Here is a 72,089-nt window from a genome sequence, read left to right as displayed (position 1 = left end):
AGTTGGACTAATGGCAACCTTGTCAAAACTCCAATACAGAAAAGTTTTCCACCCTTCCAGTCCAGCACAATTACCCTCTGGAGTAAAGGGATTGCTTCCATCTCTGTTGTGGCCACACCCTATCAGCCATGGGTTACAGCTACAGGCAGTCACATCTGGCCAGGTTGAACTGTAGCTTGATAAGAATAGCAGTTAGTTAAGGTGTGGTTGATGTTTTTAAAGGAAGAGATGGAGATCTTGACATTGGCTTCTTGGGTGCTCATAAGCCCATCCTCTTGGTTGACTACACGTGCAAAGTTCTGTTGATTCATGTTGCTCATCCTTGATTTATGGTCCTTTGTTCAGATCTTGGGTCTATAGCTTGTGCCTTTGGGAAATGTTTCTGCTGATGTTGCAAAATTTGTATCAGTTATCCTTTCCAGTAAGACAGAAAGCTGCATTACAGCAAAAGGTTCTGTCAGGCAAACTGTGTTGTAGCAAGGCAAAATAAATAATGTCTTCCCTATGTATGCTTGCAGCTTTTAAACAGCTATTATGTAATTATGAAATTCCTTCAACACATTTTCTTTCCCATTTTCAAATTAGAAACTTTGTAAAAAAGAATTTACCAAACTAAGTAAGATATTTTAAGATATTTGAACTAGTAATGAGAAGAATACTGGCAGCATTTTGAGACTATATCAAATTCTAGTATTTAGTGCCAGACCACCTTTTCGAAAGCTGGGAAAGAGGCCTCTCTATCAATTTTTCTGCAAGAAGGGAAATGTAATAATTTGCAACATTCTTTCTACTTCTATTTTTGTGAAAAATGCTGTACTTCCAAGGAGAACTTTTGCAACTATTAAATATATCTGGGATTACAGTCTAATTCTGAATGATGCCAGGCAGTGCATCCAGACTTTTTTTCCAGACTATCTTTTAAGACATTTTTGAATGTGTTGGGTTAGTGCTCCTGTTTTCCTGTTTTTTTGCTTTGTATTTTTCTTTGTTTTTTGATTAATGCATTTTGCATTTCTCTTTTCCAATACTGTAATGTTTTTAACCTCATTAGGTGCTAGTTAAAATAGGCAGGCCCACATTAATTAGAGACAAGAGGTGATGAAAGCTCTTGTAAGCTTCTTGTGGTAATTTTGTTTTCCAGCTAGTGGTAGGACATTTCAGGGCTTCTTCATTGCTGACTGCCATCTGCATTTTGTTTCCCTATCACTGTAAAAAACCACCAAAGTCAGCAATTTATTAAAACATATTTTTCTCTTTTTTTTACATATCTGTTGTTCACAATAGTCAATTAATAAGGCAACTGCACAACTGCCAGCCCTCTTTTATTTACTAGAATTCCATTTTTTTGTTCTTCTTTCATCTGCTAGAACTAAATTATTTCTTATGTAACACAAAGTACATATAAAGAATAGTGTATCACATCTTACTTATTTAGGAAAAGGCTTCTGTGATTTCATATGCTCGACAGAAACGTGTGTGTTGACAGTGTTGTCTGTAGCATTGCGGTCTGTGGTGATATAATAATTTCCTGAAGAATAATTTGGGTGCATAATTAATCCATATTGTCATTACTGTTGGTGACATCATTGAAACACCTTTTTGTTCTCACATTCTTTCTGTGAGCTCTTTGCTCTTATAAATGTTTGCTGCTAGGCATGTGACTGATAATGGTGCTTATTTGGTTTGTTTTTCTGTTTTTCAATTGTGTATTGAGTTTTGTTGAATGTGTTCCTTGACCTTTGACTGCTCTGTTTTGCCCCTTTGATACCTTTATTTCCTGGTCCATCATTTAAAACTATAATCCCTAAAGCCTACAAAAAAACTGGCAATCCCAGGCCACCTTAAATTCCTTTGCACTTCGTCATAAGCTCCTTTGATTTCCAAATGTGTCAAGCAGCACAAGCAGCAAGCAGCATGCTATCCCATCCCCCCACCAATGCAGCTCAAGTCGCACAGAAGATTCTCAGGGTTCACGTCTGTTTATCTGGGTGTGAAGTGCCTGGAACTGTAGAGGGTAAATAATATATCATCATTTGGAATACATACATTTCATGTGTATTCAGTGTCTACAACGATCTGTGAAAATGTAGGATGACAGGAAATGTGAGGCAGGAATTGTTGAACACATAGCTAAAACAGAAACATTTTTCATTTTTTAGTAATAATTGACAAATTGTAGACATGAAGTGTATAATGTGTGAAAACTGAAGTCCAAACATCAAATAAACACTTTCACAAAAAGCACAAGTACTGTATAACAAAATAAGTGTGCTTTTATTCAAGAATATTCAAGAATATAACTTAAGAAAAAGAAATCCGGTTAGGGTATGATGTTGACATGACCGCTTGGGTGGTGTAGAAGTAAGAACTGCTGACACATAATCAAGAGGTTGCAGGTTCGATTCCAGGCGCTTCCTAGATTTACCATTTTGAGTAGTGAGCTGCTCTTATTGTTACTATTATAGAATAAAAACATACATTTGATTTGAGTCTGTAAAAGTATGGTACTTGTAAAAGTTAGTGTTTTTCTTTTATTTAGTTTTATTCTCTCAGTCATGTTCAGGCTCCCCCTGATCTGACACTGCTAGTTTTCAAATAAAGACATGCTATAACAGAGATGAACTCAGATGAAGATAAGGGTTCTACAAGTGGAGAAAGAAGAACAGAAGTCCTCCACACAAGAAACGTCCAATCACGCATAAGAACAATGCAGCTGCACCGGACGCAAAGGTGAAAGATGGCACCGTTTGGATGCAGCAAGAGGTCCGGCGTCATTCTGCCAGTAAATCTGACACACACATGTCCTTCAACGAAATAGCAGAGCTTACAGAGCTCGCCAAGGCATTGTGCAAAATTCTGTTTGTGATTATGTTTTGTGATGGTCTTTATATAAAAAAAACATTTATATGTTACTTATATAAAAGTCAGACCGAATGTTATTTACCTATTTACTTTGATTTATTTACTTATCTTCCTACAGTGTAATGTCACAAGTAGACCGCAGAGCTTCTTGTATCGACACGGGTATGCTGAGAAGGTAAATGTGCAATGCTACTTCAGTACGTGAATGACTTTAGCACTTTACACAACTGTTGTTGCGGTTCTGCCTTTTTCCAAAAATGGTTTTATAAGCTTTATGACCTTAGTCTCAGAAAGTCTTTTTCCCGTGGAATGACTGGGATCTTTTCCTGAATAAGGAGTGGCAATGCACAAATAAATAACATTTGATTTGGGTTTTATATAAGTAACATACTTACTAATAAGACTTATTAAACTGAACCGAAAAATGACATTGAAACCTCCATTGATTGCAGATTTCGAACAATAATGCTAAATAATATGCAGTGACAAGTGCAGAATCTTGGAAATATTTGTGCTAGAATGAAAATTATGTCACTTGTTTTAAACATTGTGAATTGCTTTCATATTTTATCCTGATGCATTAAGTAAATGCCTTTTTGTAAAGTAGCACACTATGCCAACCCTGAATTCGATGAATTTATGATTCTGTGGTTACATTTAATTATTAGATACTAAAGTAAACAAAAGTTAACTGATAGTAATGTGGTCTAGATATGTCTGATTAATAATTCATACTACCTTTCAAATATTTCTGTCCATCTTCTTAACCACATAGCCCGCCTTTATGGTCAAGGTGACCTAGAGACTGTACTGACAACATGAGTAATCATCCCTGGATAGGTGCCAGTCTATACTGGGCACACTCACACTCAGTTCAATCACTTTGTTTCACATACACACACATCTTTGGAATACCAGGAGAAAACCAATACTGACTCTAAGATAACTTACCAGCTAAAAAATGATAATGAAAGAGCCTGAGATTTCCACCCTACTCCTCCGGAGCTTTGAAGCTGTCATGCTACCCTCAATTCCAAATTATCAAGAATACATTTTTTGAAATGTCTTTACAGGGTTAATGAAAACGCACACAGTCTGTTCATAATAAAATGCATTTAACATTTAGATACAGTTTGCTTCATTTCAAGTCATTATATAAAACTTTTAATATCAGTCTAGCTGCAATTAAATTTACCAACTTAGCCAGTTATGAATTAAAGTTCCAGAAATTAAGCTTTTGGCTGTATTATGAAGTATTTTAAAGAAGAATATTCTGTGACTCACCATTTTGAAACAACATAGAAAATTTGTGTGTGTGGGAAGGTGTTCCTTTTGGAAGACGGAAGGTTACAATAACTGTTGAACATTTATAATTAACAACCAAATTTAGCATTTTTAAATAAAATGCGTAAGCAACATCCTGTATTTTTAGAGACTTATTTTTTCAAAGTACAAGAAACTATTCATTTACTTGTTACCAAAGGTTTATTTCTAAATTTCAAACAACTTACAGAATTAAAATAGAAATAGCTTTGAAAGTACACAACAGGACTTTTTGAGTACATAACAGTGCTGCAATTAGAGGTGGTGGGGTGTTCAGTTTGTACAAGTGCTCGACCATGTTAAAGTACGCAAGTAGCTTTAAAATGCAAAGTTTTGTATCATGAAATGTGACTCAAGCATGATCTTCAATATGTAAATACATCATAAATATATTCATATTATCCATGACCTGACAGGCGTTGCACCTGTTCTTCACTTTTTACCTTGTTAGTGGTTACCCGACACGATGTTTTCACATATTTTTTTTATGCTGAGTCAGATCAGGCAAATAATGCCATTTCATTTATAAAATACACATTCTGATAAATCACATATAAAATGACTGAAAAATTTGCACAAATTATTTTGTGTTATCTGAGATTCTTGTTTGGATTCTTACAATCCACCCTTAATCCTTGACAAGTTTGAACCCATGGTAGCTTCAAAAATGAACTGAACTGGCTTAAATGGTCACATAACATCACTTAGAAAGCATTTGCCTTATATGTCTTGACAAGGTAAGGTACAATGAGAAATTGGGATGACCAGGAGAGGAAACATAAACCGAAGCCAAAGTCAAAATAAGAGATCTCTGATATCACTACCAAAACACTAATTAATTAATCATTGTAAGGAAACCAAAGCAAAGAATCAGGAACCAGGAATACTGTTATATACAAGCTTGCCTGAATGGTTGTTTTTTTTTAAGAAATATCTGCAAACTTAGAGAATTACATGTTGAAGCACCACTTTTTACATCATCATCTCGAGGATATTAATTACGTTATTTTCAGAGACATGGTTAAGTAACAACTGATTATGTCATGCATAAACGTCATAGGAGCACATTCCAAGCTAATCAGAGGTGTATCATACCACCCTGGGACAAGAGGGGGCACTGTCACTAACCATGTTGTCTCCTATTTATTCCACAGCTCAGAGAAGATGATCTGTGGGGGAAACTGACTCTGTCTCTTACACTCAAGAGGTTCATAAAGCCCAGGCTTCATAGAACAGGACATCACTTGTTGTTGACATCAGGATAGAATTCCATCCTACTCAAAAGACTTGCCGAAAGAACAGCTCAACTTTGACTGCCAAGACTAATTTCTATGAGTTTTCATCCCCACTGTTGGTATTGTGTCATCATTCACTGTTTTTGTTTATAGATTAGGGAATTAAATTGTACAACCTGGCTGGCATGCCAACATTTCATTTTTTAAACGGTGTTATTCCCCCACTCAACAACAGTTATAACAACGTTGAGCCAAAATGGCATAACCCCATAAAAATACAAAAGAGAAAGGACAGAATTATTTTTATTAATACCTGAAATAATAATAACAATAATAAATATGTTTAAAGTATGCATCACTTTGGAAAACACACAACAAGACGGCTGTGAACAAAAAAAAAGCTGAAACAAAGGCACAGGGATTGTGTACAGAAGCATGATAGTTTCAGTACCAGGTGCTGCTTACCTTTAATTACCTATTATTTCGGGGACACATTTATTCATGGTGACTTACAACATTTGAGATTTGCAGTTGCATACATTTCTGGTTACATTTCTTTTGATTATGCCACTTTAACATTCATATTTTATTTCAAGTGACAGAGATTGGTAAAATATTTGTTTTAGGATTTTCCAGTAGAAGAGTCAGGGATATTAGCAAAGGGTGATGATTTTCTCAGGGACATCCAGCTGACTTAATAAAGACTATATATCTTAGAACGGTAACTCTAAATATAGTCAGTGGCGAGTGCCTGACTTGCAATGCAATGTCAATGGCTGGTTTCCTTCCTTACTGTAGATGTAGTCGTGATATGTTCTGCAAATCTTAGATGGATCAAGTGCATTTAGTAACTGGATATATGGATACAAGTTAGGGTTCTTACATAACTTATGTTAACCTAGGCACATTGTCTCATATTAACACACTAGCTAACTATATAAAATAATCATGAGATGAGAAAAAAAATATGCATGGTTTGATCAATGACTGGACTATTATTTCCGGATTAAACTATTTGTTGTCACAGAGTGTATGCAGCAGAGATATCTGACAGGGTTTACAAAAGAGACAGTACATTCTTCACTATCACCACTTGCCCATATCTACATACTGCCTCAACAAACTCCCGCTTATCTCTCTTTGTTATCGCTCACATTCACTTGAATACTTTCATGATAACACTGACAATAAATCATTTCAAGAAATATCTGTCATGGAAGTTAGGGGGTGTGGATTGTTTTAATTGTTAATTCCTTTTAATCTGCTTAATGGTTGTGGCACAACCCATTGTTGCTCAAGTTGGTGCGTGGGGGGGGGCATGCATGTGGCATTAATTAATAATTGCCAGATGACAACAGCACGGCAATCAGGAGGCACCAGCTGTGTATTATTTTAGATAAATGGCAATAACGTCCCAATAGACATAAGACATAGTGAAAAAAAGAAACAAACATCCACAACAACCACATAACTAAAAGAAAAAGGATGAAACCAAGAAAGAAAGCAATTGCTGAGTGTGATAAGGGTAAACAAGGAGTGGGGCAGCATCCAAACTAATGTCTTTTCTAACAAGTCAAAGCACTTTATACAGACAATGGGGAACCGCTTCAACCACTACCACCTGGATGATGCAACAGCTGTCATTCTTGTGCCAGTACACTGACTTCACATTAGCTATGAGGTGGTAAAGGGGTGAGAGAGATAGTTAGCCAATAAGTCACAGGGAATTATTAGAGGCCAGAAAGGAATAGACCTTGGTGAGCAGTTTAGCGAGGATATTGGGAAACACCCAACATTTTTGAAAGATACCCAGGCATTGTTTATGACCCCTGAAAATCAAGACCTCAGTTTTACATCTTAGGTGAACGACGGCACCAATTTTTACAGGGAAGTGTCTCCGACACTGTACCGGGGCATTTGAATCCACACACAGGCCATATTTGAAGCATCCCTTAATGCAGCAGTTCTCAAACTGTGGGGCGTGCCCCCCTAGGGGGGCACAAAGTAACAAAAAAGGGGATGCGAATGTTGCCATATGTGGTGTAATTTTGCTATTTGTAGGGAAATTTTAAACCTGTAGCGGTGTATCGGCAGCAAAAAATACAGGAATACATTTTATTAGGGTTTCAAAAAAACGTTAGGGGGGGCGCGATTAAAACTGTTATGAAAACTCGGGTCGCAAATACTTAAAGGTTGAGAAATGCTCCCTTAATGACATCACCAATACCTCTTCCAGTAGCAAACCAAGCTTTTCCTATATGCTTCCTTAGTGCTGACTCCTGCCCTTGGTCCTCCTGGTTATCATTTACCCTGAAGACTAGCTTCCTACAAAGGCTCCATTGTCTCCAGTATTTTGTATTGGCTTTGCACCAAATCTCGACCATTGATAGTATGCATTAGGATTGTCTTTCTTCTTTTGCCTGACTAGCATTATATTTGAGTTTGTTTATGGTGAAATTCATCTACTCAGTGACTAAGGGTCTCCACTCCGAGGTCTGGTATTATTTTTCTTTTTATATGATCTCCTCACTGGCAACCCGGTGTCTGGGTACCAGTAACATACTGTGAATTATTTTGCTTTAGCCTCTGTTTATTGCATTGTACATTTTTTGATGTGCTTTTGTTATTACACATTAGAACATAGAACATTAGAAGATGAGAACAGGCCATTCAGCCCAACAAAGCTCACCAGTCCTATCCACTAACTCTTCTAAAAAAAAGTCTAGTTTTAAAAGTCCCTAAAGTCCTACTGTCTTCCACACTACTTGGTAGCTTACTCCAAGTCTCTGTGGTTCTCCGTTTAAAGAAACACTTCCTTATGTTTGTGCAAAATTTACCTTAACAAGTATGCAGCTGTGTCCCTGTGTTCTTGATGAACTTAATCCACTGTACTACCTTCATTCATAATTTTAAACACTTCAGTCATGTCTGCTCTTAATCTTCTTTTGCTTAAACTGTAAAGGCTCAGCTCTTTTAATCTTTCCTCATAATTCATCCCCTGTAGCCCTGGAATCAGCCTAGTCACTCTTTTCTGAACTTTTTCTAGTGCTGCTATGTCCTTTTTGTAGCATGAATACCAAAACTATTCACAGTACTCCAATAGAGGTCTAACCAGTGTGTTACAAAGCTTGAGCATAACCTCCTTGAACTTGTACTGTACACATTGTGCTGTATAACCTAACATTACATTAGCCTTCTTCATGTCTACTGAACACTGTCTGAAAGTCCACTACAACTCCTAAATCCTTCTCATAAAGTGTACTTTCAATCTTCAGATTTCCCATTGTGTATTCAAACCTAATATTTTTATTTCCTACATGGAATATTTTATACTTACTGACATTAAATTTAATCTGTCACAAAGCTGCCCAAGCCTGTATGCTGTCCAAGTACTTCTGTAATGATTTGACAGTTTCCAGATTATCTGTCAACCCACCTATCTTGGTATCATCTGCAAACTTAACTAGTTTGTTATTTATATTCCTATTCAAAACATTTATGTATATTAAAAATAGCAGCAACCTTAGCACTAGAGCAACACTCTGATGAGGTTCCTCGCACCATCACCCTCTGCTTCCTGTGTCTGAACCAATTTTGCACCCATCTACAAACAGCACCCTGAACTCTCACTTCTTTTAGTTTGATGCCCAACCTCTCATGTGGCACCTTATCACATGGCTATTGCAATGTATTGTGTATATGAACCTCTAAGTTAAATTACCCATGTTTTGTGGGAGGATCCCCAAGAGGCAGGGCCACCATTATGTCACTATTATGGGGTTGGCCTCAGCCTTTATACTGAAGTTGAACAGAAGTTCATTGTGGTTGATATGGAGTGTATTTCAGCTGTAAGTATTTTTGAACCTCTAAAGCCTGTGCATTTTGGGCCTGAGCAAGTGTTGAAACTTGTCATTTAATGTTTAGAATGAGTCTGCCTGGGTTGAGGTCTGTTTCCAAACATCAGTGGTCCAGTTTTAGCCCTTTTAAAAGCCTACTGATACTGTGTATGTTTGCCAAGATTTATGCAGTGTTCACAAAATGAATGGAACGTCAAGTTATGAATACACAATACCAGATAGCCTGATGTTATTTGCCATTTTGGGAGCAAATGTATTGTTATTTAGGTTTGCTTTAAATGATAGAAACTAGCAAATTTATCTGTGCATTCCACTTTAAAACACTGAAGACCAAAAAGGTAAAATTCTTTTACTGTTTATTCACCAAAATACTGCAATGCATAAATTCTGAAATGATGTGTAGTGAGTGTGTAGTGTGTCTCTGTAAAATGTGACAGTGTAATGCAGAATTTTAAATGTGTAATAACAGACTCTTTCACTGATATGAAATGGATGTTGTTTTAGAGTGAACTAAACACAAACTCTTATTTATGTGCAGCAAAAATATAATTCCCTTAAACTGAACTTTTGAAGGGAGAAAGACTATTAATTCAATTGGTGAAAGTGATTTAAAAGCCATAAGAAGTTAATATTTGTTGTTATTAGGGTTGTGGCATTGCTTGGTAGGTTTTTCTGGTGTTGATGTCTTCACTTTGTTTAATTTATATATTATCAAGCACATGCACAAATTTTCAAGCCCCATTATTTGACAAACATTACCATCCCAAGCAGAGAGGAGGCATTGTCACTAATCTAGATAGATTACAATGACAATAAAGATCTATCTATCGAGCTAATCACCATTCTTTTTCTGACTGCTTTTCTGAAGGACTTGTGACCCAGTTTCCATTTTCACCCTGAATCCCCCACCTTTCCAGGTTGGCAGTATAAAAAATCCACAAGTGGATGGAGGTCAGGATTCATTTGTGGACTGTTCCTTGAACAGGATGAATAATTTGCTCAATATTAGCTTCTACCACTTTTGAACCCATATGTGCAGTTTATTTTCAATCTTAAACAGGTTTACTGGATGGTACGCCAACTCTTCCTTTTGTTTAATATCTCCTCTTTGAACCCTTTGCAAGATTTCTGCTCTTTTTTCAGTGTAATGTTTTCATTGGTAGTTTAATTCTGTATGCCTTATCGTTCATTGTGTGTGTGAGAATAGGAGTGGGATTACTCTGTGGTTTAATGTTGACCTTTTCAGAATTATTTCTTCTGCATTTCACTTTTATTGAAAATAAGCTATAAGCTTTTCTTCATTTATTATATCAAGCCATGCTTCCATCTGACATAAAAACTGTCTCTTACCCTTCTGGCACTAGCCACATTTTTACCAAATTATTTTTTGTCAAAGACATATTTAAACAGATATAACACATTATAAACATCTTAAAATACCTAAATGTTCAGCGAGCTAGGATTCATTATTCTAAAATAGTACACCATTCTGTGAATTTCTGAGAAAAATTATTGACAATTTACATGCATTATCAAAAAGTAAAGCACTTTGTTGAATACCTTAAACCAGATTTTTTTATATCTAGTAAAATGGAGGGTTTTATTATCTAGAACTGGAGTGAATACTTTTAAAAAGGCTGTGCAAACTAAATGTGAAAAAAAAAACAAGAAAATCTTTCCAGCTGATTGAAGGAATTTGCCTTTTCAGAGAGGTTTATTTTTTGCTGAGTCATGTATACACTACTCACACACCCTTAAAGGTGGGAAATGTAGGAGGATATCATATCGGAGATACTGCATGTAATTGGAATGTGGCTGATAGCAAGATCTTAGTAATGCATAGAATAATAATCTTAATAATCCACTGCTGAAATGGTTAAGAACACTTAAGACTCTGAAGAAGCGTGTTGCCACTAAAAACACTCACAGAGTAGCACTGAACCTAAAAAATGTTTGCAAGACTGTGTGAGGGATGTACCTTGAGAACTCAGAATCTATACTAATAAAAGGCAAAGCCCTCACTGACTCACTGACTGACTCACTCATCACTAATTCTCCAACTTCCCGTGTAGGTAGAAGGCTGAAATTTGGCAGGCTCATTCCTTACAGCTTACTTACAAAAGTTAGGCAGGTTTCATTTCGAAATTCTACGTGTAATGGCCATAACTGGAACCTGTTTTTTGTCCATATACTCTAATGGAGGAGGCGGAGTCACGTATCGCGTCATCACGTATTACGCCTCCTACGTAATCACGTGAAGTGAAAACAAGGAAAAGATTTACAGCACGAGTCAAACGCAGGAACGAAGGTAAATTACATTAATTATTGAGTGTCTTTTAATACTTTGTAAGCATACATATTAACAGATGTGCAATTAAACGTGTGCATTTACGGGGTGATTTCTCAGGCTTAAAGCTCGAAGTGATCACTCGAGTGAAGGCAGCTTCACAAAAAAACAGATCCTTAACAAACTGTTATTGGTATATTTTCCCTCAATTTTAAAAGGTTTTCTTTTCTTCTTAATAAAAATTTAAAAGCAGAACTTCGCCGGTGCGAACCGCGGGGATTTGAGAGACTGACACATACAGACATATTCATGAGTGCAGGTACTTCGGAAAGAAAGCACCGTGTAAACATAAAGTTTAAATTAAGTTCATAGACCTACAAAAGGTTGCCATTGATTTGAGGCAAGATTGCTTTTCTCCTGTACAACTATACGTTCCATTCTCAAGAGTGTGCTTGCACAGCTTGGTCATATTACAACCGGAGTGCTGAACTGACAACGTGATATACAAACAGAACAATCATAAAAACAGGATTAAATAAAAAGGCTGCTTCCGTTGGCAAAGCAACGAAAAAGGAAGACCTTATATGACGTTCGTTTATAAAACAGCGAAGAGGCTGTGTGAAGTCAGCTTCACAAAAAAACAGATCCTTAACAAATTGTTATTGGTAGATTTTCACTCAATTTAAAAAGGTTTTCTTCTTAATAAAAATTTAAAAGCAGTACTTTGCCGCTGCAAAGCACAGGGATGTATATATATAGATAGATAGATAGACATATATATGTATATAGATAGATAGATAGAGATATATATATATATAGATATATGTGTATGTATGTAGATATGTAAATATGTATATGTATATATATGTGTCTGTATGTGTGTATATATATATGTAATTTTGTGGGTCTTTTAAATATGGGGAAAAATATTTCTTATATATTTCTTGAGTGATACATGTACCAGAGCTGAGGTAATGGAGATAAATACTATTTTTGCATTTATATTTTTAAAGAAAGGAATAGATAACTTTCATCTAGCATAACTAATTCACTTTAGAATTTTAATATTGCTCATTAATTAGGTCCCTGCCAATTAAATAGAACTGGCAGTTATTTCAGAGTCAGACCTCATCCTAAGCCTAATATAATGTAAATGAATTTCTTAACAGTTCTAATAGGCTCCTACTGTTAGTCTTCTCACTGGTAAAAAATATTTTATGGTAGCCAAACTCTAATAAAAAATCAGAGAAGGAAGGACTAAGGAGCATGAACATTTGTGCAGTATGTATGGATATTTGTCTGATTTCAAAGCTGGGCTGCATTTGTTAATGTATATTAATATAAGTGAAACTCATATCATATTTCAATTACATGCTATGGACTTGTATTATTATTAAAGGCATATTATTAATCACTAATTGTTTTTCCTTACTTGAGCAACACTATTCATGTATTATTATTATTATTACTATTATGTAAAATATTTTTGAATTTCAATTAGAATATAATGAAATGTTCAGTTGTTTTCATAAGTATGGAACAATTCTAAAATAAAGGTTACTGCAAATACAGATTTTTTAACTGGTGTGAAGATGGTCAGGATTCACAAGTTAGCCTGCAAGGAGAGCTATTGAAAAGAGTGGATACATTTAAATATTTAGGATCAGTGGTAGCCTGAGGTGGAAAACTATGTGCAGAGATAACCCATAAAGGGCATTATGCATGGGACAATTGGAAGAAGGTATCAGGACTATTGTGTGGTCGAAAAATTAAGGTGAAGGTTAAAGGTAAGGTTTTTAAGGCATTGGTAAGAACAGCAATGATGTATGGTGCGGAGACATGGGCAGTAAAGTGACTGCAGGAGAAGAATCTAGATCTTGTAGAAATGAGAATGTTGGGATTGATGTGTGGAGTTACAGAAAAGGACAGAATAAGAAATGAGATAATCGGAGGCACGACAAAAGTGGGAGAGATATCTAAAAAAATACAGGAAAGTAAGATGAAGGGGTAGGAACATGTGACGAACAGAGACATGGGTAAAAGAGTAATGGGAATGGAAGTACGGAGGAAGAGAAAGCAGGGGAAGCCAAAGTAGAGATGGAATGATAAAATACTGTAAATGAAGATCTGAAGGAAATGGGCTTGACTGGTGAGGAGGTGAAGGACCAAGCAGTTTAGAGAAGGATGATCAAGCACATTGACCTCTCAAAGAGGTGGGAAAAGATGAACTGGAAGAAGAAGAAGAAGAAGATACATCATTCAATAACATAGCTATAACAAGGCATGAGCAAATTAAATACTTATACTAAAATCAACCAATACGCAAAGCATAAGGTGGATTCAGAAAGTATTCAAGACTTCAAGGTTTGTTTTTTTTCCTGACTTTTTTCCTGACGTGCAATTTGAATCGCTAGACCTCATATACACAGTTGTGTGCCTTTCTAAACTATGTCCAACCACTTCAGTTTGCCATAGATTGACTCCAGTCAAGTTCTAGACACAACTCAAAAATAATTAAAGGAAACGGAATGCACTTAACACTAGAATTACCAGAGCCTACGAAAAAACTCGTAGATCCGTCCCACCTTAAATCGCGTCTTAAATCCGTTTGCACCTCTCCGCCAGAGTCTTTTGTCATCTAAATGTGCTAATAAACACAAGCTACTAGCAGCCAGCTATTCCATCCCCCCACCGACTTACAACGAACTTCTCCTAGCTCATGCCTTGCCTTGATTTGATTATCTGGGATCGAAGTGGAGTTTTAGAGTGGAAATAATATAGTGTTATTTGGAATACACGCATTTCATGTGTGTTCCGTTTCTATAGTAGTCTGTGTAAACACATTTTTAAAACAGAAACGTTTTTCATATTCTAATAGTAAATGACAAAATGTAGGCATAAACTATATAACGTATGAAGCCTGAAGTCCATATATCAAAGAAACACTTTCACAAAAGGTACAAATAAGAGAACACATGCGCTTTTATTCAAAAATATAACTGCACAAAAAAAAAGCCACGTTAGCATGCCACATTGACACTCTTACTACAACCGCCGTGGTGGCATAATGGTATCAGCTCCTGACTGGGAATCAGAGGGTGGCGAGTTCGATTCCGCATGGCTCCACTTCGAGAAGTGAACTGCTCTTATTCTTACAATTTTAGAATAACAACATAAATTTGATTTCAGTCTGTAACAGCCGGTGTAACTTATGATACTGGTAAAGGTTAGCTTTTTTTTTTTTTTTTTTAATTCACTTTTCATTCTCGCAGTCGCATTCAGAATCAATCCATACAACCCCATCTGACACAGCTGTTTTCACATAAATAAAAGTGCACTTTTATTCAAGACTATAACCGAAGAATAAAGAAAGCAAGTTACAGTTGGTGGTTGATACGACAGCTTGCGTGGTGCAATGCTAAGAACTGCTGATTTCAAGTGACGGTGAGATACGAAGAAGGCAGCTTCGCCAGCGTTTGTGTGTCAGAACCCTTTTGGGGGGGGTGGTAGTATACATCGTGGTACACTGCAGAGCTATAGCGCGTCTTTATGTCAGATGGGGTTGTATGGATTGATTCTGAATGTGACTGCGAGAATGAAAAGTGAATTAAAAAAAAAAAAAAAAAAAAAAAGCTAACCTTTACCAGTATCATAAGTTACACCAGCTGTTACAGACTGAAATCAAATTTATGTTGTTATTCTAAAATTGTAAGAATAAGAGCAGTTCACTTCTCGAAGTGGAGCCGTGCGGGATCGAACTCGCCACCCTCTGATTCCTAGTCAGGAGCTGATACCATTACGCCACCACGGCGGTTGTAGTAAGAGTGTCTATGTGACATGCTCACATGGCTTTTTTTTTTGTGCAGTTATATTTTTGAATAAAAGCGCACGTGCTCTTTTATTTGTACCTTTTGTGAAAGTGTTTCTTTGATATATGGACTTCAGGCTTCATACGTTATATAGTTTATGCCTACATTTTGTCATTTACTATTAGAATTTGACAAAAAAACGTTTCTGTTTTAAAAATGTGTTTGCACAGACTACTATAGAAACGGAACACACATGAAATGCATGCATTCTAAATAACGCTATATTATTTCCACTCTAAAACTCCACTTCAATCCCAGATAATCAAATCAAGGCAAGGCATGAGCTAGGAGAAGTTCGTTCTAAGTCGGTGGGGGGATGGAATAGCTGGCTGCTAGCAGCTTGTGTTTATCACCACATTTAGATGACAAAAGACTCTGGCGGAGAGGTGCAAACGGATTTAAGACGCGATTTAAGGTGGGATGGATCTACGAGTTTTTTCGTAGGCTCTGGAAATTCTAGTGTTAATCACAGCTTGGAGTGCCAAGTCAAAGGGTCTGTTTACTTATATACAAGAGATATTTCAGTTTTTAATTTCTAATAAATTTGCAAACCTTTTCTGAAAACATGTTTTCACTTTGTCATTATGTTTTATTGAGTGTAGATTGATGGGCAAAAGGTCAAACTTATCCATTTAAAAGTAAATCAACAACACAACAATGTATATACAAAGTGAAGGGATCTGAATATTAAATAAATCCACTGTATTTTTCACAGCCAGGTCAAGCACTAAATGTATGTATGTTACTGGCCTTGCGCCATAGAGAAGAAAAGGAGTTGTCTCAGCTTAACTGTCCACACCCACTAAGTTTTGAATGAACAGATTTTTGAACAATTTAATTTACTTAATTTGTACCTGAAAATACCTGTACTTTATCAGTTGTCCGTTGCAGTTACATTCAACTTAAATTCTAGATGAGACTTCCTCATTGCCAGTTGAATAATGCCTAGGTGGATGGACCAGTTTGATTAGAGCATACATTTATTTCAAGGTGTCACATGTTAACAAATTATACTGTGTCTTTTGCAAACATTAAAAAATGTGAATTAGAACATGGGTGAATATAAAACCTAACATATCGAATCAAGCCAGCCCAAAACCTTATTCTGCAGGGCCCCAAAAAACAGAGGCTACTAACCAAGCTTAATCTTGACTGTAGGAAGAGCTCAGATAATACCTCTTCTAATGTGCCTGAAAGCCTTGATAACGATGTACCTGTATAGGTTTGTCTTAAACAATTACCTAGGGAGTGAACACTACAAAAAGACTGCCATTAGTCATTTTCAGCAAGTTGGTATATGACAGAGATCACCTTGAATATTGATAAAAAGCAGGTGCAGTTATCTGGAGGAAGAGAATAAGTCTTCATGAGAACTGTTTAATCTAATTCAAGGGGGTTTGGGGAGTCTGTGCCTGGAGCACTGGATGCAAAGCAGGAACCAATTCTGCATAGGATGTTAGTACATCATATGACACAGTCATGTACATACACATAGTAATTTATATTGAGCCAAGTTAGAATTATCTCTGGTGGAGGCAGGAAAACAAGCAGAGTAACAAGAGGATGATTCACAAAAGCACTGACAGAATGCACAAGGAGACAAGTCGCAATCACTCTGCTTCTTTTCTGCCTGCTTTATACTGCTAATCAAGATGACAAAGATTATGTGGAAAATATGTAATTACTACTGGTGACCATTGTATAATACTCTCCACAGTAGTACACACTATAAGAGAAGAACAAGACAACAATAAAGATTTTGGGTACCAGCCTGATGACCCCATATGATTGAAGGTTTGTTCAAAAAACAAAAACACACTATAAGCCACAGAAACATCTTTTCACATGCGAGTTCAAAACGGAACTAACAAAGATGGTGGAGCTTCTGGTTTTGAGTCCTTCTGGCAGGAAGAGGTGAGTCCAGGTGTTCAGACACCAGAAGTGATGTCAGAGGTGTTATAGCCATCAATCATCTGGGGCCTCATGCATAACGCAGTGCGTAGAACTCACACTAAAGCATGGAAAAAACGGACAAAAGCGGAAATGTGCATATGCACGTAAAAATTCAGATGCCTAAATCTGTGCGTACGCCATCTTCCACGTTCTTCTGCTACATACTGTAAATCCCGGTCTGCGTGAAATGTAACGCTCGTTCACGCGCCTTCGCCCCTCCCAGAATTACGCCTCTTTGAATATGCAAATCAATATAAATAGCCCCTTATGTTTTGTGTTCTGTGAAAAGACAATGGCAAAAGCACAGGGGAAAAAGAAGAATTTCAGTGAATACCAAGTGAAGGCAAGTAAAAACGCACTATTTGTTGGTTTAAGTAGTGATATAAACAACAAAAGGAAGTTGATCGAGTAACAGAATGGCGGAGATACTCGAAAGTTCAAGCTCAGAAAGTCGCACAGTGCCTGAAATATATAAGATGTGCATAGATATCAAAGTCGATGTGAAAAGGCGAGTCGTAGCCAACTGTGTGAGCGTCATATGGAAGCGTATTAGGGTACAGTGAAAAGACAAAGCAAAATAGGGACAAAGTCGAAAAAAATGTCCAAATGTCAACTTTAATCTTAAAATTTACACTTTAATCACATACTTTATTTTGTCATCAAAGTTGAAATTCATAAACTTCATCTTAAAATTGTTTAATTTACTAGTTTCTCAGATCCCATTGTAACTAAAGTAGCACGTTAAATGCTTCTTTCTATGTGTTGTTTTATGTGCTCTATGTGTGTGAATCACTACGTGCCTCTTAAATGGGCCTTCTCTTTCGCCAACAGGACACAAAATACATTACATTCATGACATTACAGCTCTCTGAACAATTTAAATATTAAGATGTATACAGTAGAAGTCGCGGTTCAGAGTTCGCGGGTTCAATCATTCGAGGATTTTTCCTTAGAAACTATCTAATAATTATTAGCGGAAATCGCAAATATCCTCCGCAATTTATATGGCTTTTTTCGTGGCAATACTGTTCTGTAGAGAGAACAGGAAGCAACTGTAGAGGAAATGCTTGGGATGGTGAAAGTAGGCAATAGAATTTGAAATTGCGACTCCCAGCAGTCCCTGCAGTGGCTCTGATTGGTCTTCTGCTGAGGGTGCTGGGGCTATTGGGGTCAAAGGATGTCAGCGCGGCTTTTACAAAGGGAGCTGGTGACCAAAAGCAAAAAAAACAGTTTTTGTAATTTGTGTTCAAGTTCCTGTCTCTCTACCTGCCTTCTGTTGGGTTAACTGTACTTATTCATTTTATCCTGGATCGTTTCGTGTTTGGTGTTTGAATTGTCTGCCATCTGCCTGTGTACATGAGGACTGTAAGTGGATTCATGGCCATCCTGCAAAGAAAGAAGCACTCCTGAATCTGTCTTCACCATTTCAGGAACTAGCGGTAGGACTATCTTTACATTCCCATTCAACGTGCAGATCTCTGGACTATCTACTTTCATTACATTTCATCCGTTGCCGTTTTGCATGATTTACTGTGTGTGTTTTGTTGGTGCTTTGTTGCATTTAATGTGTAATCACTGTAAAGGGAAAAGGGGTGGTATCGTTGTTTTCATTTATTTAATTTGTTTTCATTACATTCTTTATTTGCTGTTTGATTACCGGATTGCTTTGTTTTTGTCTCTGTTTGTCAGTGCGTCCCTGGAATCTCCACCATAAAAATAAATAAATTGGCGTCTTCTCGGGCTTACTTGTGGCTGCTCTGTTGCGTGATATGTTTCTCGCGCGATGCTTCGCTTACTTAAAAGCCTCAACAGCTCCTGTCCTTTTTGGCTGATTGCTTTGTTTCTCTCTCCTCCCCCAGACATCCTCTACTCCTGCTGGGGGTTGTGCTCTCCTATGATGTTTGTCGATTCTTTAATCGATAACTAACTGCATACTGAGCTCCTTTTACTTCTGAAAGAGACATGTTTGTTTGTTTGAAGTGTTTGAATAATGTTCCTGTCTCTACAATCTCCTGTGTTTCTGTGCAATTCTGTGACCCAAGCGTGACACCCTGCAGCCTCACTATCTCTGGGATTGAGACAACGTCAGCGTCTACCTTTGTGTGTTCGTGTGCTGCCAGTTCAAGCACAGTTGGCTCTGTGATTTCATCCATGTCATCAGTTGCGCTTTGTACATATTGTTCCAGTAGTTTTTTAAATAGTTTTTACAGTTCATTAGCAGCATGTAAAATGATCAGTGTTGCAGTAATTGTGATGATCTTTGCATGGAAAAAAAATGTGTCCTATTAAACTTTTGCCTTTTCTTTGTGAATTGTGATGTTTGCTTAAAATGCAGCAAAAAAGTATTTGGCGTCCAGGGATGCATTAACCCCCAAGTATGTGGCAGTTTAAGGGTTAAAGCCCCAAGATGCCGTCGAAATGCCCTGCACCTTCTAAGGCTTCTGGCAATGAAAACGCACTTGCATGAATTACAGTAGGGAGCAGCATGGTGACGCAGTGGGTACCGCTGCTGCCTCGCAGTTAGGAGACCCGGGTTCGCTTCTCGGGTCCACCCTGCGTGGAGTTTGTATGTTCTCCCCGTGTCTGCGTGGGTTTCCTCCGGGTACTCCAGTTTCCTCCCACAGTCCAAAGACATGCAGGTTAGGTGCATTGGCGATCCTAAATTGTCCCTAGTGTGTGCTTGGTGTGTGTGTGCGTGCGTGTGTGTGTGTGTGCCCTGCGGTGGGCTGGCACCCTGCCCAGGGTTTGCTTCCTGCCTTGTGCCCTGTGTTGGCTGGGATTGGCTCCAGCAGACCCCCATGACCCTGTAGTTAGGATATAGTGGGTTGGATAATGGATGGATGGATGGATGAATTACAATACATATAGCGGTAACATGCGTATTTTACATTCTAGCACAGCGGGAGACATAGCAGTACAGTATACTGTACAGGTTTACCTTTACATTCTTTTTTTTAGGTAATGTATTAAGCTGAGTTTGAAATTAAATTAAAGTGTTTTGGGGGCATATTTAGGGTTTAAACTATAAAAATAGGCATTTTTTAACCACATCCAAAATTTGCGGTTTTTCACAATTCGTGGGTGCTCTAGGAACGTAACCCCCGCGAATTTTGGGGGTGTACTGTACTTGATATCATTTTCATAATGATAGGAACTAAAGCATGTATTAAACATGGGGACACGGTGGCGCAGTATTAGCCATGAGCTGGCGCCCTGTCCAGAGATTGTTGCTGCCTCCTGCAAGATGCTTGCTGCGCCGTGTGCAACCTTTGATTAAACAATTTACTACAGCAGTACTGTCTCTCTCAAATGTGCTAACCTCCAATTCCTGTCCTTCCTTTTCTTTCTCCAAGTAACCAATCGCCATACGATCAGCTCTGTAATAGATGTTAAGCCATCTGTAAGCGTAGAACGCTGATTCTTCAAAACTTTTATGAGACATTGAAATATCTTCGTAGTACATGTTTAACCATTCCATCCAACTATCCATCCAGTGTCGCGCCAATCCCAGCAAGCATACAGCACGAGGCAGGAACAATCCCTGAATGGGCGCCAGCTCATCGCTGCTGCAGTCTACCATGTCCTCACATGTTTAATTATTAACAATATACATTATTTTAATTGAAGTTTAAAACTTATTTGTGTAATGTAATAAATATGCTTTACTGCATTTCATCTTAAAAATGATATCAACAGTTCCAAGAAGATAGCGCTTGGAAATCTAAATCGACTTAGAAGCCGGTCGTCATCATCTGTAAATATGTGCTTTATTAACTGACTCAGGATGTGCAATATTGTAACTGTAGTGCAAGTTTACAGTGAAGTGATTGTACTTATAAGTACAAACAGTTCTACCAGGAGCAATTGATGGGATGATTGAGTGTGTTTAGAGCACTTGGGATGAAACTGTTTCTGAACAGCGACATCCCTACAGGAAAGGCTCTGAAGCGTTTGCCATACTGTATGGGAGAAGTTCAAAAAGGCAGTGTGCATGGCTGAGACAGTGTGTGCTAGATGCTGTATACTGATAATCTGATCAGCTGCTGTACAGTTGTGATTCAACACTCAGAAACAGTGGGTTAAATACTCTGAGTGGTGCACTGACAGTGACAACTCTAAAGCAGCCATAGTATTTGGAATAGTTTGGCCATTATGTGCACCATTATATGGTTACGGGTTGATTACACTGAGATGCCTTAAACTAATAAATGATATGTGGTTAATTTTCAGTGCATTTGATAAAGACTCGTCATGGATGTGAATCTAAAAAATAAAGGGACACCATAGAAGAACATCAGCACTGCTTTGATGCTGGGTGCTTCCAGTTTGCAAAACCGAGTGGAGAAGTTGCATACGGCAGGAATTGAGTTGGTATGAAAATGTGCATGGCTTTACGTCAAGGTTAGTTTATATACATCACGATGTGAGCGTGGAAACGGGCGTACGCAACATTTTTGTGCGTATGTACCGTTTATACATGAGGCCCCTGGTCTGCAGAGGGAGGAAGAGAAAAGGCATTAGGACACAGTGCCAGCCCCTGGGTGGCAATAGAATTACAGTCACTGGAGTCCTTCAGCTGTCACCCATGCACATGTGTGTGACAGTATTGAAATGTGCTTAAGCCATACTCTCAAACACAACTTTTTCATTAATAATAAATGTTGCTCTTGCAAGTAGATGCAGTAAAATTGGAATTCACAATATGTTCGGTGACAAAATGTAATTTATTTTACATTCCCATTTATGACATTTTAATGTTATGAGAAAAGCACACTCAACCTGGCAAATAAACATTTTCTGAAACCAATGTTTAACTTGAATTACACAATATATAATTTTATGGCTTTATTCAGTGCAATTTAAAATGAAATACCACAATTATGCAAAAAGACTAGTATAATTTCCAACATGAAAGAGTTCCTGCAATTTTAATGAAAGGCCAGCCGCTACTAGACACTATGTTTCTATACACAAAAACCACAGTTTGTTCATCAAAAGTGTTTTATTGGTTGCCAGTTTATTAGATTGTTCCCACAGACTTACAACCCAAGAATTTAAAAAATGGGTTTAATTTTGTAGCCCTATTATCAAACTATGAAAGTATAAGTCAGATGTTGAGCCGTAGGTAATAAAATTGGGCAAGCTTCTACAAGAGTAAGTGCTCTATAATTTGCAGGTAAACACTCAATCATCTCTTTCTCATCAAAGATACTTGGGGATGCAAATTTCACTTTCGATTTTCTTTTCATGGTGAAAATTGTAGTGGTAATACTGTATGTCAAGATGAAAAGACCTGGGGCCTCATGTATAAACGGTGCATATGCACAAAAATGTTGCATACACTCATATCCACGCACACTTTAAGATGTATAAAAACTAAACTTGGCATAAAGCCACAACAACTTTCTGCTTGGTTTTGCAAACTGGCGGCACTCAGTGTTAAAGCAGTGCTACTGTTTCTGTTTGGTCTCCCTTTTTTCAGATTCCAATCAATGACCCAGGATTTATCAGATATATTGAAATTAATTGCATATCGTTTAAAAATTTAAGGCACTTGATTGTAATCATTCTGTAATAATATAATGGTGCATGCAATGGCCAAACTATTTTAAATACCATAGCTGCTTTAGCGTTGTTACTCTCAGTGCACCACTCAGAGTATTTTAACCCATTGTATCTATGTGTGAATTAAAGCTGTAGAGCAGCTGATCAGAAAGCCCTGGAGGACATTTATTGCACATGCTGCCTCAGGAAAGCCACCAGCATCTGCATGAATTCCACTCAGCCATGCACACAGTCTATTTAAACTTCTCCCGTCCGGCAAAGACTTCAGAGTTTTTCCTACATAGACCTTGATTCTCAGAAACAGTTTTATCCCAAGACCTATAAATGCACTCAATCAATCCATCAAGTGCTCCCAGTAGAACTGTTTGTACTTATAATTACAATTACCTCACTGTAAACTTGCACTACAACTGTAATATTGCACAACCTGAGCCACTTTGTGAACCATTTGCACTATCTGCACTATATGTACATGTATATTGCTTTCATACTATATATATTTCTTTTTTTATCATATTATTATTATTGTTATTATATCATTTTATAGGAAAATAAGTTTATGAAGGATATGCATATTGAATCTCATTGTACCAAACAATGACAACAAAGGAATTTGATTCAATTCAACAGAAGAGAGTGCATATTTGCAGATGATGATGATGACTGGCTTCTAAGTTGATTTAGATTTCCAAGAACTATCCTCTTGCCACTGTGTGCTGTTAGAATACCAGGATGTATACTTGATGTCATTTTTATGATGGAATGCATTAAAGTACAGTATGTACTGTATATTACATTTTACAGATAATTTGTTGACTTAATTTAAATAATGTATACTGTTAATAATTAAATGTGGGGACACAGTGGCACAATGGTAACGATGAGCTGGCACCCAGTCCAAGGATTGTTCCTGCCTCACGCTGTATACTTGCTGAGACTGACGTGACCCTGGATGGATAAATGGATGGAATAATTAAACATGTAATACGAAGATTTTTCAATGCTCCTTAAAAGTATTGGAGATTTAGCGCTCTAAGCTTACAGCTGGTTTGACATGTATTACACAGCTTATATTGTGGAAATTGGTTACGTGGAGAAAGAAAATGGAGGGACAGGAATTGGGGGTTGGTACAATTTGACAGACACACTACTGCTGCAATAAATTATTTCATCGAGGGTTGCGCACATTCCAGCAAGCATCTTGCAGGAGGCAGGAACAATTCATAGATGGGGGAGGAAACAACAATCTCTGGACAAGGTGCCAGCTCATCGCTACTGCTGTACCATCGTGCCCCTATGTTTAATACATGCTTTAATGCATTTCATCATGAAAATTTTATTAAGTATATATCTTGGTATTCTAAAATGTTCAGAGAGCTGTAATATCATGAATGTAATGTATTCTGTGTGGCAATCAGTGCCTATGCGCTCCTGTCTGCAAAAGAGAAAGCCCATTTAAGAAGCATATAGTGATTCACACACATAGAACACATAGAATACAAAGCATTTAATGTGTTACTTTAGTTACGATGGGATTTAAGAAACTCTAGTATATTAAACATCAATTTTAAGGTGAAGTTTACAATGTTCTACTTTAATGGAAATTTCTAAATTAAAGTCAACATTTCTACCTTTTTCTTCTTCACTTTGTCCCTATTTTTTTTCTTCTTTTCTCTGTGCCTATGCTTGAATACGACACTCAGACTGTGGGCTACAACTCTCATTTTCACGTCGACTTTGACATCTGACCACTTCTTTTTTATTTTGTGCACTGTGCAACTTTCTAAACTTGAACTTTTGAGTGTCATGCCTTCAAGTTTCTTACCCCTACCACTGTTTAAGCCACCATAAAGTAAGTTTTTCCTTGCTTCCACTTCACTGAGTACGAGATCCACTTTGTATTTGGTGAAATTCTTCTTTTTTTATATGTGCTTTTGCCATTGTCTTTTAAAAAAACACTCAACTGAAATGGCTATTTATCTTGATTTACATATTCAAATATGCAAAATTCTGGGAGGAGTCAGGGTGGGGTGGCAGGCACAGACACATTTGTTACATTGCATGCTGACTGAGATTTATGGAGCGGGAGTGCGTGGAAGTTGGCTTACGCATGGTTTTGTGCATCTATTTTTTTTTTTGCCGTATGCACATTTCCACGCCATGTTGTGATTTCTATGCAGGGCATTATACATGAAGCCCCAGGTCACACTAAAGGGGATTCCCAGAACCCAGTCACACTTTGGCTCTTCTCAATTCAAAGAGGCAGTATTTTTATGCTTTTACATTACTGAGCTCCTTAAACACAAAGAATAGCATCCATAAAACTGCTGCTGCACTTGGTAAATTGATTCAAATGGTTAACCCCACAATCACCACTACTTCTGCTTCTGCTCCTGATGCAACTGCCTGCTGCATACCTGTAGAAAATAAGCCCTTTATTTTCTAGAAAACGATCATTACCTAAGATATATAGGGTATTTACTATCATCCTGACTGCATCAAACTTAGCTCTAAACATTTCCAATGTGCATGAAAGATTATTGCACGTTAAGACCAAGAGAAACAACATCATCAATAGCAGAGAGCTAACTTTTAGAATGCCATTTTCATTGCTTCCCAAGTTTTGGCTGCACCTCAATATTCCCTCCATGAAAATCATAAACAAGAGAAATAACAAGACATACCCTTGGTAGTAACCCATGCCCACACTGATCTGACTTAATGCCAAAGCCTGTAAACACAACTCACATTCCACAAATACAGACCAAATGGAGCTTAGCAGCGCCCTGATCAACCAGTAATCTTATACCACCTTTTCTAAAGCACCACCGACTACAAAGGCATATGTTTTTTCAAGCTCATATAGTACATGTTTGCAAGGTAAAGTAGTAATAGTATGGCTTGTCAAATACTGTATATCTACATGGACAAAGAGTTCCTCAGGAATCTGAAGTTCATCTATGAGACCTAGTTTTTCTTTAAGTAGTCTGGCATAGTTTTACCCATGAAGTCTGAGAAGTGTGATCCTTTGGTAGTTCAAATGCACATTCTTATCCTACATTTTCAAAATGAGGACCACCACCTCATTCTGTCTATCTTAAGACCACGGCCCTCTCCATCCACATAACGTTTACCAAGATAATTCCTGAGTTTCCAGTATTTGCAGCATTTCTAGCAGAATCTTACTACTCCTGTAACCTTGTCAATACAAAGTTACCCCAGCCAAACAGAGGGACCCACCATCAATTAATACTTCTGGCAAAACCTTCTATTCCTGAGAAGACAATCTGTTGGGTTTAAGAGTTCCTCCCTGCATTTCTATTACCTCTTGATTGTAATCCAATCTGAGATCAATATTTTATTATTTTTCATGAGAAAAGACTGGATGACAATCTGTCTACCTTTCCTAAATCATCAAACGTTTTGCTAGACTCTCCCTATGGCCAACAAAAAGTCATTTTCATTGTCTTCATTAGATTCTTGTATCTGTGGCAGAGTGCTGTTGTAGTGTCTATCATGAGTGGAATAACAGCACTGAGATGTGTGTTATTAAAAGCAGTGTGTAAAAATATCAAACCAAAACAGAGAAGGATAATTAAGAAAAGATGCAATGTATAAAAGAGCCTTTGAAAAACATAAGGTCTTAAGCACCTGAGTATCAGGTGGGGCAGCTCATTCACCTGCTTACATCTGAAGTAACATAAAGTACTCCCTATGTAATTTCCTGTTTCTCTCTTTAGAGTCAAAAGCTCAAATTAACGTATGGCACAAGGGAGTTTTAAATAATTCTTTGGTTCACTTCCACCATCGGGACAGCCCTTTTTTGGTAACATAGAACTTCCTCAGCATATAACCACTTGTAGACATTAAACAATCAGAATGTGTGGCACTACATGTGACTGAGCATGTTTGCACTTTGGTTTTGTGATTTATTTATTTTTGCTTTATTTTTAGCCATTATGTTGTGATGGCACAGTAAAAAGATTGTTTGACATTTATTTATTTACTCTCCTGTTTATTAGCCAAGCGCGTCTTTGGTCATAGGCATGTCATATTCTGTATCCTGAGCATGGTATCTTTATGATAATTTTACTTTGTTTCAGCACTATTGTACTTTAGTGCTCCCTAGAAGTTGGACTGGGGAGGCAGGCACTCACACTTAGTATGTAGGTTCAATATAATAAAATACAATTGTGTAGGCTCCTTAATAGAGACTTCATGTTAGATTCTTCTTTATAATTAACGAAAGGGCCCTTCAGGGTTTGTTGTGTCAGGTGCTTTTTTAATTCTCCTGACACTATTTTTACTAAAGCAGCTCAGAGGCATGTTTTATTCTTCCAAAAAATGTCACATTGTTTTTCTCTGAAGGTGAGTTGTCATGCATTCTCTCAGTTGACCATTCCCCTAAAGGAGTGGCCTGGTGCCTCTCCTGTAAGTCTAGTTATTCCCAAGCTATCAGGTGAGAGAGTACTGACCTCCTGCCAGTCCTCCATAAGCGTACTGTTTTATAGGCTACTGTGTCCCAGAATTACCAGCTAGTGACCTTATTCTGCCACTCTTGCCACTTACCTTTTTTGTTGTTGTTGTTTTGCTTTTCTTTTTCTTCCGCCTCCTCCACATCCTGTCACCTCCACCTCCTGTCCCCTCCTACTTCTTCCTCTTTCTCTTATTGTCACCTCCTCCTTGCTCATCTTTCTTGTTCCTCAGGAACTAAGTCCTCCTCTCTTCCATGTTCAAGGAACTTCCTCCTCCTGTATTTGAACCTGTGCAATGAGATTACATGATTTATTGAGACTCACCTTGCACTTACCTCTACACAATCTGAGTTGGTGTTGCAATCACAAATGATTTGTCAGTTTTTCTACAGATCACTCACTGTACTGTACTGTAAATTTTAGTACAAGTACATGTGGTGATATGGGTCCACAGCTCTTCCAGCAAAGGCCAGTTAAATAAATAATCACCGTGCTTGCGGCTTAGCGAGGGGGCGGGGTTGGTGTAGCGTCTCAGGGTGATCTGCGGTGTGGGCATTTCTCACCTAAGTGCACAGGTGAGGGACTGCCCACATCCGTGATTGTTCCTGGGGCTAATGTGTTGCAGCTGCCATGTCCTCTCTGCATATATAGAGAAGCCCAAGACGGTTATGGAGGATGAAGAAAAAGAGAACGAGGAAGAAAGTAAGACGGAGGTTGCAGAAGGAAGCAGAAAGTGAGAGACAGCGGGTGCAGGAAGCGAGCGCTTGCAGCACCTGAGCAGGCAGCCTGGGTGTTAGGCCGATACCCAGGGCGTAGTAGTTGTCGCTCCCACAGAGTTTGTTTCAGGAAGGACGGGAGTGACCGGGAGATGGGTGACTCTCCGCATGGGGCCGCGGATGGCAGCAAGAGCTTTGGCCATGGGAGGAAGTCCCAAGGCGCTGTCAGGGGGAGCCGTCCGGAGCCAAGGATCGGAAAGGTGACTGACATTAGTAGCTGGAGGAGTAGGCAGAAGGTCAGCTGCATTAAGAGCATCTCGCCTGTTGCAGGGCCTGCATGGGAGAAGCAGGTGAGACGCTAACGCTAACAGGAAAGAAGCACCGGGTTTGTCATTTGTTTTTAAAGACTGCTTCCTGATGAATGTTTTAACCTCATTTTTAAAGGATTGTTGTTTTTGTATTTTAACCTCCACACGTTTCTTTTATGGATTATTTACTGACTTTTGATTTATTGAACTTTGACTGCACTTTGGATACATGTTTTGATTGTTCTTTTAATAAAAGCACTTTGCCCTTTGTTACACCATTCCCTTGCTCATTGTTATTGCCTCACTGTCTAGCTCATCAGTGACATTACCGACGGTGTTGGGTTCAAGGGCTCCCTAACAGCCGATGGGAGCGTGGAGCACAACCCGCATCGTCACAGTACACTGTACATCATTTGGACACATTCCATTTCACACAGTTCCATTTTTTTTATAACCCAGGATCAAACCCAAAACTGATTACATTCCAAATGTTAATATATACCTCAATATTTTACTTTGAAGAAGACAATATTTCAGCAGTTAAGAAATAGTATTCTTATAACCTTCTTCCATCCTCCTCTGCATGATTTTGACTTCTTCAGTGATTACTTTCACAACTCCATGTTCACAAACAAACCAGTTTAAATAGCATAGTGGACTTCTACAACTGTGCAGTCTGTCTCCTGTTGGATGACCCCATGCTCTGCCACCATCCATACCTTCTTCTTCTTCTTTTGGCTGCTCCCGTTAGGGTTTGCAACAGTGGATCATCCTTTTTCATATCGTCCTATCTTCTGCATCTTGCTCTGTTTCACCATCACCTGCATGTCCTCTCTCACCACATCCATAAATGTTCTTTTAGGCCTTGCTATTTTCCTTTTTGCCTGGCAGCTCTGTCTTTAACATCCTTCTCCCAATATACCCAGCATCTCTCCTCTACACATGTCCAAACCAATGCAATCTTGCCTCTCTGATTTTGTCTCCCAACCGTCCAACCTGAGCTGACCCTCAAATGTCCCCATTTCTAATCCTGTCTATCCTTGTCACACCCAATGCAAATCTTAGCATCTTTAACTCTGCCACTCCCAGCTCTGACTCCTTCTTTCTGGTTAGTGCCACTGTCTGCAACCCATATAACATAGCTGGTCTCACTACCATCCTGTAGACCTTCCCTTTCACTCGTGCTGGTACCTGTCTGTCACAAATTACTCCTGACACTCTTCTCCACCCATTCCACCCTTCCTGTACTCTCTTCTTCACCTCTCTTCCACAATACCCGTTACTCTGTACTGTTGATCCCAGGTCTTTAAACTCATTCACCTTCGCCAATTCTACTCCCTGCATCCTCACCATTCCTTCGACCTCCCTCTCAGTTACACACATGTATTCTGTCTTGTTCCTACTGACCTTCATTCCTCTCCTCTCTAGAACATATCTTCATCTCTCTAGGGTCTCCTCAACCTGTTCCCTACTCTCGCTACAGATCACAATGTCATCAGCAAACATCATAGTCCACGGGGACTCCTGTCTAATCTCGTCTGTCAACCAGTCCATCACCATTGCAAATAAGAAATGGCTCAGAACTGATCCCAGATGTGATTCCACCTCCACATTGAATGCATTCGTCACTCCTATCACAGACCTCACCACTGTTACACTTCCCTCGTGCATATCCTGTACAACTCTTACATACTTTTCTGCCACTCCCGACTTCCTCATACAATACCACAACTCCTCTAAAGGCATCCTGTCATATGCTTTCTCAAGGTCCACAAAGACGCAATGAAAGTCTTTCTGGCCTTCTCTATACTTCTCCATCAACTCCCTCAGAGCAAACATCGCATCTGTGGTGCTCTTTCCTGGCATGAAACCATACTGCTGCTCACTAACCATCACCTCCCTTCTTAACCTAACTTCCACTTCTATTTCCCATAACTTCATACCGTGGCTCATCAATTTTATCCCCCTGTAGTTACTACAGCTCTGTACATCCCCTTGATTCTTAAAAATCGGTACCAGTACACTTCTTATGCCACCATTGATACCTCATGAATGTAATCTTTAGGTAAGTCATTAATTTACAAGTGTTTCCTGAAATCAATCCTTAACCCTGCTTATCCAGAATAGAAATGCAGAGAAACTGGAGTCTATCTTGGGCACAAGAAACAATCCCTGGAACGGGCACCAGCTACACACACATGAAGGGACAATTTAGTATCAACAATCCAAGTAACATGCTCATCTGTAGACTGTGAGAGGAATCCAGAGCACCTGGAGAAAACCCACACAGGGAAACATGAATACAGCATAAAGGGTGCACCCGTTACGTGAATCTCACCACTGAGCCGATTCCAAAATCCCATTGTTACAAAAGTGGCATGCTCTTTCATTATCTCCACACTCCTCCACCCAATCAGCAGTCACTAAGAGTTCCTTAAGTTGGACACCACTTGCGCCCACAGAAGTTGGCAAACAGTGATTACCAGACTAAGCATATTAAATTTACATCATTACATTTTCTCAAGATTTGAAAAGCTATCATTTCCAGAATGAAATGCATTTGTATGATAACACCTAGAGTACAGTGTCTCTGAGCATTATTCTTCAGTGCTGCTTGATTCACATTATTTTACAGTTCTTTCTGACTGCTTACACTTGATTTCTGAAACTACAGCTCATTTTATCCAAACTCTATACACAATACCCATAAACACTCACACAATCCAAAACAAGTTACACATCTCATGTAAATCACACACTTCATTCAAACCATACTAACTCTTCCAAAAATGGTATTTCTACATCAAAACTCTACATCAAAACATCACATGAATAGTTAATTCTAAACACCAACTATACACTAATAGGAAAAGGCAAAACAATGCAATCCATTTTGATTTTCAGTGTGCAATGAAATTGTTGGTATCCACGTTTAACTCTGCGGTCTGCTGCTTATGGATTAAATACAAGCTGCCTCTCCCTCTTTCAGTCTTTTTGCACTTCTGAAAAGACACATTTACTCATTTTTGTGCATTTTTTGTGAAATGTACTGTGGTATAGAGGGTCCACGGCTACAACAAAATATGGCCAGGTTTTAAATCTATAAAGTCATGTCAGTCTCCGTGGGCATGTGATTAAGACGGATGTATATAGTCATATGAAAAAGTTTGGGAACCCCTCTCAGCCTGCATAATAATTTACTCTACTTTCAACAAAAAAGAAAAACAGTGGTATGTCTTTCATTTCCTAGGAACAACTGAGTACTGGGGTGTTTTCCGAACAAAGATGTTTAGTGAAGCAGTATTTAGTTGGTTGAAATTAAATCAAATGTGAAAAGCTGGCTGTGTAACTGCTCAATACTGATTACTTGCAACACCACATTGGTTGGATTAGCTCATTACGCCTTGAACTTCATAGACAGGTGTGTCCAATCATGAGAAAACGTATTTAAGGTGGTCAATTGCATGTTGTGCTTCCCTTTGACTCTCCTCTGAAGAGTGATAGCATGGGGATCCTCAAAGCAACTCTCAAAAGATCTGAAAACAAAGATTGTTCAGTATCATGGTTTAGGGGAAGGCTATAAAAAGCTATCTCAGCGGTTTAAACTGTCAGTTTCAACTGTAAGGAATGGAATCAGGAAATGGAAGGCCACAGGTATAGTTGCTGTTAAACCCAGGTCTGGCAGGCCAAGAAAAATACAGGAGCGGCATATGCGCAGGATTGTGAGAATGGTTACAGACAACCCACAGATCACCTTCAAAGACCTACAAGAACATCTTGCTGCAGATGGTGTATCTGTACATCGTTCTACAATTCAGTGCAATTTGCACAAAGAACATCTGTATGGAAGGGTGATGAGAAAGAAGCCCTTTCTGCACTCACGCCACAAACAGAGTCGCTTGTTGTATGCAAATGCTCATTTAAACAAGCCAGATTCATTTTGGAACAAAGTGCTTTGGATTGATGAGACAAAAATTGAGTCATTTGGTCATAACAAAAAGCGTTTTGCATGGCAGAAGAAGAAGACCGCATTCCAAGAAAAACACCTGCTACCTACTGTCAAATTTGGTGGAGGTTCCAACATACTGTGGGGCTGTGTGGCTACTTCAGGGACTGGGGCCCTAGTTAAAGTCGAGGATCGGATGAATTCAATCCAGTATCAACAAACTCTTCAGTATAATGTTCAAGCATTAGTCACAAAGTTGAAGTTACACAGGGGTTGGATATTCCAATGAGACAATGACCCAAAACACAGTTCGAAATCTACAAAGGCATTCATGCAGAGGGAGAAGTACAATGTTCTGGAATGGCCATCACAGTCCCCTGACTTGAATATCATCGAAAATCTATGGGATGATTTGAAGCAGGCTGTCCATGCTCGGCAGCCATCAAATTTAACTGAACTGGAGAGATTTTGTATGGAAGAATGGTCAGAAATACCTCCATCCAGAATCCAGACACTCATCGAAGGCTATAGGAGGCATCTAGAGGCTGTTATATTTGCAAAAGGAGGCTCAACTAAGTATTGATGTAATATCTCTGTTGGGGTGCCCAGATTTATTCACCTGTCTAATTTTGTTATGATACATGTTGCATATTTTCTGTTAATCCAATAAACTTAATGTCACTGCTGAAATACTACTGTTTCCATAAGGCATGTCATATATTAAAAGGAAGTTGCTACTTTGAAAGCTCAGCCAATGATAAACAATAATCAAAGAATTAAGAGGGGTTCCCAAACTTTTTCATATGACTGTATATGCGGGCAGCACAAGGGGAGAGCGAGAGATAAAAGATGTAAAAGAAATAGAGGGGAAAGAATGGAAGGGATGATGGAGGTTAATAGATGGTGAAGGGCAGTCAGAGAGAGATAATTGGGCCACCTGTTTGGAGAAGGCAGCTCGAACTGGGGCTCTAGAAGGTAGTGCAGGCGGAGGCACTTTAGGCGCTGGTTCTCCCCACTGACTAAGCATGTAGAGTGGGGCGAGTGAGACGTAAGATCTCCTAGTGGATCCAAGGAGCAACTACATGAGCGCGAAGGAAGATGGGAGGTGTGCCGACTTCAGACGGTCTGGTTGTGCAGTGTGGCGGCAGCCCAAGATGGGGGTCGGCAGAAAGGAGTTTGTGCTGCAGAGGCTCCACCAGCAACACCTGTGATGTGTGAGCTGGGGTGACAGAAGGTGGTGGGCTGTGATCGGGTGAAGAGAGACTGCATTTTTACCTCTATTTTAACAGATTTATTTATTATGGATTTTATCTACACGTTTCACTGATTTTATGGATTTGTTTTTTTTTTAACACTGTACAATGGACATTTTTGGTTTTACTTTTGTTTTGAATTGTTTTTTTCTAATAAAAGCACATGAGCATTTTACACCATCCCCTAGCGTCAATGAGATTTGTCTTCATTTGTCAGCTCATCTCGGTCATACCTATCAACGGTGTTGGTTCAACAGACTCCTATGTGGAAAGAGGCAGTCTGTATGGGACAGGTATTGTCAGATGTACCATATCTAAATCTACAGGTGCTATAAGTATTGCACTGCAGAGGCCACAGTTATTGTACCCATCTTCATTTCCAAATTATTACATTATTCCAGCCACATAAAATGCAACACATTGGCCCACACATGTTGACCTGCTTCTCTCATGTTCAAGCCATGGTTGATGACATGGTCAACTAGTGTTGTCTGCATCTCATTTAAGACCCTTTGTCTCCTTCAACGAGACCTTTCTCTTACTCTGTCTCTGCCTTCTCCTCTTCTCCTTCAGTTGCCTCCATGGCGCTCTTTTCGGTAGCAGGTAGGCACTGAAGCTTCATCACTTGCCTTTGTATTCAGTTCACTGCTCAGGCTGAATAACAATGTGGAAACTCATTGGTTGAACCCTGCCTGACAGGTATGTCAAATTCCTCCATTGTGTGGCTTTGCCCCATATATATGTTACAGGCCAACCCCAATTTTAGAACAAAATAATTTTTTCCTCTTATATATTACCAGCCAAACCCAATTTTAGGTCAAAATATGCATATGCATATATATACACCACCACTCAAAAGTTTTACAACACCTCAGTTTTTCTTCACATTTAATCAGCTGAAATGCAATCAATGACCTAAAATGCTGAATAGAGAAGCAGTAAACTGCCAGAGGTTTACATTTTAAATTTAGCTTCACAAACACTGAAAAATGAAAATACAAATGGGCCTTCTTCAGGGACCAACTAATAGGTTACCACCTAAAGATGTTCTGCAGCAATTAAAATAAATTAAGCCTTTCAAATTGAAGCAAACAATTTTCACAGATGTTTCAACTTCTGTTGATTACTTCAAAAACTTCTGTCTCTCTTAAAGCAGAGTTGGAACAGACTGCATTATTACACCTTCTGACGTACTGCTTGGACAATATTACATTGGCAGTAGTGTATATACACACTCTGAAGATACTATCTGTTATGCATAGTGCAGCAGTGGTAGCTTTGTGTTCACATTATTGTACATATTTGGCCATACATTGTGGGCTTGGTGGTCTGTTGATACCTTTATGTTTTTTTTTCATTCTAATGCTTCTTACTGTAAAAATGATATCACTATCATATTGAATGGCACTGGTAGAGAAATGTGTAGAAAAGCTCTGCAGTGTTTGTTCTGTGGAGCTTGGTGCTATGTTGCTGATTTCCAAATGTAGGTGTTATCTAACATAGCATTAAGAAAAGGTGATATGAGAGTTCATCAGACTTTGTACTTAGTGATTGAAATATGTGCAATCAGAAAACAACATCACACTAATGCAATATTATTTGAAAACGAACAACGTCAGATTGGGTGTAAATTTATGCTGGCGCTGTTAATTAGGGTCAGATCCTGGGGGGAAGGTAGGGGAGAGCGTGAACGTGACTGAGAGAATAAAACTGAAAAAAGCTAAATTTTACAGGTACCATAAATTTATACCCGATCTGACACTGTTCATTTTCAAATAATATTGCATTAATGCGACGATGTTTTCTGATTGGTACTATTCAGGTCATAAAATATCCCAGTTCTGCATTGACATCATGAACCAGAAGGCGTGAGCTTATTCAGTGCAAGCAGGAACACGCAGGTGGCCAGTTGCTGTGTGCTACAACATGCTTGACCTGGCAGCGATCAATGCACATGTACAGTACTATTCAAGGCATGCACGGGGTCCACTGAGAAAAGAAGAATTTGAATTTGAACATTTGAATTTGATCATTGTATATAGCACAGAACTGACCTCTCTGTACTATTCTTTCCTCTGCATGTCCTGTGGTACAAAAGAAACACCACCATGCATCAAAATGTGAAAATTGGGCAAGATCGGAAAAAAAAACAAAAAAAACGCGGTCACTGATAACAAGAGCAAGAAGGCATGAGAATGAATATGAATTATATGAATAATGTTGCATCTGTGCCACAATGATTTCTGAAATGTAATATACAGGTCATAAAATGAATTATTCCAAATATCATATATACCTATGTCTCTGTTTTTTTGTCAGTGCGGCTTTGACATCATGGACCATAAGGTGCATACTAATTCAGCGTGAGCAGGAACACTGAATAAAACTGAATAAAAAAATTCAAGTGACGGTGAGATATGAAGAAGGCAGATTCACCAGTGTTTGTGTGTCAGCTTTTATCCCTCCAAATCAGAGATTTTCCAGTTCCATTGTCTCAAAACACCACTCACATCTACATTTATTCTCAGTTTCAAATAAAAACTAACACAGCATCAGATCTGAGGTGGTGATCGTGATCGTGACTGAGAGAATACAAGTAAAAAAAAACTTTTACAAGTACTATAAATTTACACTGTTACAATCAAATGTATGTGTTTATTGTATAATATTAACAATAAGAGCAGATCACTATTTGAAATGGTAACTTTGGGAGGTAGCTAGGATCGATCTGGCGACCTCTTTATTACAAGTCAGCAATTCTTACCACTGCACCACGGGAAGCTGTCAAATTACACTTAAGCCTTTTGTGAAAGTGTATATTTGATATTTAGACTTCAGGCTTCACACATACTACATTTCATGTCTACATCTTGTCATTTATTACTAAAACATGTGTTTACATAGATTGTTGTAGACATGGAACATGTATTCCAAATAACGATATACTGTATTATTTACCCTCTACAACTCCAGCACTTCACTCCAAGATAAACACTGAGCACTGAGAACCTTCTTTGCGAATTGAGCTGCGGCAGTGGGTGAGGGGATGGGATAGCAGGCTGCTTGTGTTGATCAACATATTTACAAGACAAAAGATGCTGATGGAGAGGTGTGAAGAGATTTAAGGTGGGCTGGGACTATGCGTTTTTTCATAGGCTTTGGTAATTCTAGTATTAATGAAACTTTTTTTTCTGCACACTTCATTATAAAGTAGTCTATTTTTTTAAAAGGCTTATTTTCATCTGTGTGGAGAAGCGACACAAAATTACTTAAACACAGGATCACAGTATGCTTCCCTGTACCTTATTTTGCATTATATATCTCCTTTTCTGGACTTCACCTCTGCTATTAACACAATTTTCCCGCAGCTTTCTTTCCCTGCTTCTACCTGTCAGTGGATTACCAATTTCTTGACAAACAGGAAACGGAATGTGAAACTAGAGAAACTCACCTCTATCTCCCATACATTTAGCACTGGTGTCCCTAGGAGCATGTGTTCTCCCCACTGTTCCTCTCCCTCTATACTAATGACTGCATCTCTAAGGAACCATCTGTCAAGCTTCTCAATAATGCGAATGATACTACCATTATTGGACTCATCAAGGATGGTGACGAAGCCGCATACCACAGGAGTTACAGATTCAGTTCTACACAGCAATCACTGAATCGGTTCTGAGCTCACCCATAGCAGTGTGATTTGGATCAGCAACTAAACAAGACAAGAACTGGACTCAACAAATAGTCAGGTCTGCTGAAAAGATCACTGGCACCAGTCTTCCCACCTTACAGAACCAGTACTATTCCAGGGTCATGATGCAAGCAGGGAAAATCATCACCGACCCCTCACATACAGGCTACAACTATTTTGAGCCTTTACCATCTGCCAGGCATTATAGACTAAACTACCGTATATACTCACGGATAAGTTGGGACTTGATTTTATAGTATAATTTCTGGTATTTTATAATGTCTGTCATATAAGTCGAATGCTTAAAACTCATGCTATTGGTACAAGGGATTATGATATGCTAACGCCCACCTGAGAGAGTAACCACGGAGCACACTGCCTTTTTTTCTATTTGGGTGCGGCAATGCGCTGTATCCGCGCGTGCTCCTAACCTCTCTCTCTCTCTCTATTGTGCCCATGTGACGGTCGCATTTTTGAACGGGCATATAAGTCAGGGGTCTGATTTTCTGACCAATTTTTTCGGTTTCAAGACCCGACTTATACGTGAGCATATACCAAAACAAGTGGATATAACATTTTTTTTCCACAGGCCTATAAGTTGTGGATGTGGCAATATCCTGTAATCAGCACATGCTCCCAACCTCCCCTTCTCCTACAAGCTTGCAAATGGTTAATTCTGCTGTCCTTGCTTAATATGGGTCCACCCTTCCAATATCTCACAATATTCTTACATATATCAGCTCTGAATTCAACACAATAATCCCAGAACTCCTCCACTCGAAACTCACCCAGCTTTCCATCCCTGCATCCACCTGTCAATGGATCACCAATTTCCTTACAAATGGAAAACAGCAGGTGAAAATGGGGAAACTCACATCTAGCTATCGTACAATCAACACAGGTGCCCCCCAGGGATGTGTGCTGTCTCCACTGCTCTTCTCCCTCTACACTAATGACTGTATCTCTAAGGATCCCTCTGTTGAATTTATCAAATATGTGAATGACACAACCATCATTGGGCTCCTCAGAAATGGCGACGAGTCTGCATACAGACAGGAGGTTGAGCAGCAGGCCCTTTGGTGTAGTAGTATCAGTCTGGAGCTAAACACTCTCAATACTTTGGAGATGACAGTGGATTTCAGGAGAGGTCCCACAATATTGTACCGTTCCTTGAGCCAGCACGATTATAACATGCGGCAGCAAGGAGAAAGAAAAAAATAAGGAAATGATATGGGACACGAACAACCAACACTGCTTTCCTACTTGACCACCACAAGTACAGAAGCACGCCAGTGAAAGCAAAGTTGAGTTACAAAAGAATTGTTATTATCCAATAAAATGAGGCATTGGACAGAACAAATAAACCCCTGTATATATAATACTGTGCTGCAGCGCTTCCATGACCCCACACGAATCATTTAACAAAACAATTAACAACATACACCACTAATACACAAATGTGAAAAACAAATTAATGAAACCAGTGTCCTTTAAATATTCACTATTAAACATGATTATTTACCATCTGTGATGGGAAAGCATGTGCCGAGTCATACCTCCTGCTCTGGGAAATGTAATACTACACAGTCCCTTAAGCTGGCCCATCAGGTCCTCTCCTGAATGACTTCACCTCATTCATATGAAAAGAAACATGATTCTTACAGAAATTAACCCAGGTTCACCTGACTCCCATTTAGTTGAGTAGCTTTTCCTCTTACTTTTTTTTTTGTAGTGTCTGCTTCTCCTTTGGGTCTTTTTCCCACCATCGATTTACAGTTTGTTTGGCCCTCCGATCCAGGTGCTCCCTTCCTCATGAACCATTGGCCGGCCTTGCACATTCAGCCATTCCATCATTAACAGGTCTATGGAAAGGTACAAACTGCCAGTGACACCCCCACATATCCATGAAAATCGTTACAATATTACCCCCTCTCCATACTTAATACTGCTGTGAAAGTTTTGGAAACTTTCATGTTTCTGGGGTCTATAATCTTCCAGGACTTGAAATGGGAGACCAATGTAGGATCCATCATAAAAAGGCCACAACAGCGAATGTACTTCTGCGATAGTTGAGGAAGTTCAGCCTTCCACAGGAGCTGCTGATTCAGTTTTACAGCACAGTCATTGAGTCTGCTCTCAGGTCATCCATAACAATGTGGTTTGGATCAGTGACTAAAAATGACAAAGCAGGCTACATAGTCAGGTCTGCCGACACAATCATTGGTGCCAGTCTGGCCAACTTACAGGACCTGTATTATTCCAGAGTCATGAAATGGGCTAGGAAAATCATTACCAAGCCCTCACATCCAGGCCATAACCTTTTTGATCTTCTCCCATCAGGCTTTTGTTATAGATTATTATACTCCAAAACAAACAAATATAAGAACAGTTTCTTTCCAAAGGCCGTCAAGCTCACAGATGGTTCATTTCATCCCCTCAGTACTCCCAGGGTCTTGCAATACTGTTCACACATTGTTAAACTTTTTTTTTTAATCTGAGGTGTGTGACTAACTGTTGTGTGTGTGTGTCAATTATGTACATAACTTATAAATGGAGAGTCACCAAAACTGGAGTCAAATTCCTTGTATGCGTGCATACTTGGCCAATAACTCTGATTCTGACTCTAATATACTTAATGTGAATATATTTCAATCATTCTGGCACTGTCTTGCACTTTGTACGCATATATTTACATTTTATGTCTTGTATTTATCTCTGGTGTGTATTTATCAATTGTGTGAATGTCTGTCATGTAACTATACTTGGAGATTCATCAAAAAGCCAAAGTCAATACCTTGTATGAGTGAATACTTGGCCAATAAATGTACTTTTGATTGTGATTTTTATTTTTTTCTAGTATTTAACAGACCCCCTAGTATTTGCACCAAACCACAATCCCTCTTACAATTGACTTGTGGCTTCTTTTTTTGCCTTGATTCACTTTATGTGTTTTAATCCATTGGACTATTGCCAAAAAGTCCTTTCACAACAATTTTCTCAGCACCACTGACAGCTGCCCCAAGGATCCTGAATAAGCTAAGAACAATATACTGTAAATACAGTATGTTTATTTTTCTTTTATTAATACTACAAAAGATACAGCTCACAACATATTCACACAGAGGGTTTCAATAGAATTTAACCTATACTACCAAAACAAATTACATTGTTAATTAAACAATACACTCCCTGCCTATAAGATAGTTGATTCTGCAAAGCAAAAACCTTTACTGCTGTTAAACTTGCTCACAACTGAATTCCTTTTTATTTCAAGCTTATATTGTTTGGTCAAGAATATACAGTATATGTGTGTATATATATATATATATATATATATATATATATATATATATATATATATATATATATATATATTGTCACGCACGTGCGCTTAGGAGGTAGTCAAAAAGCCTAAAGATGAGTGAAACATCGCGAGACAAGGGTTGTCATACGATACTAACCTGATTCTCTTGTTCTTCTCATCAGGAAATCCAAAGAAAAATAGAGAATGTACTTCCGGGTTCCAAAATGGCCGCAGAGACGTCACTTCCAGCGCACATCATGATGATACCTCCGGCACTCCCTGATGACAACACAACCGAGGCACTTTGATGACATCACTTCTGGTCCTATGTTGATGACATCGTTCCGTCCCACAGCATCGACGTCATATCCCGCCAACCATTTCCTGTCCCCATTTTGTTTTCTGTATATAAACACCATTTTATCATGTACCACTTATCAACTGCTAGATATAATTGCTTTTGAGCACCTAAAACATCTTTTTTGTGTTTTATTTCTTGTCCTACAGACATTATACGGGGACAGTCCCCAAAACTGTTTTTGTGATGCTTCTTTTATTTCAAGAAGACGATACACAATTGGCGTAGTCGGCAGGATTGACTGTTCAAAGAAAAGATGACTGAAGAACAGGACCTGAATACTGTCTTATCCACCATCATGGCAGAACTACGTACCCTGAAGGTACAGATGGGCGAGACTCAGACTCAGCTCACCGAATCCAAGGCTCGGGCTGCAGCCGCGTTATGGACGGCAGCTGCTCGGTCCCTTTCCACTCAACTCACTTATTTAACTAGGGGGGAAAACATCGGGTCCTGTTTTTTTTATTTTTGAGCATACCGCTAAGCAGAACGCGTGGCCGAGGTCTGAATGGGCATACCTACTGGCTCCCTACCTGAAGGGGGTGGCTCAGAGGGCTTACTATAATCTAACTGAGCAGCAGGCAGCTGATTATGACATTTAAAAAACTAAGTGTTTAAACGCTACGACATTTCACCGGCACAGCAGGTGAAAGAATGGAGGGGAGTGGCAATTTGACCCAGAATGGCCCATCCATACCCAGGCTTTTGAAGCGTGGAGTAAAGTATGTCACTGGCTAAGGCTAGACATAAATAACTCCCAAAAAATGGCAGAGATTCTGGCATGTGAAACCTTCGTGCATGCCCTCCCCTGTAATATCACCCAACAAGTCCAGCAACAGAACTTCGAAAATATGGATGCCCTAATCCAAATTGCCGAGCATCATTGGGGTGCTTGCAAAACGGAGCAGTCAAAACGGTCCTCTCGTCGAACCCAACAGGCACGTTGAGTAGCTTCTGAGCCCACTCGATGAGCTCCCGAGCCTGCCGTCCGACTCTGGGATAAACATTTCGGCCTTCCCCACTGCTTCAATTGCGGGGAGGTTGGACATCTAGCACCTGCATGCCCCAATGAACCAATGGACTGCTCAATCACTAAAGGAGAGAGGTATTGTGCTGTTGTGATTAACCCTTTGTCTCTTCCATACACAGGTGCAGTTCTTATAAATGGCTTTAAGGTGCAGGTGATGTTCGATTCTAGGAGTAACATTTCAATTGTTGCTTCCCGATTTGTTTTACCACGACAATGGCTTAACATAAAAACCAGCCTAAGATAAAACCAGCCTTAATGGGGATATCCATCCATCCACCCATCCATTGTCTCCCGCTTATCCGAGGTCGGGTCGCGGGGGCAGCAGCTTGAGCAGAGATGCCCAGACTTCCCTCTCCCCGGCCACTTCTTCTAGCTCTTCCGGGAGAATCCCAAGGCGTTCCCAGGCCAGTCGAGAGACATAGTCCCTCCAGCGTGTCCTGCGTCTTCCCCGGGGCCTCCTCCCGGTTGGACGTGCCCGGAACACCTCACCAGGGAGGCGTCCAGGAGGCATCCTGATCAGATGCCCGAGCCACCTCATCTGACTCCTCTCGATGCGGAGGAGCAGCGGCTCTCCTCTGAGCCCCTCCCGGATGACTGAGCTTCTCACGCTCCATTCTTCCCTCACTCGTGAACAAGACCCCAAGATACTTGAACTCCTCCACTTGGGGCAGGATCTCGCTACCAACCCTGAGAGGGCACTCCACCCTTTTCCGGCTGAGGACCATGGTCTCGGATTTGGAGGTGCTGATTCTCATCCCAGCCGCTTCACACTCGGCTGCGAACCGATCCAGAGAGAGCTGAAGATCACGGCCTGATGAAGCAAACAGGACAACACCATCTGCAAAAAGCAGTGACCCAATCCTGAGCCCACCAAACTGGACCCCCTCAACACCCTGGCTGCGCCTAGAAATTCTGTCCATAAAAGTTATGAACAGAATCGGTGACAAAGGGCAGCCCTGGCGGAGTCCAACTCTCACTGGAAACGGGTTCGACTTACTGCCGGCAATGCGGACCAAGCTCTGGCACCAATCGTACAGGGACTGAACAGCCCTTATCAGGGGGGCCGGTACCCCATACTCTCGGAGTACCCCCCACAGGATTCCCCGAGGGACACGGTCGAATGCCTTTTCTAAGTCCACAAAACACATGTAGACTGGTTGGGCAAACTCCCATGCACCCTCCAGGACCCTGCTAAGGGTATAGAGCTGGTCCACTGTTCCGCGACCAGGACGAAAACCACACTGTTCCTCCTGAATCTGAGGCTCGACTATCCGACGGACCCTCCTCTCCAGGACCCCTGAATAGACTTTTCCAGGAAGGCTGAGGAGTGTGATCCCTCTGTAGTTGGAACACACCCTCCGATCCCCCTTCTTAAAGAGGGGGACCACCACCCCGGTCTGCCAATCCAGAGGCACTGTCCCTGATGTCCATGCGATGTTGCAGAGGCGTGTCAGCCAAGACAGTCCTACAACATCCAGAGCCTTGAGGAACTCCGGGCGTATCTCATCCACCCCCGGGGCCCTGCCACCAAGGAGTTTTTTGACCACCTCGGTGACCTCAGTCCCAGAGATGGGGGAGCCCACCTCTGAGTCCCCAGGCTCTGCTTCCTCATTGGAAGGCATGTTAATGGGATTGAGGAGGTCTTCGAAGTATTCCCCCCACCGACCCACAACGTCCCGAGTCGAGGTCAGCAGCGCACCATCCCCATCATATACAGTGTTGACACTGCACTGCTTCCCCTTCCTCAGACGCCGGATGGTGGACCAGAATCTCCTCGAAACCGTCCGAAAGTCATTCTCCATAGCCTCCCTAAACTCCTCCCACGCCCGAGTTTTTGCCTCAGCAACCACCAAAGCCGCATTCCGCTTCGCCTGCCGGTACCTATCAGCTGCCTCCGGGGTCCCACAGGACAAAAGGGTCCTGTAGGACTCCTTCTTCAGCTTGACGGCATCCTTCACCGCCGGTGTCCACCAGCGGGTTCGGGGATTGCCGCCACGACAGGCACCGACCACCTTACGGCCACAGCTCCGGTCAGCTGCCTCAACAATAGAGGCACGGAACATGGCCCATTCGGACTCAATGTCCCCCACCTCCCTCAGGATGTGGTTGAAGTTCTGCCGGAGGTGGGAGTTGAAGCTACTTCTGACAGGGGGCTCTGCCAGACGTTCCCAGCAGACCCTCACAACACGTTTGGGCCTACCACGCCTGACCGGCATCCTCCCCCACCATCGAAGCCAACTCACCACCAGGTGGTGATCAGTTGACAGCTCCGCCCCTCTCTTCACCCGAGTGTCCAAGACATGTGGCCGCAAGTCCGACGACACGACCACAAAGTCGATCATCGAACTGAGGCCTAGGGTGTCCTGGTGCCAAGTGCACATATGAACACCCCTATGCTTGAACATGGTGTTCGTTATGGACAATCCGTGACGAGCACAGAAGTCCAATAACAAAACACCGCTCGGGTTCAGATCAGGGGGGCCATTCCTCCCAATCACGCCCTTCCAGGTCTCACTGTCATTGCCCACGTGAGCATTGAAGTCTCCCAGCAGAACGAGGGAGTCCCCAGAAGGTATGCCCTCTAGCACCCCCTCCAGGGACTCCAAAAAGGGTGGGTACTCCGAACTGCTGTTCGGTGCATACGCACAAACAACAGTTAGGACCCGTCCCCCCACGAAGGGAGGCTACCCTCTCGTCCACCGGGGTAAACCCCAATGTACAGGCTCCAAGTTGGGGGGCAATAAGTATACCCACACCTGCTCGGCGCCTCTCACCGGGGGCAACTCCAGAGTGGTAGAGAGTCCAGCCCCTCTCAAGGAGATTGGTTCCAGAGTCCAAGCTGTGCGTCGAGGTGAGTCCGACTATATCTAGCCGGAACCTCTCAACTTCGCGCACTAGCTCAGGCTCCTTCCCCTTCAGAGAGGTGACATTCCACGTCCCAAGAGCCAGTTTCTGTAGCCGAGGATCGGACCGCCAAGGTCCCCGCCTTCGGCCACCACCCAACTCACACTGCACCTGACCTCCTTGGCCCCTCCCATAAAATTGCCAATTGTGTGGTGACAATAAATCATACCATGAGAAAATTGACTGTGGCAGTATTACCGAATCCCCCCTTTCCAGTCATAATTGGGAGAGACTGGATGAAAAACAATAGTGGTACAAACATAACTGCTCCTGAAACAGAAACAGGCTTAATAATGGGGAAGGATTTGTCTACTCCAACTGCCTCCACGCCGTGTACGACAGCCACTAGGACCCACACGGGTATACAGTGTGATGGAATTGATGTCCCATCAACCTCTGCGGGAGATGGTTCGGTTAACGTAGAGGACGTGGCGACTGAAACTCCTCCTATTGAGGTCAAACAAGACCCTTTTCAAAATTTGTCCTCTCAATTTCTACTTACACCGTCCTCCTTTAAAAGGGAGCAATGGAACGATGATTCCTTAAAATTTGCTAGGAATGCAGTAGTGTCAGTTAACGGACAGTTGTCTGTGGATCCTCTGCCACGATTGCCTTTCTTTGTAAAAAATAATGAACTCTTGTATCGAGTGGCAGAACACGAGGGTGAAGTGAGGACATTGCTCTTAGTGCCACGTACTTATTTGCAACAAGTATGTGAACTAGCGCATGCCCACCTTCTGGGAGCCCATCTGGGCACCAAAAAAACACTGGAGAGAATTAAACTCAGATTTTATTGGCCTGGGATAAATGAGGACGTCCGACAATTTTGTGCTTTGTGTCCAGAATGCCAACTTCATCAGATTCCCAGGAGGGACTGTGCTCCTCTTGTCCCTCTTCCCGTTATAGATATTCCCTTTGAACGAGTTGGTATCAACCTTGTAGGACCACTAGAACCCTCCCTAAGAGGCCATAAATATATATTGGTTTTAGTAGACTATGCCACCCAATTTTCAAAGGCTGTTCCATTGCGCTCAGCTACTTCAAAAATCATCGCACGGGAACTAGTAGGAATATTTGCTCGTGTAGGGATCCCCAAAGAGGTTCTTATGGATCAAGGGACTCCCTTCACTTCGGAGACATTCAAGGAGGTGGCTAAGTTACTCTAGATAAAACATCTAAAAACATCGGTCTACCATTCGCAAACAGACTGACTGGTGGAACGATTTAATCAAACTTTAAAACAGATGTTACAAAAAGTAGTTAATGAGGATGGGAGAAACTGGGATCAGTTACTCCCCCTCGTATTGTTTGCCTATTGGGAAGTCCCGCAGGCCTCTACAGGGTTTTCTCCTTTTGAACTATTGTATGGAAGACAACCCTGCGGGCTACTGGACATGTTAAAAGAAGGGTGGGAAGAAGAGGTCTTCCCTACCTCAAATATATTAGAATATATTGTGCAATAATGCGATAGATTAGAAAATATTAGACCCATACTAAAAGAAAATCTGGAAAAGGTTCAAGCAGCGCAGTCCTGTTATTACAATAGAAACACCACCATCCAGGAATTTATCCGGGTGATCGTGTAATGGTACTCGTTCCTAGTTCCCATTCTAAATTATTGGCACTTTGGCAAGGCCCTTATGAAATTAAGGAAAGAAAAGGACTCGTAGACTATTTGGTAAAATAACCAAATCGTCGACCGAGTGAGCGAGTATATCATATAATCCTCCGGTCAGACTCGCTCCCTTTTTGTATCAAAATCACATCTTAATTTCGAACCAGATTTGACCCGAGAACAAAAACAGGACTTAGAAATGCTTATCCTGTCAGTGCCAGGTGTATTGAATGAGTTACCAGGACGGACCGCTCTGATTGAACATGACATCATCACTGACCCAGGGGTAATTGTCAGAGAAAGAGTTAGGGGTTATTGAAGAAAGTTACAGCCCCTGGTCTAGTCCAATTGTCTTGGTTCCTAAGCCCGATGGATCGTGGAGGTTTTGCAATGACTTCCGATGTCTTAATCAAGTCTCTAAGTTTGATGTGTATCTGATGCCATGAGTGGATGATCTACTCGATCGGCTAGGTAACGCTCAATTCCTAACTACGCTCAATATGTCAAAAGGGTATTGGCAAATTCCTTTAACGGCCTCCGCTAAAGAAAAGACCACTTTTACTACTCCAAGTGGGCATTGGCAGTATACTGTCCTTCTTTTTGGTTTTCACAGGGTGCCAGCAACCTTCCAACGTCTGGTAGACACACTGCTACGGCCCCATAATTCATTTAGTGCCTCCTATCTGGATGACATTGTTATCTATTCCGGCACATGGAAGGAACATGTACTGCAGGTATTAATCCCAAGAAATGTTTCTTTGGGTTAAAGGAATCCAAATATTTAGGCCATCTGGTGGGCGGGGGTACCATTAAACCACAATGCTCTAAAATTGATGCCATCATAAATTGGCCCCGTCCGGTGTCTAAGAGGCAAGTACAAGCATTTCTGGGTTTAGCGGGTTACTATCTCTGTTTTGTACCTCGTTTCACCCTTGACCAATTTAACAAAGAAAAGAGCACCCTTAAAAGTGGTATGGGACGATCATGCTGATACTGTATTCAGTGACTTAAAATTGGCCCTTACGTCAGCACCTGTTTTGAAATCTCCTGATTTTTCCTTTCCTTTTATACTCCAGACCGATGCATCGGACACAGGATTAGGTGCCGTGTTGAGCCAATGCATTGATGGTGCTGAACACCCCGACATTTACCTCAGCCGGAAACTGCTGGACTGGGAGTCCAGGTATGCCACGGTGTACAGAGCTATAGTAAGTACAGAGGGATAAAATTAATCAGCCACAGCATGAAGTTATGGGAAAGAGTAGTAGAAGGTAGGTTAAGAAGGGAGGTGATGATTAGTGAGCAGCAGTATGGTTTCATGCCTGGAAAGAGCACAACAGATGCAATGTTTGCTCTGAGGGAGGCCAAAGGGAGTTGCATTGTGTCTTTGTGGATCTAGACAAAACATATGGCATGGTGCCTAGAGAGGAGTTGTGATATTGTATGAGGAAATCGGGAGTGTCAGAGAAGTATGAAAGAGTGGTATAGGATATGTACGAGGGAAGTGTGACAGTGGTGAGGTCTACAGTTAGGAGTGATGAATGTGTTTAATGTGGAGGTGGAATTACATCAGAGGTCGGCAATGAGCCCTTTCTTATTTGAAATGGTGATGGACAGGTTGACAGAGAAGATTAGACAGGAGTCCCAGTAGACTATTATGTTTGCAGATGACATTGTGATCTGTAGCGAGAGTAGGGAGCAGGTTGAGGAGACCCTGGAGAGGTGGAGATATGCTCTATAGAGGAGGGGAATGAAGGTCAGTAGGAACAAGACAGAATACATGTGTGTGAATGAGAGGGAGGTCAGAGGAATGGCGAGGATCCAGGGAGTAGAATTGGTGCAGGTGGTTAAGTTTAAATACTTGGGATCATCAGTACAGAGTGGAGAAGAGTGTCAGGAGCGATTTGTGACAGGGTACCACCAAAAGTGAAAGGGAAGGTCTACAAGACAGTTGTCGGACCAGCTATGCTATACTGGGTTGGAAATGGTGGCGCTGACAAAAAGACAGGAGGCAGAGCTGGAGATGACAAGGATGGACAGGTTTAGGAACGAGTACATTAGAGGGTCAGCTCAGGTTGAACAGTTTGGAGACAACGCTAGGGATGGAGCTGCCAGGCAAGAGGAAAAGAAGAAGGCCTAAGAGGAGGTTTATGGCTATAGCTAGTGAGGACATGCAGGTGGTGGGTGTGACAGAGCAAGATGCAGAGGACAGGTGGATATAGAAACAGATGATTCGCTGTGATAACCCCTAATGGGAGCAGCCAGAAGAAGAAGTTTCTGTCCTTTATGAATTATGCTTGCAAGTGACCCTTGAAATAGAGTGATGTCCCATCTGAAGTTGGTTTCTGCTGCACAACTAATGGTGCCAGGATGTGCTTTGGCACAATGTGATTTTTTTATTAACTACTTCAGGGTTGCAGGGGAACAGTGTCTGTCCTGTCAGAACAGGCCACAAGACAGAAACCAACCCTCTAAGGGACACCAGGCTATTCCAGAAAAGGGCTGAATGGAATTTCCAAACTGTATTTGCAGATAACATGAATTAGTGCTCTTCTGGTTTTCAAATAAATAAATTCTGTTCTGCCCTAAAAGCTCCCAACAGTTCAGAAGTGCATCACATTAACCTGTAAGACGGGCATAAGGACTGTGTGTCAATATATTTTCTCACTTTACCTTGACACAACTTGCCTGAGAGGAATGTAAGGGATGGGTGTGATCTTCCCTTGAAACAGCGTGATAGGAAGTTAAATACCAAATAAATTATGCCATGACCTGTTCTTGCCTTTGTCTCCACCCAGAAAGTCATATATTAAATAGTTTTGCAGAAAGTGTTTTCTTTTACCTCTGCTAATCTAATCTGAAAAAGAAAACACCTCTTTGTGATAATGATTATTCCGCAAATGTAGTGTATAGCTTAATTGTTGGAACAACATCAATAATTCCTAATGTGTACCAATGAGGTTTTATTAATTTTATTGTTTTACACTTGAAATTGTTCGGTAAATATAAAGATCTTCAGTATAACCCATTCATGAGTCTGGTTATATAATACATTTAGACACATAACTTTAAATATTTATAGGACATAAAACAGACTGCTGTCTCATCACAGGTAAATCTTTTTTCTGATTTTGGATCAGATCAGATGAGGAGAAGATTGTATGAAAATAGCTGTATTTAAGTTAATAGAGCAAACAGTTTATATATAATTAACTAAAACCCCATTATCTATCTATCTATCTATCTATCTATCTATCTATCTATCTATCTATCTATCTATCTATCTATCTATCTATCTATCTATGGCTCAGGGGGCTAATTCTGGCCTGTTGTATTCTGTGTTATATTTTGCAAAACCTATGGAGAGATATTTATAACAAAGGCTTCTTTAGGTCTTCATAAAACATTAGATGATGGGTTATTCATCTTTGTACAGTGTGACATATTGACATGATGGTAAACAGACTTGTTAATATAAAGGATTCACAGGTTGTATACTAAATTTGAAATATCAAGAGAAATGTGTCTCACTCCAAAGTGACGTTTTGTTAGTAGGTCACATTGCAAAGATGAATAAACACTTTACTGATGCTCTGTAAGTGTTATGAAGACCAAAATAAGTGTATGTTAAGGTCTTGTTACATAATAGTAAATGAGTAATAGATGTATTTTTGCAGTACCTCGAAGTGTTTTATTGTACACAATACAGTAATTATGGACTGTGCTGTCAGATTAAGAACTTACTTTTTTGAAAGAATCAAAACCATTGACCACCTGCATGTAATCTCAAAATTCGCTACACTGATCAACAATTTATGTTACATGCTTTCTGTAGCATGACATTAACATGCATAATAAGGGAAATATTGAGGAAAAACAAAAACAAACTATTCAATATAGCTAAGCTGGGAGCAATCAAAATGAAGCAACACAAACCAATTACCAATATTTATATTATAGTGCATACTGAATTGCTATCATTGAGAATATAGAAGAGAAAATGAATAAGTAAAGATATCCATGTTGTGGGGAACAGCCCGGACACAGACAGGTAGACAAGATGGTTTCACCACACACACGTTTATTATACATTATTTACAAGTTCTTAAGTGCACAATCCCAGTGCAGCAGCACCAATCACCCCATAAGTCCTGGCCACACAACACAATGCCTTCTCAGTCTCTGGTCCGCCTCCACTCCTCTCCACCAAGCTTCGTCCTCTTCCACCCGACTCTTGCCAATGACTGGAGGGAGGCGGCCCCTTTTATACACCCCGGATGGACTCCAGGTGCTTCCCGACACTCTTCCGTCGACACTCTCCTGTGTGGACGAAGTGCCGGTTTGCGCAACTGGAAGGACTCCGGGTGTCCCTGCTCCTCTTCCCCCCAGCACTTCCGGGTGTGGCGGAAGTACTGAGGTCCAGGGCTCCCAAGGCATTGGGGTGCCCCCGGCGGTGACCACGGGCCCCTACAGGGTTGAGCTTCCAAGCTCTGTACCCGTGGCCCCCAAAGCAACCAGGGCGGTCGCCCCCTTGTGTTCTGGAAGAGGCACAAGCCCTCCTCCGGTCCTCCTGGGCATTCTGGCCAGGCATGAACCCCAGCTGGGTGCCACAGTGTCCAACATGTGAACATGGGGAATGTTTTACGACCTTTTAACAGGTAAAAAACTGGGGGAAGTGTAAAGGTGTGAAACAAAGTTTAACATTTCTTCCTTTCTTGCCTTTAAAGTGGAGGAAGATGTCACTGAGACACTGTGATGTCACTTCTAACAGAGACCTGAATGTCTCCTTCTGGTCTGGCCGGCACCAGAAGTCAGCATTCAGTACTGTACCAGCTTCATCAGATGACAGAACCTCACATTAAGAAGCTTCTGGCAGTATAGCCTTCTTTTATGTTATGAACCATCAGATCTTACCTTTATGTTTATTCTGAAAATTAAAATCAATTGTAATGATCTCTGTATTAAATGGGGTTAGCCTGAGGGTTCCCAATCATTCAACACTATTTTGTTTATTTTACAGACTGCAGTGATCAAGGCAATTAGAAACTTTTACTGTGTCATGTTTCTTGAATATGATGAGACAATTAACTTTTAGATTCTGGTATTTGTGATTCACAGTAATTTGAAATCACATTTGAATGATTTCTAACTATCTTTATTACATTAAGCAAATACCAATTATAGTGCTGTCTCCTGTACAAGGAAGTCCTACAGCAATTGTCATGTATGCCCCCAGCCCTCCAAGTTTCAGATCCATTCCATGAAACATGTATCTATCTATCCTTGTGCTTGTTTCCAGTGGAAATGCATTGAAGTCTCTTGTTTGATTTATCAAACTTTGAAAATGTAGAAATTATTGCAAGATTCCTGAATCACTGCCTCCTCTTTGTTTTATATCATGGTCATCCTGGACCCTTTCCTTGTCCTATAGCAGCCATTTTCTTTGCTTCCCTTCCTTTTCACACCACTCATTACAGCAGAAAAAAAGGAAAAAAAGTGTACAACTTGAACAACTTGAAAATCTGCATATCCATTATTGGCTTATCTAACACAGATGCAGAATCTAATTGGACGGGGGCATCTCCGAGACAGGTGTCAGTCCACCATATTATACTACATACAGAATTGCATATGCAAAAAATATATACTTTTGGAATTTGATTTAATCCTGTTGTGTAATTTTCCATTTTTTGATAAGTCTACTTTGGATTTTAAAATTCTGATGAGACTTTGGGCTTGGTATGTCCTTAACCTATATTTATGCGATTAAGTACTTATTAGAGTCTGGCATTCTATAAAAATATTGGCACAACTATAACACATTCCAAAACTTGCAGCCAATTGAAAAAGATTATATATATTATTTAGATTCTGAGAAAACCTAAGACAGTACATCAATTCACCCCCATCAAAACTCTTGAGGACAAGTAGTAAGTGTCTCATTATATACTGCACCCTCCAGGGCGCCATCACACGTATAATACAAGCAAAAGAACTGCTTAACATGCAGAGGCAAGATATTCAGGAGAAAACAGAAAATGAGCAGACTAAATCACTTGTGGTTTTTTTATATCTGTCTTGCAAAAAATCAGAGTCCTTGATGTGTTTTAAAAATGACTTTGTTAGAGTTCATTACAGACATGAAGGACAAACTAGCTTTATTTACAATAGCATTTGCTAACTGAACTTATTCTGATTCATGATGTATTGGCTTTGTGATAATGATGTTCAGTGGTCTGCAGAAGTATGCAGTATATTTTCATGTTCCCTTGTTACTAATTCCACCCTGGAAGATCTGCTCATTATGGACACGTATTTTCCTGTTCACAATGTACAGTTTTCCTCAATAATAGCTGGGTGTAGCTTTGTTTTTCAGGACAAATATTTTTCTTTGTAATTTTTCCAATTCACTTGTTTCTCAGTTTCTTGTATAGACATGATACTCCCTCAAGTGGCAAAAGGATAACATTTCAGACCAGATCGCAGCTGAAAGACCTTTTTGTTGCAATTATGAAGTGACTGCTATTGATGTTTTACTTACTGATGAATGCAGGATGCTTGATGGCATATTATAGAAATTTTCTGACAGTAAAACCATACATAGACAAAAAATAAATAAAACTGAATGAGTAGAGTTATGTTATAAGTAATTCTTCTGTTCTCTGAGACTTAATAACTTATATTTCATTGTAGTAAGCATTTTTTTTAATACATAAAAAATAAAAAAGGATTAATAGAACTGGAACTACTGTTTTAATTAGATATGACGTTTGGGTGGCACAAAAGCTACACATCTGTGGAGTCCTGGGTTTGAATCATGGTCACTGTCTCAGTCTTCATTGCATTTTCGCTTCATGTCTGTGTGGGTACTTTCATTTTATTTCTGAATTCCAAAGAGATGCTTATTAGGTTAATTTGCAACTATAAATTAACTGAGTGTGGGTATCCATGTGAATGCATCCTGCAATAGACTGGCACCTCATTCAGGACTGGTCCATGCTTGTTCTGAATGCCCTTTTCACCCTAAACTGGATTAAGAGAATTTGAAAATGGTTAGTTATAAAATTTGTAAAAATCAATCTATGAAAATGAATGTTACTTATTACCCTGCCCAGCTCTGATGACCTTGGCACAAGAAACATTGCAAAGTCAGGAGATGTGAAGCAAATGGGACCAGGACATGGCAGGGTAAAACAGGATAGTGAATAAAAACATGTTTTGTACCCACTTTAATTCAGTTTCTTTATTTTTTCAAAGTAGCATAAACTACAAATATTATATTGGAACAAACTACAACATGCTACCATGTTTACAAATCTGACCTTCATATTGCTGACCACTGTGCAATTTTATAAACAAGGCAAATAGAGTATGTTGAGAATTATTCTATTTAATATATATTTGTTCATATTTTTACTCAGTTTGCACAATAATGCCACCACAGTAATGCACAGGTATGCTTTAGCTACATAGTAGTTTCATTTCCTTGTATTTCATTATTAGTATCAAATTAGCATCCGTAGTAGCTCCACTATTAGGCCGATGCATCCTTGGAATTAAAACCAGTCTAAAACTTGCAGGTCATTGGGCTGTTTTCAAAATTAGTTTCCGGGATGACTTCCTTAGCAATCAGGGAAAAAAAAGAAAAATCACACAGTATTCTCAGTTTTCATTATGTCAAAAATTGCATTGCACTGCACTCTCTTTTAATTTATTTTTACATATATGTTTACTTAGCTAGGCGGTACGCTGGCACAGTGGTTAGCCTCTTGAGTTAAAATGACCTGAACACTGCCTGTGTGGATTTTGCACATTCTCCTCATGTGGGTTTGCCTCCAGGTTTGAATATATTATGTTACTTTGTAGGGTGGCACGGAGGTGTTGTAGTTACTATGTCTGCCACACAGATCCACTGTCTTGGGTTTCAATCCAATACCCCATTTTGTTTTTGTAGTGTTTGCATGGATTGTTTCTGCAGGTACTTAAGTTTTCCATTTCCTTCCCTGTTAATTAGCGATTTTAAATTGACCTAATGTGGTTGTGTGCTCATGTGGGCCCTGTGATGGACTGGTACCCCATCAAGGGTTAGTTGTTGGCTTGCATCCAGCAAAGCTGGGAACAACTGCAGCTCCCTAAGACCCTAAATTGGATTAAGCAGTTTGAGAATTTTATGTTGTTTTCTTGATGACAGCAAAGTCATCCATCATGAGCTGCTCCCTTCTTATTTTTACAATGTATGCAACCTACAAAACATCATTTTATCCATCCATCCATCCATTCATCACAATACCTGCTTAGTTCAGTTCAGGTCAATGGAGAGTCGATTTTATTGGAATTGTAAGCTGTAAACAGGGATGCATCCTGAACAGAGTACTAGTATGTACTACATGACGCATGAGCAAGCAGGGTACTGTCCATACTTGCATGCATACTTTAAGTAAATCTGGAGGATTCCCCCAGGAGTCAGTGCGAGAAATCATCACAGGGAAAAAACAACATCTGGTTTCGCTTTTAAAAATTAATTATTTACATTTTGATGCTATGGCAAAAGTGCAAAAAAAAGAAAAGATGGCAACAGTGACAAAGAATGTCAAGACAGTATGTGACACCTTTAAATGTATTGCGTCATTACGATGGGGAATATGTGACGCTTGTATTGCTTATGTGGGAAATGGATGAAGACTCACACGCACGTCGCATTAATTTCTGAGGAAGTGCTCAGATGACACGTCAAAAAAATGCTGGGAATGCGTGGCAGCCATGATGCGTGCATGTATGTGTTCTGAGAGTGAAGTATAAACCGGCCCTAAGAGTGCACTCATTTACATTTGCATAATTAATACGAACTGTGTTTTAAAACACTGTGCTTATTAGAAATGACGTTATGCAGCAAATAATTGAGAAAAAGTATATCTGAATTCTAATGGTGTGTAGTCCTATTAGATAGATAGATAGATAGATAGATAGATAGATAGATAGATAGATAGATAGATAGATAGATAGATAGATAGATAGATAGATAGATAGATAGATAGATAGATAGATAGATAGATAGATATTTGTCCCAAGGGAGAAATTTGGATTTTTACAAATGCTCAATAAATAAATAAATAAACATTGTAACAAATAAATTTATACAAGAATTAATAAAAAAAAAATGAAACAAAACTTGGCTAAAGATAAAAAGACAGAAAAGAATTGCTCATCTCAAGTTCTTTTGGTGAAATGCCAGAATTTTTCTGATATCAGTTAATTGAAGGGCATCATGGCAGCACAGAGGTTAGAGTTGCTGCATTACAATTTCTGAGACCACATCTCAACCTTGTATTTCCACATTCTCCTTATGTCTATATTGGTTATCTCTGGTTATTTCAGTTTTTATTCACACTGCAAAGAAAAATAAGCATGGTAGACTGGGATCTATCCTAGCTGCACATGAATGAATTAATATTATTGAAAACTTAGTGTTAAAATAATTCTAGGTCATGTAAGGAGCATTACGCTATATGTAATAACAAGTCACATAGTGAAGATGTGGACCTGCTGCAGTAATGACACTGTTCTACCATGAAGACTGCTGCTTTGCTTTCTCATTTTTCTTTGCTACTTAGGTGAATTAGAATTACCTGCAGGGGACAAACTAAAATAATAAAAAAATCTATCTATCTTACATTATATATATATTTATATATATTTTTTTTTTCCTTCTTGTATTTATGTATACTGTACGTAAGAACCCTTCTCATTAGCCTATAACTTACTGCTGGTGACAGAAGTGCTTGGGTGTGCATTTGTTAGGCAGCTCTCGTGAGAGAAGCCCAGCTGAAATTTCAGCTAGGCTTTTCCTCTCATATCTGTCAACAAAAGCTTTAGTCTTTTATTAACAGAAATCATTACTCCAGCTTCTTTTCCCATGGAAGTCGGTTTCATTCATAGACAGATGTCCAGGAAGAGAAATAAAATGTTTTAGTTCTTGCAGAACAAATGTGTTGCCCTAAAATATCAATGCCAAGCTGTGCAGGTGTACATTAAGCAAGTTGTCATCGGTGACTTTAATTTGTTTGTTTAAAAATGTTACATTAAAAAGTTGGTAATGCTTTTGTTAGTTATTATATAAACAAAAGAAGCAGCAGACCAACCATATCAATCCACATCACTAATTACAACCACTAAAATGTTTGGAAGTAATCATCTGCACCAATGAACATCATCTTAAAAATATATCTCAGCTCCAACAATGCTAGGAAATAAATTTTCTCCTTAAAATATATATATATATATAGCTTCCAGACCCCGATTTCATATATATGCTAGAGTTTTCCATGTTTTTAAATGCTTCTTCATCCAGGATTGGTTCCTATGGTGCATCCTTTGCTGTCATCATAGGCTCTTTCTCTTCCATCAAGGAAACAGTGGGTGAAAACCATGAATAGAAAATATGGATTTTATTGTGTTAATGTCCCTAAGGGGAGGAGTGACCTGAATTTGGTCACTGTCCAAGTAAAGATTGTACATGTTTGTAATCTCCAAGTAGATTTTTCCTGCAGCATCCCAAAGACATAGTACATGTTATGTTTACTGGGATCTCTAAACTGGCCCAGTATGAGAAAAGTTGTGACTTAGCGTTAATGTAACCTGTAATGCTTGCTGATTCTTCCATTGCACGTAAGTGATATGATATATGTAATCTTCTAGCCACTTATTCATTTTCTGAATTAGTCTATGCTGCCGATTCAGAAAATGGATGAATGGCTAGGAAATACTATATATATATTCTTTTACTTACTCTACCCAGTGATTAGAAGCTGTGAAGTATTTCAATGTGCCAGCTCTAGTGGCTCATCTGGACCATGACTAAGAAATGCTGCTGTATACTTGAAGCACTCAAGAAGAGACATCTCATCCTACCACTTCAGATTACAGAGCCGGTGTATTGCAGCAAATGAATCAGAGAGCATAGCACTGCTAAAAATAAATTCAAAGATAGAAAAAATACATTGCTAAAACTATGAAAAGCTATGTAATTAATGAAAGATTGTTCATGTAATTGTGGTGTGAGGTCTATAGGCAACACATCTGTACAGAGATTACTGTCAGCCTGCATATCCACATTCATCTTTTAAATGACTGAAGTAATACAGATATCCATTCATCCATTCTCCGTTCTCTGAACCTGCTATTCCAGTACGACTCCACTGTGTGCCTCAACTTATCTCCGCAAAGACTGAAGCTAACCCTACCTGTGACACCAGTCAAAGGCAGTTGACTGAAATATTTTTACTTTAACCAACAGGATCTAACATTCCCAAAACCACTATAACCCAATTCAGAATCCCAGCAGCTTCAGGGTGTCAGTCCACTGCAGGATTTGCTCTCACACCCCCATATTGGATCAGCTTATATTCAGAAACAAACTACAAATCACAAATGTCTTAGAGGATGTGGCAAGAAGACCAGAGTCCCCTGGGAAGGCACTACAAAGACATGGGGAGAACATTCAAAATGTGCACAGAATTCAAACCCAGGATGAGTGTGGTAGCCACTGTGCCACTCATTATTTCACTTCTATGTGGACAAATGCCTTGTTAGGTGGCATATATTGGAACTAACATTCTGGTCAGAAAAAGTATATGTCATGCTTTTAAATGTGCAGTGGACACCTCATAGATTTATCACTACAATAAGAACAATTGTCAAAACATTTAAGACCCCCAAAAAGAGATGGCAGGAGATTTTCATTGCCAAGTTATCATGATGTATTTTAATTTTAAATGTATTTTAATTATCTAACAAATTTTTTAATTTGTTGTCAATATGTATTTAAAATATCTGATTTTCTGTCTTCTTGATTACTATTTATTCTATTACAATAATATCCATCCATCCATCCATTTTCCAACCCGCTGAATCCGAACACAGGGTCACGGGGGTCTGCTGGAGCCAATCCCACCCAACACAGGGCACAAGGCAGGGAACCAATCCCGGGCAGGGTGCCAACCCACCGCAGATTACAATAATATATAAACTGAAAAACATTATTATTTACTCATAAAAATAAACAACAAAACATAAGTTGAATATTACAGTTCATCAGCATGCCATCATAGGGTTCTGTCACTGTTCAATCTATCCATTTTCAAAAAACACTGGACCGTGACAGTTTTATGGGGCAGCTGCAGCCCACTTCAGCAGTCAGTAGGCACAAGGCAGGAATAGCACCTGGACAGGTCACTAGCCCATGGCAGATGAACACAAACACACACACACCAATGAGAACTGAGCAACCTCAATTCATTCAATCTGAATGTCTTTGAAATGTGGGAGAAAACTAGAGCAACTAAATGAAACCAACATGGACATGGGAAGAACATGAAAACTCCTTACAAAGAGCATCAGGGACGTGAACCCTGGTCTACTTTTTTTCTTTTTGTACAATTCTGACTGATTAGCATCCAGCAAAATTCAAAAAGGCAATAATGAAAATTGCCAGACAAAACATATTCCAAATTCAATGCTTCATCTACTGAATCTACAATTTGAATTCTGCATTGTGTATCTTATTTCATATTTGAATTGCATATTATATTCTGAAGTAACACTATTTTGTTACACTATTTATGCACTGCTATTCCTCTGTGTTAAGCTATGCGTGGATATCTTGCACAAGATGAGATCTGTATCTTCTATAAACAGGCCATCCAATTATTTCTAAAGTGAAATTTGCTGAAGTGACTTTAAGTTTGTAATTTTTCCTATTCTTTTTTTTTTCTTTCTGCACAGCAAAGCAAAATCACCAGGACTTACCCTGTGTGTTATGTTTATGAAAACCTGCAGCATGAGAAGGATTTCCTGGTAGTTCAGCTCTAAGTTGATCTTAAGTACTGGGAAAATATTGTGGCAGGAATTCCTCTTTCAGAAAGCTCTGAGAACAATGCTGTGAAAAGCTGCCAACACCCAGGTCACTGCTAACAGACACAATCAATCAGCAAGCGTTTGTGATGGTGCAGCACGTTCATTAGTGCTTTCAGTGGGACTTTCATTATTTCAAGACAGGGCTGTGCCAGATTCTCAGGGAGGATATAATGATGCTGGAACGGTTCACACGTTTCATCAGGAAAAGGCACTGTCCCCTTTGGTGAACTGGACTCAAGAAAAACATATAAACTATTGGCAGCTCACATCTTGATATCCATCCTTTTATTAAATGCATGTTAGGAGCTGAATAGATGGATGCTGAATGAAGTCACTTTCATCTACAGTATTTTAATCAGTGTGTCATTTATATATATTTGGCCCCATATCAATGAATTTAGGTGTGGAACCGAACATGCCTTGTGATGGATGCCAGCAATGCTTCAGTAATACAAAAATGTCTACAGTGTGGAAGAATGCCACTTTGTTTCTCTATTTCATTTCAGATATTAGATTATTAGGCAACATATTGATTTTCATTTATTAATATAGATCTTGCAATGAGTTGACCACTGAACAGCAGAATAGCAGACAGGAACGTTTAATAGAGGATGGAGACTGGGAATGGGTGATGGCAGTGATAATGCATGTGTGGTTTGAACTGTGTGTGGATTGTGCATTGGAAGGGCACATTGGTAAAAATAATGAAGCAGCTCAGGCAGAAGACTCTTCTCTAGGATTCCAGGGGATGGAAAACCCATCCATACCTTTCCTTCATTTAACAGACAGAAAGAGTGAGAGGAAGACTGAAATGATAAAAAAAAGCAAAAGAGCACAACACATTCTCACTTTTGGGCAGAACACAATCCCAGTGACCATGTTAACGAATTACAGAGTTATAGAGACTCCCGGGACAACTATATTGAGTTCTAGTTTGGAATACTTATAACAAAAGCATGGCAAGCCCAGAAGTGATTTTGGGGTTTGGCTGGGAATGACCCCACAAAGAACAGGAGTTTAGTTGAGTGCAGAATCAAACAGTGAGTTGGGACAAATGCTTAACTGGTGCAAAGATATTTAGACAAAGACCAAGAGAACCAGAAAGTAATCATTGTTCCTACTTTTAATGTGGATTGATGGTCCAATAAGAATAGAGGAAGGATCAGACAGGGTGCACCAGTGATTGGGCCGAGAACCCTTTGTGCGACATTATCTTAACCAGTGTACTGCTCTATAAATGTTAAATAAATGCATGACAGCATTTTAAAATAGGTTTGAATTTTTTAAATATATACACTGTGACCTGCTGAGGGCACTCCTGCTGCCCAGGAGACGCAGACACAAGTGCAGCACACACTTTTTATTTTATTTTCTCCCGTGGGAAACAGGATTCTCAAGCACAGTACACAAAAGCACACTTCTCTTCTTTGTTTTTCTTTCTCTTCTCCAATGGTCCTCCTCCAGCAAGAATTGTCCACCTCCTCGTGACTCTGACTCCTGGAGTAGTGGCAGCCGGCTCCTTTTATAGGGCACCCAGAAGTGCTCCAGTAGTGTAGTGATCTTGTGGTGTGGCGGAAGTGCTGCACCAAAGGGCTCAGCTCTTCCTGCAATGCCCCCAGGTGGCGCCCACGGAACCCAAAAGGGCTGCGCCAAACTCCAACTTCCATGGGGCCCTGTGGGAGTCCGAAGCACCACTGCAACCCAGGGGGGCTGCCATCTATCATTCCGGGGGAGGTAATGCCTCTAATATGCCGTCTACCACAGACCTTCCACTAAAGAGGCGTCCCGGCCGGGTAAGGGCTCCAGCCTTCTGATACAACATGTAATATTTTTTACAGTAGAGCATGTTGTTACGATATGTCTATAGTGGATTATTTTCTGCTGAATTTGTAGGAGACAAAATTATGTGCTAAAAAATACATGTGCTTATTTTAACTAAGATTAAAGAAAAAGAACAGTTCCAGTTAAGGAACACAATATTAAGTTGTTGGAAGCTGAAAATTATGTATGCTTGGCATTAAGACAGGAGCACTGCTTGGAATGTTTTTCTATTTCTGCAACATCCAGTGGGAAACAATATGTATGCCTCATCAGCCATTCTCAAGGTTTTCATTTTTGTATCACCAAATAAATCTTGACACTATATGAAATCTTGGTAGCAACACTTTTAGAAATCTTGAATTTTCTGATGATAGCTGGTGTTCTACAGATGAAAACCAGTTATTCATTATTTTAAATCCTACAAAGTATGCAATAACATATTTGCAAAAAGGAAAGGGCGCTTTACTCCTGTATCCATGCATCCAAAGATTATCAAACAGGTCTCCAGGTTAAAGGACATTAAGAGGAGTGTTTAAAATCATGAAGATACACTGGATCATTTTAAAATGAGTTCATCAAGAACACATGGACACAGTTGGAAACTTATTAAGGGTACATTTTGCACAAACATCAGGAAGTTCTTCTTTACCCAGAGAACCACAGTTGCTTTGAATAAGCTACCAAGTAGCGTGGTAGACAATAAGACTTTAGGCACTTTCAAAACTAGGCTTGATGCTATTTTGGAAGAAGTACGTAGATAGAACTGGTGAGTATTGTTGGATTGAATGGCCTGTTCTCGTTTAGATTCTAATGTTCTAAAAATGTCTTCAACTTATTCAAGAAGCAAAATCAAATTTAAGGCTCTGGGTCCTGGACCCTATCCTAATATCTTTGGGTAGAAGGCTGAAACCAATCCTGAATGGAGGACCATTCTATTACAGGGCATTCGTGCACACAGGAATAATTTAGAAATGGCAGCGACTCAAGCATATCTGATTTTGGGAGCACCCAAAAAAGAGTCCTGTGCAAACACAAAGAGACTGTTCTGTTCCAACTTAATGCCAGTAGTGCTCAGGCCAGGTTTTGAACCCTGGATTCTGGAGCTGTGAAGGAGCAGTACTAACTATTATGCTTCTCTCAGTATCCGTCCTTACCATGCAGTGTGCAAATAATTCTTATTAGTAGTAGGAATTGTTCGCTATTTGCTCCAACCAATGTCACTGCTGTGTTCCTCATGTTTCTCTACTTACTTAATGCTCTTTGAAATGAGCACAGTACAAGTCTGTTGATACATCATCACATTTTGAGTTTATTTTGATGGCACCCATTTCTTCAAGATGATCATTTGTCCAACACTTACTTGCTTGAAAGTTAATCCCACCTACTACACTTTGGCCAGTACTGGTGGCCTGTGCTTTGACTTCAGGTATATTTAAGGCATAGGTACAGGTACAGGCATACTTTTTTGAAGAACTTTTTTCATCTTCTCCTCATCAAAACTTTGAATCATTGCAATCCAGTAGTCATACCTGAAAGAAAATGTTACTGACAATTCTGCAGTTTACTTTCATTGCATGAGGTACTAAGGTAAAAAATCACTAGTTATCTTCAAAGCTATGATATCAAGAAAAGGATTTTCCATATCCTGTTTGGAATTTCTATATAAAAGAAAGAGGCTGTTGTCAACCTAAATTAGGGAAACACAGTGGTAAACATCAGAGGTTCACATGAATGTTGCAGTCCCACTGGGGCTTTGAGGAAACTTATTTAAAGTTTGAACGAGGTCTAAAATTATACTTTCATTGAAACCAAGAAGTACAACAGAACAAAGTCTCATATCTTTTTAAATTCAATTTAGAACTTGACATCCTGCCCAACATGTTTTATCACCTGAAAATTTCAGACAGTATTACAGTGTAATTTCTTAGTCATTAACATATTGCATTTTCAATTTTAAAAAGTAATGTGCGTATTTAAGAAGTTTATCCTCTGGTGTCTTAATAATCACAAAATAAAACCCATTATACATCCTACTTAGATTATATTTTACTCTGTGTGCACAATCTCTTAATAATCACAAAATAAAACTCATTATACGTCCTACTTAGATTACATTTTACTCTCTGTGCACAATCAACACTATGCGTAAACTCTTATTTGGACTTATTTCTCTCATGCAGAGCCCATAATGAAACAAGTTAAAAAATGTATGCATAGTGTAACATTCATATGCATTCAAGGACTGTGCATGCACTGTAGTCCCTAGTGGATGTTGTTCACAATGTAGGTTCTGGAACATTTTCAATCTAATTCAGGGTTTCTGGGGCCAAAGGCTATCTCACTGGGATTGGGTAAAAAGCTGAAAACAGACCTGGACAGGCTAGTCCAGGAGTGGCCAACCCGCAGCTCATGAGCCACATGCAGCTCTTTGCCTGGTTTCATGCGGCTCTAATGTTCATATCGAAGTTTGTGTTTGTGTTTTTTTTTTTAATGTTCGTGTTCGCTTCGCTTGAGTTCAATACGGTATTTTCGTCAAATGCGCATGTGCGTGAGATGAAAATACCGCAAAGTTTCCTAGTAGGGGCAAGATCATTTAAGTAAACAATTTGTGTCAAGTTCGCTCTCAAAATGGCAGGGAAAAAATGCACAGCAAAACGAAAATATGAAGATGAACACAGGACGTTTTTAACAGAGTGGGAGAGTTTATATTTTTTTGTTGAACGTAATGGCAAGCCATTCTGCCTTATATGTCAGGCGTCATTAACGCATTTCAAAGCTTCAAATCTTCAGCGCTACTTCAGCTCACTCCATGTTAACATCGACCAGGAATTTCCAAAAGGAACTGAACTTCGCAAGCACGAGTTGGTCACTTTGAAAACTCAGGCAGAAAAGCAGATACAGTTTTTCCAAAAATTTACGAAGCGCTCAGAGACCATAACGCTCGCATCGTATCAACTGGCTTGGAACATTGCACGGGCTAAAAAGCCATACAATGAAGGGGAGTTCGTTAAAAAATGCGTCAGTGACGTTGTTGAAATCTTGTCTCCTGAAATCGACAAACTAAAATGCATGGTATCAGATGTCCAACTGTCCCGCCACACTGTTGAACACAGAATATCGGACATTAACACGGCTATTGAATCACAGTTGCACTCTGACCTTCAAGCATGTGAGTATTTTAGTGTCGCATTGGATGAGAGTTGTGACATACAAGACAAGCCTCAGTTGGCAATATTTACACGGTCTGTGTCAAACGATTGTGTGATCAAAGAAGAACTCCGTGATATTGTGCCATTAAAAGACAGAACCCGTGGCATAGATGTGAAAGAAACAAAGATGGCTGTATTTGCGAAAGCAAATCTGCCCATACCGAAACTAACTGCAATAGCCACGGATGGAGCGCCAGCCATGATTGCATCTGTGAACGGGCTTGTGGGGCTGTGCAAAGCTGACCAAACATTTCCCGAGTTTTGGAATTTCCACTGCATCATCCACAGGGAGCAACTCATGTCTAAATCATTGAATTTAGACAACGTCATGAAGCCTGTGATGGAAATCGTCAACTACATCCGCACACATGCGCTTAACCACAGGCATTTCAAGAAACTCATCGCTGAGCTGGACCAAGGGCTTCCAGGTGACCTGCCGCTGCACTGCACTGTGAGGTGGCTGTCAAAAGGCCAAGTACTCTCTCGCTTCTTTGAGCTTTTGGATGCTGTGAAACTGTTAATGGAAGAGAAGGACAAGGACTATCCCAAGCTCTCTGACCTCAAGTGGATTATGGATCTGGCCTTTTTGGTCGACATGCTGTGTCATTTGGACAGACTGAACCTGACCCTGCAGGGTAAGTTAAAAATGCTACCTGACCTGGTGCAAAGTGTGTTTGTGTTTGTCAACAAACTGAAGCTGTTCAAGGCGCATATTCAAAATGGAGATTTAACGCATTTTCCCACTCTTCTAAAAGCCAGCGGGCAAGTCACCAGCGCTGAATAAGCAAAGAGCCAGATATGCAACACTGGTTGAAAACCTGCACAAAAGCTTTGTGACCAGGTTCCGTGATCTACAACTGAAAAGGCCACAGATTATGTTCCTCGTCGACCCATTTAATGCGGAGACTGACTGTTTGAAAGCCCCACTAGTCACAGATGAGGCTGCGGCTGAGTTGGAGATGATCGATCTTTGTGAGGAGGACCAACTGAAACCTGCTTTAAGGGAAGGGACCATTGAGTTCTGGAAAAGTGTGCCAATGGAAAAATACCCCAATGTCAAACGGGCTGTGCTTAAGATACTGTCAATGTTTGGGTCAACATACGTGTGCGAGTCTGTGTTTTCTACCCTGAAACACATGAAATCAAAGCATCGATCTGTTCTGACTGACACCCATGTGAAAGAATTGCTTTGAGTGGCAACAACGGAATACAAGCCAGATTTGAAGAGGATTGTTCAAGGCAAGGAATGCCAGAAGTCCTACTAAGCAACATGCATAGTAAAAGAAAAATGCTATTGTAAATGATTATATTTTTGTTTGTGGACTTGGTTGAACTGAGAGTTTGTGTGTGTGAGACAGTGCACACAATGTTCATTGTTGAAAATGACTGGCCTGTGGTTTTAGTACTGTAGGAGTCAATTTCTGTCATTATCATGTTGGTGTGTGACATTTACAATAAATCTGCTGAGCAGAGGTGTGTGTGTGTGTGAGGAAGGGATGGGTGATGTTCATGTGTGCCCATGTGTATGATGTGGCTCTTTGCGGTAACACAGTAAAAAATGTGGCTCTTGGTCTCTGACTGGTTGGCCACCCCTGGGCTAGTCCATCACAAAGACCACTCTCACTCACAGATGTACATAAACACGCACACATACACACAGATGTGCAAGCACACACACACACACACACCCACACCAAAATTTGCAATTTCTAATTAACATAACCTAAACAATTTTAAAAATTATTGTTTGTTTGAGCATGTCTGTCCCTTGTAATTTTTGTGAAATGAGACTTGCATAGCTGTTCAGTTATGACAAATGTTAGGTATAAACAGAAGTGAAAGGCAAATTTTGCTACAATGAGGGACCGTTATAGATATCATGTGGATGTGTCACTCTGATTGTAAATTATAGGGTGACCAGATTTCCAAAATCCCTAACTTAGACACTTGTGCAGCATGTATGCCCACACATAAAGCCCATCCTTATTTGTTTAATGTCTGGTTTAAGTCATCATCAGAGAGAGATTAGGGCCCCGAGAAAAAACATTTACAAATGCACACATAGTGCTGCACACAGTGGTTGATGTGGAAACAAATAAATGGCACTACTCTGTTTTCATCAGGTTCTTGGTATGAAATAAACAGCCTCAACACACACAAAAAGGTTTGTGGCAGCCACCCATATATTGTCCTTTGCTGCAATGTAGTTTATTTGAAGCACTCATGTGCATTGGTTTGAGTCCTGAACTGAACTGTCTGGATAGTGAAATGATGGCGGCTTTAAAGGCCAAAACCAGAAGTGACATTGTTCGTGGTCGAAACCGGAAGTGACGTTGTCCGTGGTGCCTGAGACAGAAGTGACTTCGTCCATAGTGCCGGAACCAGAAGTTCATTGATGGTGCATCAGGTAGGTTTTCCCATATCTGGCCTGCAGAGATAACAGAAGTAGGATTAGTGCAACCTGCCACCCCCTGGCCTGGCGGGTAATTACCTCCACTTGGTCCACTCAGATTCCTCCTACTCACACATGTGTGACATTGGTTCTTGTGGTGATGCACAAGTTCTAAATCAACCTTCCACCCTCAGAAATTTTGACCACCCTGTTGTAACTATTTAACATCAAAGAGAGGGAGGAGGGGTAGTGGTGTGTGGGTGTGGTTTTTGGGCTTATCCCTTGAAGCTTCACATGCACTGTTCTAAATATATGAACATTAGAACGTTAGAATATATTGTGAGAATATTTGTTTCGGTGGAGCAGTGTTGTATTAGATGAGCAGACTGTTAAAACCAGCACATTTTGATAGTCTTCAGTTAAATTAAATCAGACATTTTCAGTACACATAGTCTATAAACAGTTCTGTCTCTGTCACCGCAAAGTCTAGTCACCCTAGTAAAGTTATACAGTAAATAGTGAATGGTTGTAAAATACTGCTATGGTGCTGTGAGGGTGGTCTGTTGTAAGGCTGATACTGGGTAAATGTGTATTTACTCTTGAGCATAATGTCATAGTGTACATTATTCATATCTAGAGAATGCTTTGATTTCCTTGCTTGCATTTTTAAGCTTTATGGTTAGGAGGATCATTTAACTTACCCGTTATGACTTAAAGCATCAGGAAGACTAAGGTACTGATGCACTCGTTCTCTTTCGCTTGAGCTCAAACCACTGGGAAGACTTCATAAAGCAGAAACAATTTGCTGATGCAGTCCCCGCACAGGCCTCATTGGACTTGCTGATGGATGACTGCAGTCCCATGTGTGCTCAAGCAGCCAGTGAAAACGACCACCTACCTGCACATGCACTCCACTAGTATTTCAATTACTTATATTGGGGATCTGATTGCAGTCAGTAACAGGTATCAGAGGTAAAAAAAAAGGAAAATATACAAAATATACAAGCTGGTGTAACCGCCGTCAAGGTAAAATTGAAACAGTAAACTAATTTGTAGTTGAAGTCACACAGAATGTTTCTATTTTAAGAATTACAAGTTCGCAAATTCACCAATCCTTTTCAGTGAATTTTGAAATTATTTTTTCAGTAATTTTCAATTGAATATTGAAATTTTAAAACTGTGTACAGCGCAATCTGTTCAACATATTTTATTGAAGAATAAGGGTGCCACATTTCAACAATATACACCTGCGGGCGAGCTGAGTTGTTTCTCTCAGACAAGCAGACAAACAGACATGGCAATCTCAATAGATGTCTTATGAATTATATATGAATGCACCTATTGGTTTAGGGATGTGCTATACTAACAGAAAGTTAAATACATAAAGTTTATTCAATGACTCCATTTTTGTTCTCCTTTTTCCACCCTAAATGCAATTTTAGAATTTATACTGTTCACTTTTGCTTTTTTCCAAATTTGTCTTATATAGGGAGAAGCAGAGGAAAGAAATAATTGGGAATATCAAAAAATGGAAGGGGATAATACTGTAAAACATATGATCAATTATAGTATGGTTATCTTTGTTCAAAATCTAAATAAGGATGCTATCAAAAATAGCATATGAAAAAAACAGCTGTAACCCTTTCAATAAAAATAATACAGTTAGTTTATGATGCTGCCCTTCTAGGTTACTGATTATATTTCTGTAAATCTGGCCTTTAAGTACTTGGTAGCTGTCTAACTCAACCACCTCCAAATATCCCTTCTTGACTAACTGTCATAACATTTTTGTTAGATCATTTAGAAAACTTTCCATCTTTCTTCATCATATAAGTAATATGTAAGGATTAGTGATGAGCAAACCCTGTGAGTTCAGTGAATTTTCGTAAATGTTTGGGAACTTTGATGAACTTGGCATAATGAATTAAAGTGAATGATGAAGGAGGATCTGAACTAGTTTTGAGTGGATTATAATGGTGCAATGTTCTTTTAAGTGTCCATGAGGGCTAGGTAATCAACTACATGCGGGTTCATGCGGCAGTGATGTCTTTTTGTTTCCAGTCTATCTTTGCAGATGCATCCTACTTTTTACTTCCATTTAGAAGATAGAAATTTCTTATAAATAGTAATAAATCTTATGTTTCTATTATTATTTCAAGGGGTCCTGTGTTTTCTGACTCAGGGAGGGGGAGTGCTTCTTTAAGGCTTGTTTTGACTCGTAGCTGTACCATGTGGCTAATTATGCTTGCATATGAAATTAGCTATGTGGTGTGGTGGCAAGTGAATAAGTGCACAGTGATCGGTGTTCTATATTCGGTGGCAGTAGTCATAATATTCTCAGTATGGTCAGTTAATGCACCTCTCAAATGAAAATACTACAAGTTTTTATTTTGACATGGTAGGTGCAAATCTGACTGAAGTAAAAATCAGATAGTGACATCACTTATATATGAAGCAGATCGGGCAGCAATTTTAAATGTGAGGTGGAGTAGGCTTGGTGTATGCATTCATGAATGTTCTATGCATGGCTGCTTCAGCTCTGGGATGTCACGTTGGCCTTACAAATCATCATGGGCTCTAGGAAAAAACAGTTAGTCTAAGCAGTCTTTATAGCGATTTCCAGGAATATATTTAGCAAAGAACGATTTGGCGAATGGCTGCGTGACCATGGAATGGAGCAGCTTCAGTCTGAACCTTATCAATTTCACCAGATGCATTTGTTGCATTGTGGGGTTTTTTTTTTTTGCCCTATTTTAAGATTAACAAATGTCTGCCTACAGCTTGAGGTCAATTTACAAAGTAGTTTAGTCATGCGTGCTACAGTTGTTAGTGCTGCTGCCCTTTGTTCAAACCCAGCCTGCACAGTGAGTGTGCAGATATTATTTGCTCAACCTGTGTCCATTTAGTTTTATTACAGATCCCAAAACATGAAGGTTATATTGATTAGAGTTAGTGACTCTAAATTGGCCTGGTGCAAATGTACTTGTATACTTGTATAAAGGTGTGCTTTTGTGGCGCCCCGTCCAGAATTAATTCTTGCTATCAATGTAGTGATAAGCTCCAGCCCTCAGCCTCCAAGAATCGGAGTAAGCAGAAGAAGATGATGGCTGGACAGATACCACAACTCTTCATAAAAGTAAAAGTAATGTAACGGAGCAAAAAAGAAAAAAAGTTAAAAAGCATGCACAGACCATCGCTTGATGTGCGCCACTATATGTGAAAAACATGCACATGGGCAAACCAAATGGACAATGACTTGATTTATAACCAAAGTCACTTAAACTATCCGGGCTCCAATTCAATAAATAAAAGTAAACAATTGAATTAATCATCATCTTGTAAGTCACCTTGGGCAAAGGTGTCTACCAAATAAATAAAAATAATGAACATATTTACTGCAGTACCACTGCAATAATTTATTTCAGCGATTACTTTTGAATTTAGCTCTGTACTTCAGACTCCTGAGCTATTTCTTTCAGAGATAATCTAGGTTTAATGTATTGCTGTACTATGGATAATATGCAGCAAACTGCTTAAAAAGTACTAACATTAAAGTTACACAAAAATAGTATATAATTGAAATATCAGAATAATTTGTAAATATAATAAAAGTTGGGGTGGCACAGTGGCAGCGCTGCTGCCTTGCAGTTAGGAGACCTGGGTTCACTTCCGGATCCTTCCTGCGTGGAGTTTGCATGTTCTCCCCATGTCTGCATGGTTTTCCTCCGGGTACTCCAGTTTCCTCCCACAGTCCAAAGCCATGCAGGTTAGGTGCATTGGCGATCCTAAATTGTCCCTGATGTGTTTGTGTGTGTGTGTGTGCGCGCCCTGTGGTGGGCTGGTGCCCTGCCCGGGGTTTGTTTCCTGCTTTGCGCCCTGTGTTGGCTGGGTTTGGCTCCAGCAGACCCCCGTGACCCTGTACTTAGGATGTAGCGGGTTAGATAATGGATGGATGGATAAAAGTTACTGATTGAAACTATTTATTCCAGTTACCTTCTATTGCCATTCCTAGAAATATCAAAAAGGCAACGCTAGAGCAAGGACGATTAAAATTTTCTTTCAGAGACTACAGAGTCTATCTCATCCTAGGGAATTCCCAAGTGCCACCTACACAGCATTTTCTGTGGCCATGCTGGTCTTCTTCCATTGAGCTATGCTTGGTATTGCACCCTCTGAAAACATATACGGGCCTATTTCCAAGATAGTCAGCATCATTTCTGCTCCAAGGGCACTGATCTACTGATTGCAATCACGTTCTACTGTCACTGACAAGACCGTAAAGGTAGTTAAAGTTATTCATTGATTTCTGGGATATGAAAATTACCTCAGATTTTGAGAAGTCCATTCACATCCTTGCAGGTTTACTTTAATCTGCAACTGTTCCACTATGCATTACAGATAACACACATACCTGTGTATGCTGCAAATATCTTACCTTTCATCAATACTAATAACTAAAATAATTATTTTCTAGCTAAGCTATTACTTATTTTATTGACACAATGTTTTAACACGTGGTATGCTGCATTGCTGTCCAGCACTCTTGGATTCCTGCATGAGGACCACAGCTGTTTAGTTGCAACACATGAGCTTCTTCTTCTATCAGGTGAATGCCAAACTAATGATTGGTGTGCAAATAGAGATTAGTTGACAAAGAGAGGAATGATTATTTATTAACAATGTCTGTGATCCTAAAAATCAGCCAAAAGCAGGCAGACAGAATATCAAATGCAAAAAAGAAAACTGGAAAAGGCATAAGTACCAAAAACAAGAGGCAAAACAAAATTCAAATGGCAGGAAAAAAGTCAAGAAACACAAGACTTCAAAAACTAGGAGAGCATGACAGAGGCTTTCAGAAAGACATACTGCACAATACACATATCAGGTGCCATATTTTAATTGCTTTGCTCATCCCAACAGGTGACTGTAATCTGTTGCATAGCAATAGGCACTGATAGGAGGGGCCAAAAACAAATTGCAAGATAAAATAGTGGACAGTGGCAGAGCCCTAGCCAAATATTGACATGATATTGCTGCAGTTGCAAAAGCATTCTTCAAAGATGCAGTGAACAATCCTTCATGTGTCCAAAACTGATGGAAGAGTCAGAGTCAACTTTTTATAAAACTGGTGTTTGACAGTCAAAACAGTGACAACTAAAATCTTGCCGACTACACTGCAACACTTACTGTTTAAACACTAAAAAATG

The sequence above is a fragment of the Erpetoichthys calabaricus genome, chromosome 7 (assembly GCF_900747795.2).
Source record: "Erpetoichthys calabaricus chromosome 7, fErpCal1.3, whole genome shotgun sequence".
Taxonomy (NCBI): Eukaryota; Metazoa; Chordata; class Cladistia; order Polypteriformes; family Polypteridae; genus Erpetoichthys; species Erpetoichthys calabaricus.
Note: the sequence above shows the minus strand (reverse complement) of the source record.